General features: G+C 37.7%; 3 protein-coding genes across 4 annotated transcripts; 2 read left to right on the forward strand and 1 right to left on the reverse strand.

The window, feature by feature from the left end:
• Positions 1 to 4,847: 4,847 nt before the first annotated feature.
• On the forward strand, positions 4,848 to 6,700 carry LOC104591313 (UDP-glucosyltransferase 29-like). The gene has a single exon (XM_010250120.2). It carries the CDS (start codon positions 4,882 to 4,884, stop codon positions 6,475 to 6,477), a length of 1,596 nt encoding a protein of 531 aa, XP_010248422.1. The 5' UTR covers positions 4,848 to 4,881; the 3' UTR covers positions 6,478 to 6,700.
• Positions 6,701 to 12,665: 5,965 nt separating this feature from the next.
• Positions 12,666 to 58,361, forward strand: LOC104587831 (Galactose oxidase/kelch repeat superfamily protein). 2 transcript variants are annotated; one of them, XM_010245572.3, is made up of 16 exons: positions 12,666 to 12,825; positions 12,923 to 13,020; positions 14,050 to 14,191; positions 14,272 to 14,300; positions 15,050 to 15,146; positions 15,238 to 15,293; positions 15,416 to 15,523; positions 17,461 to 17,517; positions 27,623 to 27,714; positions 29,649 to 29,733; positions 47,119 to 47,271; positions 48,907 to 49,007; positions 53,774 to 53,953; positions 54,035 to 54,147; positions 57,203 to 57,287; positions 58,112 to 58,361. In XM_010245572.3, the coding sequence occupies exons 1-16, from the start codon at positions 12,764 to 12,766 to the stop codon at positions 58,169 to 58,171; spliced, it is 1,518 nt and encodes a 505-aa protein (XP_010243874.1). In that variant the 5' UTR covers positions 12,666 to 12,763; the 3' UTR covers positions 58,172 to 58,361. The 2 variants fall into 2 exon arrangements, with proteins under 2 accessions (XP_010243874.1, XP_088745447.1); XM_088889321.1 differs by lacking the exon at positions 14,272 to 14,300 and having other exon boundaries at positions 12,692 to 12,825.
• A 260-nt stretch (positions 58,362 to 58,621) lies between these two features.
• Positions 58,622 to 60,569, reverse strand: LOC104587838 (uncharacterized). The gene is made up of 4 exons (XM_010245581.3): positions 60,183 to 60,569; positions 59,714 to 59,824; positions 59,480 to 59,560; positions 58,622 to 58,942 (listed from the first exon to the last, which is right to left on the reverse strand). The coding sequence occupies exons 1-4, from the start codon at positions 60,432 to 60,434 to the stop codon at positions 58,868 to 58,870; spliced, it is 519 nt and encodes a 172-aa protein (XP_010243883.1). The 5' UTR covers positions 60,435 to 60,569; the 3' UTR covers positions 58,622 to 58,867.
• Positions 60,570 to 60,948: the final 379 nt, after the last annotated feature.

Genomic DNA, 60,948 nt, shown 5'->3' on the forward strand with positions numbered 1-60,948 from the left:
ATTCATCTGAATACACTGGATTCGAAGCCTCCATGAATCTATTTTATAAAGCCACAGTTGCGCATTGTTCAACTGATATGGGCGGATAATAGAAGGAAGGGGAACAGTGTCCACTAACATGAGCGAATCCATTATTCCTTTCATTCCTCTTCCTCCTCTTATCCGTCCATAGTGAGTAAAATGGAGGATTCCTCGTCTTATCCGCCCATGTCAGGGCTCAAGTATGCATGAAGCGGGGCCTCAAAAGGTTCAGAGAGCAAAAGACTATAACAAATTAAAAAACACCGGGTTTTGTTTCATAATTAAAATAGATTATTTGTTTAGTAGAGCATACTATACGTACACACAAGCTCGTTATAGACAATGTAAATTACTGTAGACTTCTTCATACGAGAATCAAACATAGAGAGAGCGAGGGAGTAGTAGTATTTGTATCTCTTGCTTAGCTTAGACAAGCATTTCTCTTTATATGTTTTGGTTGAGTCTGGCGGCCTCTGCCACGCCCCCAGGATGAGTGCCCATGTTAGAATTAATCCGGAGCTCCGCACCAATCACCCTTTCAGCGTCCCGATGCATTGCCGGTTTATCACGCACTAGCTTCGCCGTCGCATCCTAGCCAATTGACAAAGGAAATGCCGACGCCAGTCTCTCATCACTCATCAAACCATGGAAACAGTGAATAGAGAAACGACACAGAGACGTATATATAATGCCTCTAGCTAGGGACTGAATTATACTGTGACAACATCACCCAGAGTAACTTTGTCTTCGTCACGCATGGCCCATTCATTGACATTCGCTGCAGATTGAGCTTCTGCACCAATACCTCCCGGTATAGCTCTCACCTCCACTGCTAGTTGCATCACTTTGATCAATTGGCTTGTCACCGGCTACCACTGCAGTCGCTTCAAGTGCTTCCCCAATTGTCCAATTGTAATTGCATGAGGTCCGTCACCGGAACCCCCCTGCCGCAGTCGTCATCGATGGACCTGGCAGGGTGTACTGTCCAACCACCTATTAAAAACAACCACAGAGAGAGAGAGAGAGAGAATATGAATGACGAATCAGTATATCTCACACAATTGGAACTTGAAATAATTAGGAAGATGAGGAACAGTTCGCAATTGTGGCTTTATAATACAAAGCAGAGGAAGATGATGAACAGTGTCACTACCCTTTCTTGATATTTTTCAAAAAAAAATTATCATATTTTGATTATTTTATAAAAATATTGTCTTTTATTGATATTCATGGCAAAAAGTTGTCTATAATGATGTGCCTAGCTACTAGATCCGGTACTCAAGACTCCAAGTTTCCAACCAAGTGACCAACTCTCATCCCTATATGCAGGGCGGAGCCAGGGGGATCCAGGGGAGCCATGGTCCCCGTGGTCCAGAAATCTCCCACTATTAATACAATTTTTCATGTAAATTCCTCCCTCCCCCACTCCCCAACTTAATGGTTGGCCCCTCTTATGGGCCCATTTACATTTATCCCCCTCTTTCATCCACTTTAGATTTTGGCCCCTCATGAAAATTTCCTGACTCTGCCCCTGCCTATATATGTAAAAAATTTATATGAATCTGTCCTAGATCACATAAAAAAAAAAGGAAAAATCACAATTACAGGCAAATTAACTTTGGTTGGTCTTATTCATGGAGACCCCATGCGGCTGTAATAATGTGTGAGACTGGATCTGCTCCTCACACAGGGCACCTCACACTGACCTTACAGATACATTCCACCATGTATTGGGAACATCTCCCGTACTTATGTATTATTATTTATGGGAGACGTTCCCAATGCACGATGAGATGTGCTATGAAGTCGTTATAAGGCGCCAGCAAATCCCAATTTGTAATATGTGTGCAAAGGCTGTAGCCAGGTCAATAGATCCCAAACATCCACCGTGAATATAGAAGACCATTCCTCCTTTAGAAAAGGAGCATTTTTTTTTCGCAGACCCACTTGAAGACTTTTTTTTTTTTTGCTGCAACAAAACTTTCAATTGCTAAAAAAGTCAACAAGTACATCAGGAGGAGAAACCCAAACAAATTCATGTTGAATTCCCCTAAACCTTGTAGCTAAAGTATGAGAGATCAAATTTAAAGATCTATGCACATGAACAAAACACAAATCATCAAAACAAGTAACAATGTTCTTAATGTCAGATATAATTGGTTGAGCAGCCCATGACGAAGAGAGCAATTTTCCTTGTAAGACAGTGATCACATTGAGATTTTCATTTACCACATAGATTTTTTGATGATGAAATGCAGAGCAATGCAATAAAGCAGAAAGAATAGCACATGCTTCCACACCTTCAACATCACTAAGAGGAGATGGAGTAACTCCTGCCCTGATGAACCTATTATTCACCCCAGTAATCACCCATGTAGCATCACTAAATTCATCCATGACTGTAGGATCAGTATAAATAATAACATCCATGTCAGTAGGGACACATTTTGGATCCCTTCTTCTACAAATGTGTTGAACTTCCACATCCACATATGTTGATTATTGTATAAAACTCCATTCCCCATAGAAACGATACACACTCTGAAGTACATCCATTGGCTAAGCCGAATACCCTTGAAAAATGCATTTGTTACGAGCGTCCCAGATCTTCCACAACACAGTAGTCGTAAGAATTAGATCAGACATCCACTCCTCATCAGGACCCTGTGAACCATTCACAAAATTCCGAATCCATTCAGCAATAGTTATATTTGAAAGTTGATCTGGTCTCCAAGATAAAGAAGACCAAAACCAAATAGCTCTTGAAAATGAACAATCCCAAAATAAATGCTCTGTGATTCAATGTGGTTACATCCGAAAGGGCATAACGCTTCAGGCCCAACACCAAAAAGTTTGTCTCGTGTGCGCAGTCCTCCATGTAATATTTTCCATAAGAATAGTAGAATCCTTGGGTAAATCTTCAATTTCCAAAACTTCCTCCAAAACGCATTGTCTTGAGCATCAGTTGAAATGGAGCAAAGATGTTTGTAGACAAATTTAACAGAAAAAATACCCTTATGCTCTAACAACCACAACCAACCATCATCACCACTTGATCTAATAGAGATAGGGACCTTAAGGATGTTTCGAATTGAAATCGGATCAAAAAATCTGTGAAGAAGATCCAATCTCCTCTGTCGGTTAGAGCCTAGAAGATCACAAACTCTACAAATGCCATCCGGAACACTGGTAGGTGGGGTCTGTAATTTGAAATTTGGTTGAGAGGGGACCCATGAATTACCCCATATACTTATAAAGTGACCATTACCCACCCGACACACACAACCCGCACGAAGTACATGTCTTGAGCGACAAATACCTTTCCACACCCAACAGTCATGCCATTTAGGATCACAATCCAAAAACTCTTCTGATGCAGGGTGATTTGGCCCGACCTAGTAATAGGGGGACACGTGGACGCGACCTAACTAGTAGGACAACAGCTCAGCCTGATATGCCAAGTCCACAACGGATCGATCTCGGGACAAGTCCACCTCGGGACAAGTCTACCTCGGGACAAGTCTACCTCGGTGCAAGGTCACATCAGGACCACCTCGGTCCCAAGGCACTTCAGCATTCATATCAGGTCTAAAGAACACGAGCTCAGGAGATGCTCACCAACCGTCGCGTGGTAATTCTAAGGCGCTCACCACCGTACCCCGCGTCTTACGGGATTGTGCCTTGAAACGGCTATATTAACTCACCTACTCTCCGATTCAGGCGGAAATGGGCAACCTTACCGGTTGGTGGCATTATCCCCACCTAACACGGAAACGGATCCCATCACAGCGGGGATCCAGGAACTACTCCACCAAACCCACGAGGACTCCAGTATATAAAGACCTCACCCCCTAGGGGCGAAGCGAGGCGTAATCTCTGCTCTCTAGCTCTCTCACAATCTATTATCATCTTCAAGCTCGCTACTAAGTGCTAACTTAACCATCGGAGTGTCCTCGCCGAGTAAGTCACCCCGGGTTCTATGATTCATCTCTTGGAGGTTCCTTAGTTCCCGTCGTTGCTGGTAGCCAAATCATCTCCTGCAGGGAGCAGCCGGATTGCGTTACATCATCTTCAAATGAAAAATGCTTTGACTTCAAAATTGAAACCCATATGGAACCCTGTTCAGTTAAGATTCTCCACCCAACCTTAGCTAACAAAGCATCATTGAAGTATTTCATTCGTCTCACACCTAAGCCACCTACAACTTTCGGTAAGCATATCTTTTGCCATGAAACTGTCGGATAGAAATTGTTCGAATCAGAAGCACCCCAAATAAAATGACGCATAACCTTCTCTATGTCATCACATGTTATTATGGAGAGTGAAAGTACTGACATCAAGTAAGTAGGAATAGTTATTACCACATGATTCACAAGTGCAATCCGGCTTGTAAATGAGAGAGTATGTGCACGACAACCATTAAGTCTGTTACAAACCCTTTTTACCACCGAAGAAAAAAATTCATTCTTGTTTCTGCTTATAAATAGGGGGGCTCCCAAATATTTGTGTCTTTGTAAGATGCATTTCATCTTGCACGTTCTTACCTTGAACTACAACAAAAAATCTGAAATGCCTTCTTTACATTTTCAAGCTCATGTACGGTGGCTTGCCAAAAATTACTAAATCATTAGCAACAACATGTGTGAGACTATTGGGCATCCGCTATATTTAATATTTATATATTATGCATTAATTTCGTCGTGACTCTCGTGGTAGCGATGAATTCGTGACTCCCGTGGGAGATCCAAACATGCTGCCCTTTATTAACAGGTGAAAGACGACAGAGAAAGACAGAAACACAAACACTTGATCAACTAACAGAGCAAAGAGCCTCGAATGAGTGAGTGAGTGAGTGATCTCATGGATACCAAGCCACACTGCTTCACTGTTCTCATGCTTCCATGGTTAGCTCATGGTCATATATCTCCCTTCTTGGAGGTGGGTAAGAGACTTTCGAAGAGGAACTTCCACGTTTACTTCTGTTCCACCCCAGTAAACCTCTGTTCCATCAGAGACCAACTCAGCGAGAAGATCTTCCCTTCAATTCAGCTGGTAGAGATCCACCTTCCCACTCTCCCAGGCCTCCCTCCTCACTACCACACCACCAAAGGCCTCCCTCCCCATCTCATGCCTACCCTCAAGCAAGCTTTCGACATGGCCAAACCTTCCTTCTTGAACCTCCTCAGGACTCTGAAACCTGATTTGTTAATCTATGATTTTATCCAACCATGGGCACCCACTTTGGCTTCCTCCCTAGACATTCCGGCTGTCCAGTTCTTGATCACTGGTGGTGCTACGTCCGCTTTCTTCTATCACATCTGCAAGAACCCTGGCGTCAAATTCCCGTTTCCTGCAATCTATCTTGAAAAGCACGAAGATCGAAAGATTACCCAGTTGCTCGAATCCTCTGCCAACGGGTTGACAGACAAGGTGCGGCTCATACAGTCCATCGACCAATCTTCACGCTTCATTATGTTCAAGACGTTTAGAGAGATTGAAGAAAAATATATCGATTACTATTCCGTCATTACGGGGAAGGAGATCTTACCTGTAGGACCGCTTGTCCTGGATACTACTCAGAATGAAGACAACCAGCAATGGGAGTCCATGGAATGGCTTAACAAGAAGGACCCCTGTTCAGTTGTCTTTGTTTCGTTTGGGAGTGAGTTCTTTCTGTCCAAAGCCGAGCTAGAAGAAATGGCTTATGGGCTGGAGCTTAGTGGGGTGAGCTTCATATGGGTTGTAAGATTTCCTGAGGGAGAGAAAATGAGCCTTGACGAAGCCCTGCCGGAAGGCTTCCTGGGGAAGGTGGGAGAGAAGGGAATTGTGGTGGAAGGCTGGGCTCCACAGGCACAGATACTAGACCATTCCAGCATTGGTGGGTTTGTGAGCCACAGTGGTTCTGGTTCGGTAATGGAGGGAATGAAGTTTGGTGTTCCACTGGTAGCAATGCCGATGCACCTTGATCAGCCAACCAATTCAAGGGTGGTGGTAGAGCTTGGCGTAGGGGTGGAGGTTAAGAGGGAGAAGGATGGCAGTTTTCTTAGGGGAGAGGCGGCGAAGGCCATCAAAGAGGTGGTGGTGGAGAAACAAGGGGAAGAAGTTAGAAGAAAAGCAAGAGAATTAAGTGAGAAGATCAGAGAGGAAGAGATGGATATGGTGGCGGAAAAGCTCGGAGAACTTTGCTCAAACTCAAAGAGATCAGAGGAGGAAGAGATAAAGGTGGTGGCAGGAAAGCTTGGAGAACTTTGCTCAAACTCAAAGAGAAAGGAGAAAGAGATGGAGGTGGTGGCAGGAAAGCTTGGAGAACTTTGCTCAAACTCAAAGAGAGAGGAGAAAGAGGTAGAGGTGGTGGCAGCAGGAAAGGTTGGAAAACTTTGCTCAGAGATGAAGGTGGTGGCAGAAAAGTTTGGAGAACTTCGCTCAAACTCAAAGAGCGAAGCGCTCGTAGCATAAACCAAGTATCTAGGCAGTTCGGATCTGGTTGGAACAGATATTACACACGTTAAATGCTCATTGAACGTGCTTACAATGATGTTCCTTAGATCCGGACTCCCAGCGCTTAGTTGAATTGAGTTCTACTAGACAGTACAGTGTGTGTCATAGTGTAATCTAGTGTTCCACTGGTACGCGCGGGATCCAGACAGTTAGAATAAAGCGGTGGACCATGTGGGGCCAAGTATCGTCCGGTTCCTGTAGAGGATTCGGACACTGATAGAAGTATGATTGTTGAGTTTATTGGATCCTGATTCCTGGTGTTATTGAGCTTGCTCATAGCATGTTTGATTGGATCGACGTTGATTTTCGACCAACAAGGCCACAAATAATGCAATATATATATATATATATATATATATATATATATATATATATATATATATCATGTTCGTTGCTGTGCTATCAGCACATCCGACATCTCCATTATTCTTCTTAATTGTAACATGTGCCTTTTTTTTCCTTTAAACCACAACTTTTATACTATTTTTATTTTTATTTCTATTGATCATTAATAAAAATGGAAATGGTAATCGTCCCATTCGTAAAAATTTCCTAATTTTAATATATATATATATATTTTGGTTATGGTTCAGTCTTCGGTTAAAACCGAATTTCAATACTATATATATTTTAATATATATTATATATTAAAAAATATACATTATACAATGTATATAATAAATTACATATTTTAATACATAATATAATACAATATAATATATTTTATATATATTATATATGTATTATATGTTAACATATATATATATATATAGATAATAAAGTTTGGTTAATTCAGTTTTTCTGTTAACCAAATTTCTAAACTTGAAAATCGAAACTGAAACCAAAATTTTACAAAACCGAAAAAACAAATCAAAATAACCAAAAACTAAAAAAAAAAATCGAAAACAAAATTTTCAGTTTGGTTTCTTGGTTTTAACCGAATAATGCCCACCCCTACTTTTCATCTTTGGGTTTAATTCAGTGTTTAATCATGTGTCTTTAACAAGCTTACATTTGTCCAAATCAAGTTTGTATTTGTAATTTCTAAGCATTTTTCTGGTGTTTTGTAATTTATAAGTTCTCACACACCTAATTCTCTTAACCATCAACGAAAGACACCCTAAAAATACAAAAACTTAGTGCTTGTTCTACATAAAGATCTAAGTTGTTTGCTTTCAACATCTTGCACTTGCAAGATAAGAGCAAAACCCTTGTGTTGGTTTGCTTTTGACATCTTCTAGGTTTGATTTCAACATCCTGGAAAGTTGAGAGCAAACCCCTTGCTACTAGGCTCTTTAATTGAATTAAATCTATGCCACACTGTTCCAACTAGGACCAGCCCTTGGATTTTAATTTATGACTGGCACAAAGCATTATGGTTGGTTTAGACTCCTTTTTATTAAAAATAATATATTTAATGTTGAACATGAAGTCATGAATACATGCTAATTGCTAAATTGGTAATATTTTATCTTTTTAGCTTTTTATATGAAATTTATACTCATTTGAATGATTTATAGTGTTAATAATTAGTTTACATGCTTGCTAGTTATCATACAAAACCAATAAAATAGCTTAAAAAATCACAGATAAAATAAAAACTCAAGAAAACTAACATTTTAAAATTCCAACGCCTAAGCACCCACCTGGGCGCCCTATGGTCTCCTAGCCTCGCCTTGGCGCCTTGAAAACTATGATTCTAATGTTGCAATATGGAGCTTTTTGCGTACTTATATACACACATATTACATTATATGTCAAATGGAATCATTGGTCATGTTTTAAGTTAATTTTGTTTTCTTAACATTACCACTCACACTCAATTAGGATGAAGTAATTGAAGTATGATTTCATTTTGAGATAATTAAACATATTGGCACTAACACAAGTAGTGAATAATCAAACAAGTGGCCACACCCAACTTGGCTAAGATCTATATTTGGTTGTGTTATCATTCATTGATTCAAATATCTCGTGCATTGCACAGGCCATTATACTATTTCATTAAAGATTAGCATAACAAACCACCAAAAAGACTAATACTAACATACAACTAAAAAAAGGAAAATATATAATGCTTGAAATACATGATGCCGTGAAGGATTTGATCAATAAAACCCATGAATTTGGATGAAAACCCATTTGATTGGTAATAAGTTTTTTTGGTATCATGTCTTTTCGATATTATAATTGAACTTAAAAAACAAATTAACACTGTCTCGAACAATGGAACCCAAAACCCGGGGAGATAAATAGGATTTTCTGACAATACAGTGCAACATTTTATTTGGATAAGCTGAACTCAATGGCTGTGTAGAAAGATGCATGTGGAACCAATGATAATGCCTCACACCAATCATAAAATGTTTGATCCCATAGTAAAAGGTTGAACCGTTGTAGGGCCCATATATTTTATGACTAGTGTGGAGCATGAATCATTGTTCTAAAATCCCATTGAAACAGATATCCCCTTTGGCTAATCCTATCCGGTGAACATTTATGAAGCATGGCCTTAGAAGAAACCGTGCAATCAGGGCTTCCAATCCAACATCAATAACATCTCCCAGTAAATTTAACATATGAGGGGGAGAGGGGAGGGGTTTTATAGACATTGCATAACCATGGGAAATTATAAACACCTTCTTGAGCCACTCTACTCGTACCACACTTTGTATCACTTATTATGTAACCAATCATGAATGAATATGTCCGTACACTTGGGATATGCTAGTACATTGGTGTGTTCATTCATGATCGATAACATAATAAGTGAACACGGTGGTGTGAGCAGCAAATCCCAGCTCCTCTATATGACTTTCTCCCACACAAGCAAAAAAATTTGGACTTCATTTGATTGCAGTGCAAATTTCATTTGTACTGGTGTAAATGGATTGAGTGTAAATTCTGGTTTACTTTTCTTCACTTTTCTCCTATTAGACAATAGACTATAGATCGTCTTTCCAGGTAATGGGAGGAGGCAGTTAAAGCTAACTGGGAAAGAGAAGGGCCTTCAACAGGGAATGCATTCAGTAGTTATATATTGTGGAGATTCAAACTTTTTGCTGCCCTCAAGCCATCTAAACAATTAACCCAGCCAGTCAAATATCAAAACCATCTATTAAGAACCGTGATCATTTGTATGTGTAGGATGACTTTAGGCTGCGTTCGGTTGTAGTGCAATCTTATTTGTATTAGTACAAATGTATGGGAGTGCAAATAAAAAGAACACAAATTCTGGTTTAATTTTGTTTTGGATTTTATTTTATTTTGTTTCACGTTTTATTTTACTTCATTTGTACTGCAATCAAACAAAATAAGATAAAATTTGAAACAAAAATAAATCAGAATTTGCAACCAAATCATTTGTACTACCATAATTTTGTATCAGTGCAAATTTATTTTCACTACAGCCAAATCAGCCGGAATATATGCCAATGTAGTATGGATTTGGATCAATCCCATACCAGGCCGGAATTCACTCCAAACCGAGCCCCACCTACACCTGATTAAAGGAAATGGAACACCAAATTCAACCCAACCTGTCCCACAACAGTGCACCTACACTCAACCAAAACCAAGGCAAACCTATAAATGCTGCACTGCTACTATCTCAACGGGTCAGATCCGGTATAGATCTATCTCAACCCAAACCCGATTTAAGACTGGTCCCAAGTCAGATTGATGCAGGTAAGGTTCAAAATTTCGACACCAAACTAATTGTATGTATAGGGTACAGATTACTAATACATCCCTTTCACCGTACCAACATGTATCAATACTTTTGAATTTGGATGCAAGGTTTTTAAAACCGAATTGGTCTATGAACCAGTCAAGGGTCCGTTTCCAAGTATAAAAAATAAAAAATGGTCAATATTGTTAAACAGTTTGGATGGTTCGAATGGTTTAAACACCCGAATCAGTGGTTTTTATTGACCAAATTAATGATTTTTTGACAAAATTTTAATTTTGGGGATCGATTCCATTTTTCCAGTTTGACCATTCGGTCCGATCCAGTTTAGAAAACCATGCTTGGATGCAGATTTACCTCTTAACCCGATCCACTAACATCCCTAGGTATTCTGTATATGGGAGGCCATGAATTCTCCCACTTCAATGCTCACACGAGTCTTTCCTCTCCTTTCTTAAATCATATTTATATGTTAATTAAAGCATAAAAAATTACAACAAAATCCTTCCGGTGTAGGCTTGGGATGGGTGCATGTGAGTTTTGGTCAGGCTTAGATAGGTTATTTAGGTCTGAAAGTCTTCTTGCAAATGATTTATAATTTTATCTTTTATTTTGGTTACATGGAGAAATTGCACAATTCTTTTCGGTATTTAATAGTATGTCTGGATCCCTAGGGGCTGTAATTCTTTTTTCCTTTTTTTTGTAGAATAAGATAGCATCACACTAATAATTCTCTTTCAAAGTCAATGGTAACAGGATTCGAATCCGCACCTCCATTAATTTATATCATCATTCATTTCATTCTTTATATCTTTTTTTTTGTAGATAATTTCACTTTTTTTATATCTCACAATTGTTTAAATACTACAAAACAATATCTAATGATATTTTATTTTGTTATGAAACCTTTCATACTCCTTAAACACATTTTATTAATTGATATGCACATAAAATCATTTTCCACTTCATGAAATCAACTTTATATCAATATATTGTTTTTTTTTTTCTGATTCAACGGAAATAAGACTACAAAACTAGATCCAATTTCTACCAAAAGAAAAAAAAATCCAATAGAATCAGATGGATTTGTCATATGGGAATGATGACGATAACAGCCTTAGGGCCTGATTAGGAAGGCTGATGCCATGGTTTTCAAAACCGGACAGGACCAGATGATTGGACTGAAAAAACCGGAAACCAATCAGGTGACCAATTTCGGTTTTCTTCAAAACCAGAAATTTGCTTAAAACCATTGATTTTGATCAGCAAACCACTGATCTTACCAGTTAATCGTTCGAATCATTTTGACCGTTTTTTATTTTATAAATTTTTTGTCAAAATGGTCGGACCGTTCGATTCGAACGATCGGACCATTCGACCTGATAACCGAATCCGAATCATTTTTAAAATCCAAGGCTGATGCATTGATTGAGCTGCTTTTATTGAGCCATTTGAAAATAGGGGTGGATGTTGTCAAGCCGAGGGTCATTCAGATTTTGATAAATTCTCAATTTGAATCCACCCAAAGTGCACCCTTAATTTGAAGAAGTTACTAAAAGAGCCTGCCAAATTTTTGCTAATATTTGGGCTTTTTGAAATTTTTCATCAAATATAAGCATGCTGGGCTCACTTTACAAAGCCAGAAACTGTTTGTACCACATGCACATGGAAAGTTTAGAAGCTATGCTTGGTGAAAAACCTGGAAAGAACAAATACATTTTAATTCAGCTAATAGATAGATTTTATGGTGAAGCTAAGGCTGTGTTTGGTTGCAATGCAAATAAATTTGTTTGTATTAATGCAAAATTATGGCAGTGCAAATGATTTGAGTATAAGTTTTACTTGATTTTTTTTTTCAAATTTTAGCTTATTTTATTTGATTACAAATAAAGTAAAATACAAAACAAAGTTAAACCAGAACTTGCATTTTTTTTCATTTGCACTCTTATGTACCTGTGCTAATACAAATAAAATATTGCACTCCAACCAAACGCAGCCTAATGTTCAATGCAGCTCAATCAAAGCTGAATACATTTTAATTCAAATGGGCGCCACATAAACAGCTTATAAGTTATATTTGGTGAAAAATCTGAAGAACCCAAAGCAGCTGCCGTTAGTCATTCATTAATCACTTCAAAGACTGTCCGTCCGGTTCAGCTTCTTTGAATAGTTTATCTGGAGGGCTTCAATTCTTCAAAGCAGTTGAACCAGTTTAACTGAGCCTTCAAATCTTCCCTCCCAAACCGCCAAACGGGCCCCTTAATGTTAAAACGACGCTATCGCTGAGAACCGTAGAATGAAAAGATGGTCCCAGAATCACACGGTTACGAGCTGTCCATGATTGCTCTGGAGTCCGGAGGGTGGAGGCCCGGGCTTTAATCGAGCCCATTTAACTAACGGTCAAAATTTACCGTCAACCCACACGTAAGATCCATCTATTCGAACACAAACTGTGCATAAAAGGCACGCGTATGATGGCAAACCGATATCCACTATCCAGTCACGGTCTGATACACAGACGAGTTCACCGGACTCAGAGAAGAGGCAACGCCAAACATGCATTATTGGGTTCGAGCCGAGTCTTCTGATTTTGGTGGAACTCTCCCCCAGCCTCGAAGGCAACCATTTCTTTCCATTCCTCCCTTTTCTTTAATGTGTGCTTTTGTTTCCTGTGAAATTATAGATTCAAACCTTAAATTTTCTTTTGATTCTCAGTGGCCACACTGCAGTCAACGTCGGGAAATCGAAGGTCGTCGTGTTTGGTGGCCTCGTCGACAAGAGATTTATCAGCGATCTCACGGTCTACGACACTGGTACTTTTTTTCTTCTTTCAATTTATTGCCTCCAATTTCACTCTAAATTCGTTCCTTACTCTTGGATACTCGGAATTAGGAGTTCTTGAATGTAATTGCATTCTTTTGGTTTTGTTCATATATGCTGATACCTGTACGTTGTAGAACTCGACCTGAAGAATTGTACTTGTACCTCGAGTCAAGATACTGAAAATTCTGTTGTTTTCCCCCTTTGCTAGTGCCTATTTGAACTTTAACTTGAAAACCTCTTCATTGCCTAATTGACCTAAATATAGTATGAATATAACTTTTGATCGAAGGTAGCAACCCATTCGCCCATATAACTATCAGGAACCTCGGATTAAGGGTTACTTGGGAATGTAACAGAGTAAAGCTTTGAGTGGTTTCTGGTGTTTGTTTTTGAATTTTGTCTTACAAATGAGTAGGCTCATGGTGATCTAGTTCAATGTACACATATACAAGTATTTGGATGTGGAATACCACACCTGCAATCAAGGATATGCATGACGTTAGTCATCTAAGAGTAAATTACTGCACAAACAAACCACCTTGATGCACTTCAATTATGAGAAAAAATTGGTTTACCCAAACCTGAAGAATCACCCCTCTTTGAGTGATGGTGATAATCTCTCACAGTTATCCTATGATGTTCCTTGAAGATACAACCATGCCATAAAGGCATTCTTAGTCCATTCATTTGTAATGTGCTAACGCATACAAAAAAATATGTGACTTGATGTGTGTAATAGAACAAATTAACTTATCAAATGGCTTGCAAGGGTGGCATGTACTTCTGACAGAATATGGTGGCCCGTCATGTAGTGTATGTATGCAGGTATCTTAATGCTGCATTAGTAATTCATAAAAATATAGACAACCAAATGTGCATAATAGAATCAATTAACTCACCCAATGGTGCATACTTCCAATGGAATATAGTAGCCTAACCTGTATTCTATGTATGCATATATTTGAATTCTATTTGGCAGCTTTGGATCTAACTCTGGTTGAATTTGTTTTATGCTTCAGATAACAAATTATGGTTCCAGCCAGAGTGCACTGGGAATGGATCTGATGAACAGGTAGTGGGTCCAAGCCCACGGGCCTTTCATGTTGCCGTTGCCATTGACTGCCATATGTTCATTTTTGGTGGGCGTTCTAGTGGAAAAAGGTTTGTTTATATCAATGTGACTTTGCATTATTTAATGAATCGTGTTATCCATCTATTGATGGATGAAACTGGATCTCCAGGTTGGGCGATTTTTGGGTCCTTGATACCGGTAAGAATTTGTTTATGCATTTCATTTAAGAGTGCATACACATTGAATCTGACATGCCAGGCATCCGGATCCTAGTAATCCATCTGTCCTATTATCTGCACTATTTGATAGGTGGTGCAGATTCTTGATTCACATAGCCTCAAAATCATACTGAGATAATTTTGAAATGTCATATTGGGTGTTATTTAGGAGCCATTACTTGGTGTGATGGTAAAGTCTTGGGCTGTCAAGCATGAGAGCGCAAGTTTGAGTCTGAGAGCAACCACTTCATGCCAAAAGATGCCAAAGGTTAGGACCATATCCAGTCCACCCCTCCAAAGACCCCAAATAGCTGGGACCAAGGTAATGGCTGCTGATCAAAAAAATAAAAAATAAAAAAGCATTGGGTAATTACCTTTTATATCAGTTGTTAAAAAATGTACTGTTAATGGATGCTAAGAAGGTAAAAGGGTTGCTTACAATATGACATTCTGTAGGCCAGCATAAAATTTGAAATTTAGTAATGTCTGGATGCCTTGCATGATCAAATCCTATGTTTGTCATAGCTGGATATTTATCATGTACTATTTTCTCTGTATAAATATGAAATTTGATAGAACTTACTGCCATTTTTCATTTCTTGTCACATTTTGGACACACAAAATAAAAAGAAAAAAGAAAAGGAAAAGGAAACGTACAGTTACCATTATTCTGTGCACTCTTTTTTTTTTTTGAGTGTCTGGGAGCAATTAGGGATGTGTTTGATTCAGATATCTGGCAATGGACGGAGCTTACTGGTTTTGGTGACTTGCCTTCACCACGAGACTTTGCTGCTGCTTCAGCCATTGGAAACCGTAAAATTGTTATGTGGGTATTCATCCAACAATACTAAATCCATTCTGGAAATGGATATTTTCCTGTGATGTAGTCTTAACTAGACATTTAATAAAGAGTGCAGGTATGGTGGATGGGATGGTAAAAAGTGGTTGTCAGATGTGTATGTCTTGGACACAAGTAACTTCTTTTTCCTGTGATTCTGGTGTTCTTCCTGATTTTCAGTTTCATATTTGTGTGGTGATATATTAAATTTCCAACACAGGTTTAATCTATTTGTTGCATGATGTGTTTTGCAACAGTATCACTTGAATGGATGGAATGGTCAGTTTCTGGATCACTGCCACCACCTCGATGTGGTCATACAGCAACTATGGTTGAGAAACGATTGCTTGTCTTTGGCGGCAGAGGTGAGCTCTGTTTTTCATCATCCTATTTCCTTTTGATAATTGATTATTTTGCTAGCTACTTTCGGATGCGCATTACCTATTACATTAATTCCTTGTTTCTGGATTTCTTTCTGCTTTTGCAATATAAGGGTTGTAATATGGTTGCTTAGATTCAATATTAATGTTTTTATGTCAAGTTTTTTTTTTCCCTGTTTTTGATGATAAAATTTCACTATTAAGAATGCATTACATCACCAAAGTAGGCATGCATTTCAAATGGACAAACATCAAATTGGGGAAGAGTGCTTGTGCTTGATGTCTCTAATGCATGCCTTATTTGGAAGTATTTGTTATTTTTGCTTCTTCCTTTGATCTATTGGTGCTTGTTCCTTTATTTCTATTGTTAAGATCGTCATCCTTATCACAGTTATTCATTCTGATTTTTCTTTCTATTTAATCACTTCAAAATGTTGGCCATCAATATTTTGATGCTTTTGGAACTTAAGTAGTTATTGTCTGTTGCCATAGTTTACATTTTTTTACTTGGAGTTTTCTTAGGCCTGTCAATGGGTTGGGTCCAACCTGACAGACCCGAACCAATTGGACCAGTTCTGGTTTCGGGAACTGGAGCCGAGGGGTTGGTTCTGGGTCCTGATATAGGGTCCCGATTACTATCGGTTCGGAACTGGTTCCACATAGCACCGGGCCAATTCAGACCCGGCCCAGTATATATATAATGTATAATATATTAAATAAATAAATAAATTATACAAATATACTATACATATGTATAATATACTATACATATTTAATATATATTAAACATAAATATTTATTTTTTATTTATTATAATTGGGTCTGTTGGGTCAGACCCGATTGTCTCGAGAACCGGTCGGTTCGGTTCCGGGTCCAAAAATTACAGACTCTACCGGGTCTGGTTCCTCGACATTTCATGTTGGGTCGGTTCCGGTTCCAGCTCGTTCTGACCCAGACCTGACCCGTTGACAGCCCTAAGTTTTCTGATACTTCCCATGAAATTTCCATTTAAGAAGGTTCTAAAATATCTTTATAAGGAATTCATAGGATCACGTCATTACCATATTAGTCTTGATATTTCTGATGTTTGCCACAAAACTTCCTATTTAAGGTGGTTGCAAAATATCTATAAAAGCAATTCACAGAATTTACATCATAAAGTTCAGGATATATTCCATATGTCAATATTTTGAAAATACTGGGAAAAAAAGAACTTGCATCATGATGTGGCTGAAACTGGTATATTATTAATCTATCATATTTAATAAAATCTCAATTTGTTACTGATAAAAAAGTGGCTGAAATTAGTGGATTTAAAGTAACTGAAATGAGAACTTTGTTACTTGTTAGGCTTGTTACTATATGTGGTGTGGTTATCTTTATGGTATTTTAGTTTTTAATTACTAAGCATGCCCATATTACATGTTATAGCATTCCAAGTAGAAATTTCATTTGGTTGTCAATAAAATATGAGAAACAAAAGAACATTAGAACAACATAAAAAAGAATATCATTTTTTTTATGCTTAACTGAGTAGAGAAAGTATATATATATATATATATATTTCCAATTCACTTGTAGTGGGCTTACCACCCATCTTGTACTTAGATTTTAAATTCTTGCATTTTCAGATAGTTTTGTAAGGACAATGTAACTCTCTTTTAGAAAGTTTCTGGAATCTAAAAAATCCTATTGTAGGTTCAACCCACTTTCTTATACTGACCAAATGCCTCTATTCAGAAGTCTCTCTCTCTCTCTCTCTCTCTCTCTCTCATGCTGTTTCAAAATTTAGCATAAAATTTGGCACAAAATTTCTGAATTCTGCAGGGTTGAAATTTACCTCAAGATTGAAATTGCAACTTACTAGCATCCAGTTGTCTTTATCTTTATCTGATACTAAGTTGTTATTTCAACTTTGTTAGGAGGTGGTGGACCAATCATGGGTGACCTGTGGGCTCTGAAAGGTCTTATTGAGGAAGGTAATAATATCTCCTAACAAGTTCTTATTAAAAAACTTTCTCCTATTATTTATCAAGAAAAACTTTCTCCTATGAAAAAGGAAATAAATAGAGTAGCATGTCTATTGTTTCTGTGTTTCTATAATAAAGAAAGTAGACACTTACTGAATTCATTAGCAGCAGAGGCAATGGACATATATGTCTCTCTATGAAATAGTTAGCACTTAGTAGACAATTTTTTGATAATGGTTAAATAGAATGAAGAAGAGTTTCACCCTTTGACCTATCTAAAATTCTGAGTACCTCTGTTAACAAGTTTGCTGATTTCAAATTAGTTCCTATCTTTGCTTTGGGTTAACCTACATAGCTTTGTGGATTCAAGTGAAGGTGCTCTTGAGAGGGTGAGATGGTTAAAGAAATGCCTGATTGATCATTTTGTCAACTCTGAACCTGACGAAGTGGAGGTTTTGAGATGGGTCAGATTGGAGTGGAATTTGAAAGAAAATATTCAGGCGAGAAAGCTAAATGCTGGTTTCTTTCTTTTTATTTTGAGCAGCAAGGAGGAGGCGAAGTCTTGGAACGTGAATATGCTAAAGTTAGGTTACCAGATCTCAAGCTGGGAAGATGGAACTTGCTAATGGGGGCAGTTCGAGAAGTGGGGTTGATGGACCAAGCAAGAGGAGGTCACGCGAGGCTTTAAGTGGCCAGGCAAGACAAGAACCTAGCTTTTTAAGTAGGCCATTAGAGGATGGTAATTTCTGTCCATTGTCTTCTCCGTCCATTCTTTTAGAAAACATTGGCTCGAAGAGGGATTTTATACAGAGCTGCCTGTGGGCTGATTCTCAAGGTTCATCACACTCGATCATAAGCGAATCGTTTTCACCCCAAGGGTGGATGACAGGTGAGGGTTGGCACAACTATGCATCTGAGGATGAAAAAGGTGACAAAATTTAAAAATTGGTACCCCCAGTCCGTTAAAGGAAAAAGGAAGGAAGAGATTTAGGAGTGGGTGATTACTAGGTTTGTTCATTCTGGTGATTTGTGAGTCAAGTACTCGAAGATTGAGACATCTTCAGAAAAGATTGGCTCCCAAGTAATCTTAGTGTCTACTAAGGAAACCAAGTCGGTCACTATTCTGAGGATGTTCTGTACTCGAAGATTGAGACATCTTCAGAAAAGATCGGCTCCCAAGTAATCTTAGTGTCTACTAAGGAAACCAAGTCGGTCGCTATTCTGAGGATGTTTTGTACTTTGAGGAGGTGAAGATCAGAAGCCTGGGCGTCGACTTGGGAAGGAGCAAATCTGAGGAGGGTGAACAGATCAATGAAATAATCAGAAATAAACCCCACAGTTCAAGAAATCATAGTATTGTGCATGTGACAGATTTTCTCTAGGCTAAAACTCAGCCTGACAGGAGCAGTGCCTACAAAACAGTTCAAATGGGTTTATAGGAGGAAATGAACGAGAGACAACGGGACGTATGGTATTGATCATAGGGGGACATCGGGCAATTTCAGTCATCAACCTCCCTGATGCCGAAGGAGCAGCAGGAAAACAGATCGAGTGGTGGTGATTCCAAGTCTGTGGAGAGACAGATGCTGCCAAATGATAACAGTAGTGCTGGGGGGCCTCCAAAAAATAGTGGATAGAGAGGTTTCAGTTGGGAAAATCTTAGGTCTGTTATTTTGGGGTGGTGAGGAGTTTCCTAGAAGGGATTTTGAGGAGTTTGAAAGGAGAAGAAAGGAAGAGAAATTAAACAAAAATGCCCGACCAAAAAGAGACAAGATATGGGATGAGGTCGTTTCAATCCAGGATGACTTGGTCACAGAGGAAGACTGAAGTCATGGCTGTGGCAAGGGGGGGTTTATGTTTCCTGTTTTGCTGATGGGCTATGTTTTACTAGGGATTGGTTTGGGGTCTTTGCCTTGTTTCTTAGCTTGGAGTTGATTGGGTTTCCTTTTTGTCAACAAGTTATGTGGGTTTTGGGCTCTCAAAGGGACTTTGAGACTGATTTTCTTCTCTTGGTGATGTCTTATCACCTCCCTGATGTATCTTTTTTATTTTTAATAAAATTTTACCTTTACTCTTCAAAAAAAGGTTGTATCTTGTTTTATTGGTTAGAGGAGGATTCGGTGGTTTTGATAGATTGAATTCAGAAGTTTAATGTACTAATAGAAATGGCAACGAGGTGGGTTTGAAGCATGGCACCCAACATCCCTCCTTGTCCCTGCCCCATAGCCAAAATTCCCTACCCCATCCCTGCCCCGTTTCTAGTGGTGGCATGGGTTCGAGGCAGGGCACTCCTCCTCATCGGGGATGGAGATTTGGGGTATTTTAGAATAGGATTATGAGAATATGGGGGTATTTTAGAAATTGGATTATGGGATCCTAGTGCATAGAAGAACTCAGGGGTAGTAGTAAGAAATGATGATTTAATAGTGGATAAATGGATTGGCAAAACAGGATTCATGTAGCCAACTCTATATGGTTGGGATAAGGCATGGATGATTATGGGATCCTAGTGGTCTTAGGAATTTGGGGGAAATTCAGGGATATTTTAGCAATTAATATCCGAGTGGGCCCCCGATTTTATGGGGAAAAATTTCATCTCTAGGAGCCGATAGGGCAAAAGATTAGGAGGCTGGAGGAGGAAGATGATGGGAGTCGAAGAGTCGGGGATTTGGACAATCATGCAGAGGATAGAGATGAGGATCAAGGGAGGTTGGGGGCAAAAAAGGAACTTCATGGAAAAGGGATGAGAGAACTTTAGTTGAAGAGGGACACCTATTGGGAGATTTCGTTTTTTTTATATAAATTTGTTGGGAGAATTTAAGAAGGGGGAAGTTATCAAAAAGATTAAAGGGGCTCTTGACAGTGTGGCCGGCCAGAAATAAGAGAAAGAGAAGAGAAGAGAAGAAGAAGAGAGAAGGGAGAAGAGAAGAGAAGAGATTGGCAATGGAACAGTGCTGGCGGTGCCAGCTTTTATTGTATTATATAGGGCGGCAGAAATAAGAAGGGAAAAGACCCTTGTGCCCCTGCTGTAAGTGAGTACAATAACAAACATAACAAAAATAAAAAAATAGAAATAAAAAACGCTTTAACTAGCCAAACAGACCCTAACACAAATAACTAAATTATTTCAACACTCCCCCTCAAGTTGGAGCATAGATGTCAATCATGCCCAACTTGTCACACAAATCATTGTGTCGCACATGATGAAGACCTTTGGTGAAGATATCTGCAAGTTGTTCTTCTGAGCTGACATATGGAGTGCACACTTCTCCATTTACAAGTTTCTCTCTAATAAAATGCTTGTCCACTTCAATGTGTTTCGTCCTATCATGCAAGATTGGATTAGCAGCAATATTGATGGCAGCTTTATTGTCACAGTAGAGTGACATAGGATTGCTCACTACAAAACCCAGTTCACCTAACAGATTTCTTATCCACATGATTTCAACAACCCCATGAGACATCGCTCTATATTCTGCCTCAGCACTAGATCTAGCCACCACACTTTGTTTTTTACTTCTCCATGTGACCAAGTTTCCTCCTACAAAGGCACAATATCCACTGGTAGACTTTCGGTCATCGACTGCTCCTGCCCAATCAGCATCAGTATATACTTCCACCTTTAAGTGACCATGTTTCTGGAACAACAAACCAGCTCTGGGAAACTTCTTGAGGTATCTAAGGATCCTCTCTACAGCTTCAAAGTGAGTTGTCCTAGGGTTGTGCATGAACTGACTAAGGACACCCACTGCATAAGCAATATCAGGCCTGGTCATAGACAAATACAAAAGTCTCCCTACGAGTCTCTGGAACTTCTTCACATCTTTCAAAAACTCCCCCTGACTGTCTCCTAGATGATGATTAGATTCAATTGGTGAGTCAATTGGTTTTACCCCCAACTTGCCTGTATCTTCTAGTATATTTAGTACATATTTCCGTTGGGAAATAAAGATGCCCTTGTGAGAGCGGGCAACTTCAATTCCAAGGAAATAACGTAAGGAGCCTAGATCTTTCACCTCAAATTGAGTGGCTAAGATTTTTTTTTAGTCTTCGTATTTCAGCCTCCCAATCTCCTGTGATCACTATGTCATCCACATACACAATAAGAGCTGCAATTTTCCCTTCACCTCTTTTCACAAATAGAGTGTGATCTGACTGGCATTGTTTGAACTCCATCTGTTGAACTGTTAAATGGAACTTACTAAACCAAGCCCGAGGTGATTGTTTCAATCCATATAAAGATTTTTTTAACCTACACAACTTTTGTTCACTGCCTTTGGCACAGAAACCTGAAGGTTGGGTCATGTACACTTCCTCTTCCAAGTCATCATTCAAGAAAGCATTTTTTATGTCCAATTGGTGAAGTTCCCAGTCAAGATTTGCTGCTAATGAAAGAAGGATCCTGATAGAGCTCATCTTGGCTACTGGAGCAAAAGTCTCTGCATAGTCCACTCCATATACCTGTGTAAAACCTCTTGCTACCAGTCTAGCCTTGTGCCTTTCAATAGTTCCATCAGCCTTGTGTTTCACTGTGAACACCCACTGGTTCCTTCCCTTCAGGAAGGTCCACCAACTCCCAAGTGCCATTTTTGTGTAATGCATCAATTTCTTCCTGCATTGCATCTGTCCATTCAGGTTTAGATAAAGCTTCTGCCACATTCTTAGGAACGGGGACACTGTTCACAGAGGAGAGGAATGCATGGAATGAAGGTGAAACGTGATCATAGGACACAAAATTAGAGATAGGATGATTAGTGATACAAGATCTAACACCCTTTCTCTTAGCAATAGGAACATTAAGATCATTGATGACAAGTGAATCAACATTTAGAGGAACAGGCATATCAATAGGAGCAAGTGTACCTGGCTGATGAGATGGATCTGCCTCTGGTGAATCCGATGATGTTGGTTGCATAGTGTCAGGTTCTACGGCTCTTGAACTCCGCTAGCTTTTATGGCGACGATGAAAAACCCATAATGGAGGAGGATCGGGTAAAGGAGGTAGTTGAGTTTGAGGAACAGGTTTCTCCTCAACCCTACTCTCCCCCTGAGGAGAAATCGAGAAGAAAGGTTGATTCTCAAAGAAGGATACATCAATGGAGACATAGTACTTGCGAGAGGTAGGATCATAGCAACGATACCCCTTTTGAGATAAAGGGTAACCAAGGAAAACACAAGGAATAGCCTGAGGATCAAGCTTACCTCGAGTAGGGGACAAGTTATGGACAAAGCAACGACACCCAAAAACACGCATCGGAATGGTGGACAACGGAGCTGTAGGAAACTGAAGCTGATGTGGGGCCTTATACTCGAGTAACCGAGATGGCATACAGTTGATGATGTATGTAGCACACAAAATTGCATCCATCCAAAAACGTTTTGGCACATTCATATGAATTAATAAGCCACGAGCTACTTCGAGAAGGTGACGGTTCTTTCGTTCAGCAACACCATTTTGTTGGAGTGTCCTGGCACAAGAGCTTCGCTGAAGTGACCCACTCGAAGCAAAAAACTCCGTGAGATCACTATGGAAGTATTCCTTCGCATTGTCCGACTGGAAGACATGGATTTTAGTTTGGAACTGAGTGAACACCATGCGTTGAAAGTCTTTCACAATTTTTGGCACTTTATCTTGAGATCGCATAGGGTAAACCCAAGTGTATCTAGAGTAATCATCAATCAAGGTAATGAAGTACTTATATCCAACCTCAGTGGGTAGAGTAACAGGGCCCCAAACATCAGAATAAACAATATGAAATGGAAATTTAGATATTTTATTTCTCAAAGGTAAAGAACTTCTACAATGTTTACTCAATTGACATGTCTGACACTGTAATTGACTCACTAACAAGGACTCAAACAACTTTGGGAACATAACTTTTAATGACTCAAAAGAAAGATGACCTAGACGACTATGCCATAAATAGGCTTGACTCTCACTTGAGAAACTCATGGACTCTGTAGCCACAAGACCAGCTTTATTCTCCAATACGTAGAGACCATCCACCATGCTTCCTCTACCAATCGTCTTCCCCGATGCCAAATCCTGAAACACATGAAGACGGAAAAAAAGTGACTGAACAGTTCAAGGAGTGAGTTATGCTACTAATGGACAGCAAATTAATAGGTCATTTCGGAACATGCAGTACATTAGAAAGGGTAAGGCCGAGTGGGAGAGGTATGGTACCTTGGCCAGCTATGGTAGAGAAAGAACCATCAGCTAGTCTCACCTTATCTCTCCCAGAGAGAAGAAGGTTATATGTCTGAAATAAATTTGACTTACCGGTCATGTGGTTTAAGGCTCCGGAGTCAATAACCCAAGGAAAATCAGTGGTATGAGATGACACATGGAAGGCGGTGGCAGCGTTACCTGATGTAGACGCGAAAGAGGTAGAGGGAGTAGGACCAGAATCCATCTGGCGGAGAGTCCTACCATACAATTCCAAATGGTCACGAAAGGAGTTGATAATTTCTTCTTTAGGGTCAAAACTGGGATGCCTCTCCTGAGTTACCAATGGACTAGTCTCTGTTGACGCCATATTAGCTGAGTTTTACTTTTTTTGATTCTGCTGGCTTGGTTTCTTGCCCTGATCAGGTGTTGACTTCTTACCCAAATCCTGTGCCCATTTAGGTTTTCCATGGAGATCCCAACATGTATCTCTCGTCTTCTGGCAGTGAGTGCACCAAAGTTTACTCTTATCATCTGTTCTTTTCTGAGAATCACCTTTCTTAGAAGCACCTCTGACATTTGTATCTGAATTTCCCTGGATAGCTAGGGCAACTGACTCCCCCTCTACACAATTCATCACACTTCTTCTACTCTCTTCTGACTGCACTAAGGCATACACCTCCTAAACTGATGGCAAGTCTTTACTACCCAAGATCTGCACCCTAATGGACTCATATGAAGGATTCAACCCTAGGAGAAAGGCAAAGACCTGTTGCTGAGATACAGGTGACTTATACGCCTTTGCATCTTCATCACACTTCCGATTCACATTCTGGTAGTGATCAAGTTCTTTCCATATCGATGTCAAATCAGAATAGTACATCGAGAGACTCCTCTCCCCTTGCTTGCAAGTAGAGGATTCAGCTTGCAGTTGATATATCTTGGCATAGTGTCTTTGCTCTGAATAGGTGGACTTTGCTTGTACCCATATCTCACAAGCAGTTTTAGCCCACATAAAAGTCTTCCTTACCTGTGGCAGCATGGAAACCAAGAGCCATGACATCACCATACTATTCTTTTGGTTCCACCTATCATATTCAGCACTTCCGTACTTCGGTTCCTTCACTCTCCCATTGATGTATCCTATTTTCCCCCTAACAGTGATGTAGAGTTTTATTCCTCAGACCACTCAAGGTAGTTCAGACCATCAAAGGGAATAATAACAGCCATGGGGAAACTCATATCCATTCCCCCACTCACTCCATTGTGGCTCCCTGGAATCTCTGAAGTAGCAGAATTCTCAGACGACATGGTCAAAACAGACAATCAGTCCCAAACACTGGACTTAGGATCCTTCCTTACTCCAAAACAAAATTGTTCCACACACGTACTCAGTCCACACCCACACACTTGGGTTTGAAAACAATCTGAGCACAAACAGTATCAATTTCAGGACAAAAAAGGCAAGATTTGGCAGATTTCAGACCTGTACGGTTTAACAGTCCCAACCTACCAGCCTTCCAGAATTTCTAAGAACATTAATCAGCAGGAGAGATCCTTAACACTTATAATCAAGCCAAAAAATTGAGATAACAGGTCATCCGTGACCTACAGTCACCTTAACACAGGAACAGGATCACACGATCCCAAATAACAAGAGGTATAAACCTCACAAAGGTCTGACAGCATTCAGCAGCCCAGATTCATTTGGTACACGACCAAGGAGGGTAAGGAAGAGACAAAAAAGGAAGGACTGTACCGGTTGTAGATATGTTTTCTTCAGCCCAGATTCAGATCTCTGTTCCGCCCAGATTCAGCAAGTTGGAAAAGGAAGGAAGCTTGTTCGATCTGTTCTCTCAATCAGTATTCCTGCTCTGATACCATCTTGACAGTGTGGCTGGCCAGAAATAAGAGAAAGAGAAGAGAAGAGAAGAAGAAGAGAGAAGGGAGAAGAGAAGAGATTGGCAATGGAACAGTGCTGGTGGCGCCAACTTTTATTATATTATATAGGGCGGCAGAAATAAGAAGGGAAAAGACCCTTGTGCCCCTGCTGTAAGTGAGTACAATAACAGACATAACGGAAATAAAAAAATAGAAATAGAAAACGCTTTAACTAGCCAAACAGACCCTAACACAAATAACTAAATTATTTCAACAGGGGCCTTTCGTGAATTTTATATAAATGACTTGTTGGGAGTAGTTAATAAGTAGGGTCCACTTTTTAAGGAGGAAAGTGGTTCTCATTGTTTTAAAGATATGGGTTTAGGTGTGAAACATTTATATGTTTTTAAGAAGTGTGGGGCCCTTAATAAAAGTAGAGCTGTGATTGGGCTGCTTCTAGGTCTGTGAGTTCTTCCTTGAAAGGCAGGCTCATTCGCTAGTTATTTGGAGGCTGTAGTTTATTGGCAATCTCACAAATGCTTGTTGCCTTGAGAATTGCGAATCTAAATCAAGGTCTGAGGAGCTTCTTCAAGGAAAGCTATTTAAGTTCAGGTCTGATGATTTGTCTCTTGAGTCAATTGAAGGCACACAAGGTTCTAGTTCTATTTCTTCTACCATGTTGAGCTAGGAAAATAGGGACTTAGTTGTTGATTTGCATGAAGGGTTTACAAAGGGGGTGGAGTCAGGAGATGGGGATATGAGTGGAGTTAGGGTGGAGGTGGTGAACATCAAGGATAATGAGAAGGGAGGTGGCATAAAAGGAGGTGAGGGTAAGAAGGTGAGTGTTTTCAAAAATTTGATTCAAGATTCTTTGTTAGGGGGAAACTCCAACTATTCGGACTTTGAAGTGGTCGTTGGAAGATTGGGAGTTGATTTGGGTCGTAGGGGGAAGGTGATTGTTTTGGCTTGAAGTGGTGATGCTTTGGAGGTCTCAAAGAAGTCCAGAGCTTCAAGTACAATGTTGTTCATGTTACGAAGGTCTTTTTGAGGCTGAAAGATGGCCTGGTGGGGGCTGGCCTGACCAACAAATATAAGAGGATTTATAAAAGAAAAGTAGTGAAATTCATAGCTCTTAGTCTTGAGGATCATCATGTGGAAAACCGACTTTTACAAGGAGATGGGAAGAAGAATCTTCTAGTGGATCCTCAAGGGGAGGAGTCAAAAAAGGACGTGTTAGAGGAGAAGGCTAGTAGTGGAAATTAAATTAAAGAGCTCTCTGCTGAGGCAGTGAGGCACTGCTGGAGAGGAAGGAGATGAAGAAGGAAGCTTGGATTTCAGAAATTTAGTCAATAAAGAGATGGAAATTGGCAAGTCTTGGACTTGTAAGTTTTTGGGAGGTGAGAGAGCTTTGCTAGGAGAGCTTTTGAAGCTTCCGAGAGGAAGAGGAAGGAAGAAAGTACGAGGAAAGCTTCTGAAGCGTTAGGGGGAGAAATTTGGTATAAGGAAGGAGGTATGGAAAAGTTTCGTGAGGTGGAAGATTAACATGAGCTTTGTAGGTGCTGTTGTTGTTGTGCAAGAATGGTTTCAATTTTTGTTTCTGTCCCTGTAAGCTGTTTTAGAGTGGTTGGTAGGATTTTTTCTTGAGTTTATGGGGTGTTATCTTAACACCTGCCATTTGATGCTATTCAGTTTTTTCTTTTCTTTAATATAACTTTTCATTCTTACATTAAAGAAAATCGGCTATTGAGGAATATATTTCTATCAATATTCTATCTTTAAAAACCTCCATTTGTTTTTCTGTCATTCCATTTTTTTTGTGAATTATGGACTATCTGCTGAACTTCTGTTATGCTTAGCTTACTATGTATTTATTGCTTGTTTATTTAACCAATTGTTATGCTATCCGCTTGTGTATTTTTTGTTCTTTTTCTTTTGAAAACAATATACATGCTTCTGTTCCAGTCTTTGCGTTACTTCTTTCCTAAGCTAAATTAAGTTTTTTTTTTTTTTACTAATATAAATAAAGCAGGGTGACGTTTTTCTTATTTGTTTTGTGGAAGGTAGACAATGAAACACCAGGGTGGACCCAGCTGAAGCTTCCTGGCCAGTCGCCTTCTCCTCGTTGTGGCCATACAATAGCTTCAGGAGGACATTATGTAATGAAATCTTGAGATCCTTTCTTTCTTTTATTCTGTTTCGCATGCTTATTTTCTGGTCTGTCTTTCATTTGTCCTTCATACCCATGTAGGAATTGAAATGCATGAGACATCATATGGTCTTATACATCCCGGTGACATTTTTTATTGGTAACAGTCAAAAGTATGTATAAAAATTGTTAAATTGTTAAATCATGTGCCAAGCACCCCAAAAGGTAGATAGTCTGGGATAGCCTCTTTAAACAAAATTTTGCATATGAATTCACATTACATTTGACTTCTGTTTGCCCCTTGTTTTGCTAGTCCATCAGTAATACTGTTAGCTGAGCTTGGAGCCTCTCTATATGTTCTCGTCAACTCAATTTCTAGCTTTGTGATTTCCCTCCTCAAAGTTTGGAGTCAAGGAAAGAGCTTCCAAAATCACATCCTTTATAGGGTTATATGCTTCTTTAACTCAGCCACATTAGTAGGGCAGAAATTAGTTGACAAAGTATACTACTGGGATTTACAAGTATACTGTGGGCCTATATATATATATATGCATTTACTTTTTATATAATCACCTTTTTTTCTTTTCAGTGGCTTTCTTTTTTATGCAGCATAAAAGTGTCATCGAAAATTAGAACTTAAGACTATAGCATGGCAGCCAATTATCCAACTCCTATTTTTTTAGGCTTGCCAAGTCCAACACCTTATTACCTATTTGAGCTTCCAACAATCAGTATCCATGTAACATGGTTGGGAATTTATTTCTTCAAATTTTGCAGTCCATTAAAACTAAAATTCTAAATGTTCACATATTTGTATTTGTTACAGTGTCATTTTTTAAAAGATTGCATCATAACTTATAAAACATCAGATGAACTATTTTCTGTTATTCAACCAAGCATTGTGCTTCCAACAACAATCCTCTCATCAATAAGTGATGAAGAAGCTTATTGAGGAGGGCAGAGCTGACAATGACAATAAACAGGAAAAAACTTGACGGTATTGACAGTTGAACTGAAGTTATAGAACTGCATCTGGGTATTCCAGGTTTCTCCTCTATGTTCATATGGTGAGCACAGTTGTGATTGCTTGGGAATGTAAGGTAATGGAAGGTCCAGGCATAAGGCTGGGCAAATAGTATAAAAATCTCATCCTATCATCTTGACTTTCAAATTAATCATTTCGGGATTACAGGACCTAGTAGTGTAGAATGGATTTCTTTTTGTTGTCATTGCAGTGCAGTTGATTCCTGTTAGAATTGATGTTGGTCTATGGGCAGATTGACATCTATTTTTCTCTTTACCTTTGTTTCAATGTAATGGGTGGGAAAAAAATATCACTCTAAAATATTTCATAGTAAAATCTTTTAATGGCAAGTTCATTAGGGGGCCAGTGGTGCCTCATCCTCCTGAGCTTAAAAGCCTTCACATGGTTGGTAATCCTTAAGAAGATCCTTATGGTGGATAACTTTAAACAATGGAAAGATTGGAAAATCAATGTGCTTTATGCAAATCATGGCTGAAATTTGCACACATCTGTAGAGCTTGTTATCTAGATATTACATTTGAACTTGAAGCAGTATTAATATGAAATTAGAGATATTTTGTTTATCAAAGGAGTGTTAACAGAAAATGTTTTCCGTGAAAATCAAGGAAGGAAGATTGCATGCCCGTAGATTTTGTATAATGTGCAATTCAAGGGAAGAAGGTTACATTGCATCCATAGAACTCCTTATCTAGATATTGAATTTGAACTTGAAACATTGTTAACAGAAAACTAGAGAAGCTGAGCCTTTCTTGTATGTTTTGGTATAGCTTTAGTAATTAGTTAATTTCTCAAGCATTTGGTTTTTAAGTACTTTCTGCATTACATGAACCAGCTTTTGCTATAGTTTCTATCAGAATTCCTTTCATGATAAGAAAAATTCTCTTACTTAATGTGTTTAGCTCTTACTATTTGGAGGGCATGGAACTGGTGGTTGGCTGAGTCGCTATGACATCTATCACAATGACTGCATTGTCTTAGATAGAGGTAAAATTTTAGTCATAGTTATCACATTTTTTTAATGAATATTTCAGTTCTTTTATATATTATTTCATCTCCACAGAGGCAGCATTATGGAAATCTGTAACTTGATGGAATGTTAGGAAAATGTTTCATAAAATGATCATCAATTCATCATGACACATGGGCTTTGGAAGTAATGATGCTTTTTTTGGGAATTCTTCTGGGTTCAAAGAGGAGTTGAACCACTTAAAGGGCTTGTATCCCAGGTTTCTTGGGTCCATATTACAACATATTGTTTACTAAAAGCATCACAAACATGGGGCTGGATCCTGGGGACTTGATTTTCCAAGATTCATAGGTTCTCTTGTTATTCTTACTTGAGATTTAGCTGGCAAGCCTGGGATTGGATCCTGCATTTTTTTTTATAACTATGTTTTGCATTAAAAACGTGGGGCTTTAAAATAAGTAGGACTAGAACAAAATGTATGCGATGTAAATTTAATAATAGTAGGAGTGCAAACCAGGGTACACTTAGGATTGGAGACTGAGAAAGAACCCAATGTGACCTATTCCATCTTGATTTAATAATCCATAAAAAAGGAGAGATTGAGGGAGATGCCACTCAGAGAATTAGAGTAGGATGGCAAAAATGGAGCAGTACATTTGAAGACTTATGTGATGGGAAGATACCACTTTGGCTAAAGGGAAAAATCTATAAAATAGTTGTAATGCAGCTATTTGTTAGGGAGCATAGTGTTGGGCAGTTAAGAAACAACATGTGCAAAAAATGGGTGTGGCAGAAATGTGAATGCTTAGATGAATGAGTGGTAAAACTATAAAGGGCAGGGTCAGAAATGAAGTCATATAAAGAAACCTAGGACTAGCTCCAATAGGTGATAAAATGAGAGAAAGTAGACTGAGATGGTTTAGTGACATGCATAGAAGACCACCTAATGCAGCACCACCAATGAGAGGAGAAACAGAGATAAGAGAGAAATGAGGGAATGACAAGTTGAGGAAGAGGAGGGAAAACTTAAAGTGATTTGTGAATTACTTGAATACTTGTAGAAACTAGAAACTTAAAGTGATGGATTGAAGTATTTAACTCGCACTTTTTTTTTTTTAATTTGATTAGGTGCTGCAATTTGATCATTTTTCTAATCTCTATTTCATCCAGAGTCTAGAATGTCTAGAAAGGATTTTGCTTGGGAGTATGTTAAGGAAGAGGAGGGGAAAAGGGGCTATTATTTATTGTGCATTTTGTAGTAAATTGTGCACAAGAGACATAAATCGGTTAAAACATCATTTAGCTGGCACCAAAATGGAATGAGTGAGTGCAAACAATGCCCTAAAGAGGTAAAAGTAAGATGCCGAAATGGACTAACTGAATTTTAAATGAAGAAAAAAAAAGAAGGCAGATTTTTATCTAGTGTTGGGAGGTTTAATCGTAAACTTTCTATGGCTCCTCAAAATGGAATGTGTATGGCTCCTAATTCTAGATTTGAGGAGTCTATTTTGGAAAGTGAAAGTGGGACTCTACAATCATTTCCACCACGATTAGCAGATCCAATGGATTAGTTTATTTCAGTTGAGCCACACCAATATACATTAAATTCACAGTGGAAAAAAGAACAAAAATAGGATGTATATAAGGCTATTGGAAGATGCTTTTATGCCAATGTTTTATCTTTTAATTTAGCAAATAGTCCTTACTTAAAGAGTGTGAGGCGGTTGCAAATTTTTGTCCAAGTTATAAGCTTCCATCCTTGCACGATCTTTGCACTAGGATCTTAAAAGAAGTGGAGAATATAAATAAATCGATGGAGGAGTATAGGAAATCATGGAAGGAGTATGGTTGCACGATTGGTGGATGGACTCATGGAAAAAAAAAGGTTCATTATCAATTTTCTTGTTAAGAGTCCAAGTAGGGCTATGTTTCTTAAATCTATTGATGCATCCGATTCAATTAATGATGGGGAACTTATTTTTTAGTATCTTGATAATGTTGTTGAAGAAGTAAGAGAGAATAATGTGGTTCAAGTAATCACAAATAATCACTCAAGTTGATGGAAAAGAGGTCAAAATTGTATTAGATTCCTTGTGCTGCACATTGAATAGGTTTGATGTTAGAGTCAATTGGAAAGTTGAAATTTTTTAATGAAACAATTGAACATGCAAAGCAAGTCAAAATTTGTTTGTCGACATGGATGAGTTTTAAACTAATTAAGGAGTATCACAAAAAATTGAGAGCTTACTTGATATTGCAAAGTATTTATAAACAAAACCAACCTCCTCAATCAATGTTTGCTTCTGAAAAGTGGAATGAGAGCCATTGGAGTAAGCATCCTGGGGGTAACAATGCAAAACATACTATAATGTTTGATAGTAAATTTTGGCCTCATGTGGCATTTTGTGTAAAGACCACTTTGCTAATTGTTATAGTGTTAAGAAAAATTGATTCTGAAGTAAGACCCTCAATGCCTTATTTGTATGAAATGATGGATTTAGCAAAGGAGCAAATTGCATTTTCTTATGGTGGGAAAATGAGAAAATATATGCCTATTTTGGAATAAGACTGATGAAAGATGGACCCCTCAACTTTATGTCCCTCTTCATGCAGTAGGCTATTATTTAAGCTCACAGCTACGCTATGAGTCAAATTTTTTAAAAATGATCGAGAAGTAAGAGGGGTTATTTGAATACATGAAAAGGACGATCCTTGATAGACATGAGTGTGCTCTAGCAAATTGCCAGTTGGATATATATGATAAAGCACTAGGAGACTTTAGTTGTGACATGGCAATTGATATAAGAAGAGTCGATCTCCTGGTAAGTGGTTTAGTTGTTTGATAACTAGTATGCTTAATTACTTTTTAGATATTTTAAAGCTTTACTAATGTCTTATTATATGATACTTTTCTAGTTAATTGGTGGGCACGTTTTGGAACCCAAACACTAGAATTAAGTGGGACAAAGTGGGACAAAGAGGGGCCTATGTGATAGTGGTAAGAAGACATTTGATTGTAGAAGTCAAAAAGCTCAAGCTACTAAATCTCAAAATAAGTAATAATTAATGTCTATTTATTATATTCTAAATTTCTAGTGTTCTAATTAATTTTATAGTTGAGCATTGTTATGAGCGAGGTGACATATTGTTATATTGCAATTGGATTTTGTTTGTAGGGACTGCAAGGAAAGGCAATAGTGTGGATTTAAATTTAATTGATGAGGATGAACATGAAATAGAGAGAAATGAACCAAATGATGTAGATGCAAATATTGAAGCTGATGATGATGCCTTTGTTTCTTTGAAAGATGATCATTTAGAGCCTTTTGATTGAGTTTCAGTCTTTAAAAGTTTAATTTTTTTTTTTTTGTAGCCAATAATTCTATATTGTATAGCTGAATCAAGAATTGTATGTTGCTACTTGAAGTAGAAATGAACTTGAGTTGAAAATTTGAGATTCAAAACCCAAATATTGAGTCTATTGACAACTTGACAACTCAAATTAAGTCATTTTAAGTGTTATGTATGTTTTTATGCTCGAAATATCTATTTTTTATTAATATATACCCACTATAATTATTAAAAAATACATGCTTGAGGCTTATGCCTCACACCTCTGTGTTTTAAAACATTGGCTGTTAAAGATACTAAAAAATACATGCTTGGCCACTGATGCATAAGTCTCTAAGTAGTCTATCCCATAAGTCTGAGTATACCCTTTTGCAACCATCATTGCCTTGTACATTTCTATGCTTTCATTAGCTCTGTACTTCACAGTATAGATCAGTTGAAAAACAGCCCACTTGTTGTGTGGAACTGTTTGAGATTAGATGCAAACCAGAAAAGAGAACAAACAAGAGAAGTAGAGAAGAAAGAGCTGGCGGCAATGAGTGTTAGAGAGTAAGAGGTTCGAACATAACCTCTCTCTAACACTCTAAACATCTTATTAATAAGTTAATCTTTGACAAATTACAGAGAGGCCCTTGAGAGAGCAGGAAAATACAAAAAACAGAATAATACAGAGTATGGGCCCAGAATAAGGCCCACAACAGAGAGAAACATAACATAACATAACATAACATGAACTAACTGTCTATGGGCCATTCGGCCCATCTTCTCTACACTCCCCCTCAAGCTGAGCATAGATGTTAATCATGCCCAGCTTGCCAGTGTCATGTTGAAGCCTTGCCTTGGAAATGCCCTTGGTGAGAAAATCTGCCAGTTGTCCGTCAGAAGTAATGAATGGAAGACACACTTCACCGGAGGAGACTCTTTCACGAATAAAGTGTCTATCAACCTCAATATGTTTGGTTCTATCATGTTGTACCGGGTTGTGAGCAATGTTGATGGCAGCCTGATTATCACAGTACAACATCATGGGTTTGTCATGATCTACCCCAAGTTCTTCCATTAATGACCTTAACCACAACAATTCCGAGACTCCATGTGCCATGGCTCTATATTCTGCTTCGGCGGAGGATCGAGCCACAACTGTTTGTTTCTTACTCCTCCAAGAGACAACATTACCAGCCACCAGACTGCAATACCCTGAAGTAGATCTTCTATCATCAATATTTCCAGCCCAATCAGCATCCGTATAGGCTTCGAGTTTCAGATGACCATGTTTGGCAAATAGAATTCCTTTTCCTGGAGAGCCTTTCAGATAGCACAAAATCCGTTCTGCTGCTGCCATATGGGTATCTCTAGGAGCATGCATGAACTGGCTAATGCAACTGACAGCATACGCAATATCTGGCCGAGTCATGCACAGGTACAAAAGCTTCCCAAGAAGTCTCTGAAAGACCCCTTTGTCTTCCAACAAAGTTCCATCCGAAGCTGAAAGTTTGTGACTCATATCAAGAGGAGTTGCAGCTGGTCTTGCACCCAATTTTCCAGTTTCAGACAACAAATCAAGGACATATTTCCTCTGGGAAATAAGAATCCCATCCCTGGATCTGGCAACTTCTATGCCAAGGAAATATCTCAACTCCCCCAGATCCTTAATCTCAAATTCTGTACGGAGGAAAGACTTAAGGCCCAGAATGCCTGAGACATCATCACCAGTCACTATAATGTCATCAACATACACAATGAGATACACTGCTAGAGACCCACTTTTCTTCACAAAAAGAGTATGATCTGACTGTGTCTGAACATAGCCGAATTTAACAAGTGCAGCTCTAAATCTCTCAAACCAGGCTCTAGGAGATTGTTTGAGGCCATAAAGAGATTTCTTCAGTTTACATACCTTTCCTTGCATATCTTTCCCATACATTCCTGGAGGAAGACACATGTAGACCTCCTCATGTAAGTCACCATTCAGAAATGCATTCTTTACATCTAACTGATAGAGATGCCAATCAAAGTGAGCTGCCAGAGATAAAAGAACCCTTACAGATGTCATCTTAGCAACAGGGGCAAAAGTCTCCAGATAGTCAATCCCATATGTCTGTGTGTAGCCCTTTGCAACAAGTCTGGCCTTGTACCTCTCAATAGTCCCATCTGCCCTGTATTTAATGGTAAAAACCCACTTGCATCCAACTGGATCCTTCCCTTCAGGCAAATCCACCACCTCCCAAGTACCATTTTCATGTAGAGCATCCATTTCAGCCTGCATGGCATCTCTCCATGCTGGAATCCCAAGAGCTTCTGATACAGACCTAGGAATGTGGTTAGAAGCAACTGAAGAGAGGTAGGCACAATATGAAGGGGAAAGTAGGTCATAAGAAAGGTGTTTGGAAATGCAGTGTGCAGTACACTTCCGCTTTCCTTTCCTAACAGCAATGGGGACATCAAGATCTGGGAAGGGGGATTCCAAGGGAGCTGAAGCAGTACCTGGTATCTCATCTGTGATTGGGAGGGTATGAGCCTCATCTGTTGTAAGGGAAACCACTTGCTCATTCCTGGATCTCTGCCTCTGATACACTTTGGGATTATGGGTAGGACGAGGAGGTAAAGAAATAGGAGCACTAGGACAAGAGGAATGGAGTGGCTGATCCTCCGTCGATTCATTTTGTGAGGATACAGATTTGTCAGGAGACTGAACTGGGACAGGAAGGGGAAGAGCAAAAACTTGTGACAGACTCTCCCCCTGTTGACAATGTCCTTCCTGAGGGGAACCATAAAAAGGAGAAGGTTCATCAAAGGTAACATCCATAGAGACATGTCTGGTGCCAGTCTTTGGATCAAAACAACAATAACCCTTTTGTGTGGGGGAGTAACCGAGGAAGATGCATTTGTGGGCTTTTGGTTCAAACTTGTGTCTCTGCACACTTGGAATGTGAACATAACAGGTACAACCAAACACACGAAGAGGAATTGGGAAGAGATCCTTATCTGGATGAAGAAGACTGAAGGGGGATTTAAACCCTAAAACCCTGGATGGCATACAGTTTATGAGATAGGTAGCACAGCATCACCCCAAAATCTTGTGGGAACATGTGAGGCAAATAAAAGGCTCCTTGCAACTTCAACAATATGTCTATTTTTTCTCTCAGCAACTCCATTTTGTTCAGGGGTTCTAACACAGGAGCTTTGGTGAATAACCCCCATGTCAGAGAGATACAAGGATAGGCTCTTCTCAAAATACTCTTTTGCATTGTTAGATCTGAAAACCTTGATTCTGGTACCAAATTGAGTCAAAATAAGCTCATGAAATTGCCTCACAAGTCTCGGGACTTCATCTCGGGACTTCATTAAGTATATCCAAGTGAATCTAGAAAAATCATCAATAAACAGGATAAAGTATTTGTAGCCCCCCATAGAGGATAAGTGGTAAGGCCCCCACACATCAGAGTGTACAATATGAAAAAGAAAAGAGGATCTTTTATTGCTCACAGGGTAATTTTTTCTACAATGCTTTGACAACTGACATGACTCACAACTGAGACTGGACACACTGACTCCCTTAAACAGTTTAGGAAGCAAATGACTTAAAGCAGAAAAAGGTAAATGACCCAACCGACAATGACTCAACATAATTTGATTGACAGACTCTGAAGAAGTAGAACCGAAAGCAGCATTCTTGGGATGATCAAAGCATTGGCCAGGGGTGTCGAGCAAGTATATTCCATTCGCTTCATGGCCACTCCCAATCACCTTCCGAGACTTCAGGTCCTGAAACACACAGTGAGAAGGGAAAAAGGTTACACAACAATTCAATGACTTGGTCAAGCTACTTACAGATAACAAGTTGGTATTTAACTTTGGTACATGAAGAGTGGAAGATAAAAGTAAAGAGTCTGTAGGCTTGACAGTTCCCTTGCCAGAAATGGGGGCAAGAGAACCATCAGCTAAGGTGATTTTGTCACGACCAGGAAGCAAATCATATGACACAAACAAAGTGGAAAGGTTGGTCATGTGATCAGAAGCACCTGAGTCAATGATCCAAGGGGTCTTGGGATTACCTGAGGTAGATGCATGGTTAGCAGAAGCCCTTATACCTGAGTGAGCAAATGCAGTGGTGGCTGGACTTCCAGAAGGGTTGGATGATGAAGTTACACCTTCAAGCTGGCTGATCATCCTTCCAAACTTCTCATAATCAGCTTTCATGGCTGCCAATTGTGCACTTGCAGACTCAAACTCTGTATCTGTACTTGTGGCTGTATGTGCACTTCCTGTCTTTCTACTGTCATTCTTCTTCTGGAATCGGATAGGGACAAGACTGGGATGCAATTTCCAGCACTTGTCCTTAGTGTGTTTCGGCTTCTTGCAATATTCACACACTACCTCCTTCTTTCCTGTGCCACTGGGGGCTCCTGTAACCCCTTTGGGTTTGATTCCCATATTTGCAAAATGATCATTGATACTGACCCCTTGAACCTGCACTTGCCTCCTGCTTTCTTCACTGCTGACCAAGGCATATGCTTGAGACAATGAAACATCTTCCTTGGACAAGATGTTTTGCTTTGTAATGTCATATTCAGAATTCAGTCCTGTCAAGAACTCAAAGACCCTATTCCTTTCAACCAATTTCCTATATGTTTCAGCATCCTTAAGGGTATCCCATGTCACGGCCTCTATCAAATCAATCTCTTGCCATATAGATTTTAGGGCTGAGAAGTATGTTGCAAGTGACTTCTCCCCCTGTCTTAGATTCTTCACATCACTTCTTAGTTTGTAAGCTCTGGCAACATTCAACTTCTGGGAGTAAGTTTCTGCAACACTATCCCAGATTTCTTTAGCCGAGTTCATCCACAGGTAATGTTGGCTAATCTGTGGCTGCATTGAGTTCACAAGCCACCCAATCACTGTGTAATTCTCCTGCACCCATTTCTCATAAGAGGGATCCTCCTCTGGGGGAGCTTTCTTGCTCCCAGAGATAAACCCCCACTTTCCTCTACTGCAAATATGAATTTTTACGGATTGTGACCAGGCCAAATAATTGGTTCCATCCAGTTTAACTTCTCAATTTCTGAGAAGTCCATTATGTAACAACTTCAATTAGGGTTTCGGCAGGCCCTTAAAAGTGATCTGATTTCAAGGAACTCAGATTGAGTTGAACAATAGCAAACACAACAACACACAAAACTCAGTTCAGAACTGACAGCCGTGAGAACCAAGTTCGGTGGCAGCACTTTCAAAGAGGAGAAACCTTGATTCAGCCTTCAAGAAAAAGTAGTAGGCCTCCAAGCAATATGTATTCTTGGTTCCCAACAATAATTTCCCAAGGAGAACAAAGAAAAACAATCCACAGTACCTAAGAGGACTTTTTACAAACACTATGTATGCAACAGTCAACACTTCACTGTTAACAAGCAGAAATCACTTCAAGAACACTTTGTCTAAGTCCAAGAAGCAGCTGAACTAAAGTAGAGGCTTGTACCACTTAATTTAGATCAGTTTTTAGCAGTTTGGAAGCCCAATAACAGCCGAACCACACTTCCAGAATAACCCAGAAATCAGTCCAGCAACAGTGGGCCGAATGGAGGTGTGCTTTGAATGCTTTAACAGTCCTCCCAAATAACAAAAATAACTCAGCAAAGAACTGAGAAAACAACTTACAGTATCTCTGGTTTGAACTTCAAACCAGGCCGAACACTTTCTCTGAGCTAGCTTCGAAATCTAGCTTCGGAATCCCTTTTCTCTGATTTCAAATCAGGCTGAAAAACTTGCTCTCTGATTCCTCCTGGTCACCGAACCCTTCTCCAAGTGTATAGAAACTTGGGCACCCTCCAATGACCTCCAAGAACCAGGCGGATGACTGTAAACTTCAGCCCTAGAACCTCCTCATGTAGTTGGCTGAACTAGAACCACATGAGGGACACGCCAAGCAATGGCCCGCTCTGATACCAAGTTGAAAAACAGCCCACTTGATGTGTGGAACTGTTTGAGATTAGATGCAAACCAGAAAAGAGAACAAACAAGAGAAGTAGAGAAGAAAGAGCTGGCGGCAATGAGTGTTAGAGAGTAAGAGGTTCGAACATAACCTCTCTCTAACACTCTAAACATCTTATTAATAAGTTAATCTTTGACAAATTACAGAGAGGCCCTTGAGAGAGCAGGAAAATACAAAAAACAGAATAATACAGAGTATGGGCCCAGAATAAGGCCCACAACAGAGAGAAACATAACATAACATAACATAACATGAACTAACTGTCTATGGGCCATTCGGCCCATCTTCTCTACAAGATCCATTTACAACCATCTCCTTACCATCAAGTAGATCTACAACTTCCCATGTCTAATTTTTAATCAAAATTCCATTTCCTCTTGCATTCTCCAAATGGTCTATCTCTTGCCATAAGGTTTTGAGGGCTGAAAAATAAACTACAATAGATTTATCTCCTTGCCTAGTAACAATCACCATTTCTCAACTAGTAGGCTCTAAAAACATTCTCACCAGTCACTTTATGAGTAAGTCTTTGTATCTCTATTCCAAATTTCCCTAGCTATGTTAGCTCATAGAAAGTTTTTGCTCATATGGGGTAACATAGAATTGCACAACCAAGTCATCACCATGTAATTCTATTGCACTCACTGGAAAGAGTTGGTCTCAGGTTTCTTCTACATACCCCAATTTTTCATGAGCACCAATTGCCATTTTGGCTGATTGTGACCACTCTAAATAATTTGTACCATCCAACTTAACTATAGTGATGGTTCCTACCCCAAAGGGATTAGTAGCACCTCCTACACTTAGTCTCATTTCACCAATAGACTTGTGTTCCACTCCACTGCCCTCCATAATTCCCAAAACAGTTTAAAAAATCAATTGTATATAAGAAAAAAATAGATCGATGTTGATCCCCTTTGGAAGCCTTAACCAAACTTCTAGCACCTAGAAACCTTTGCCCAAAGAGATTCTTGGCTTCCCGGGAGCTAGTAGAAATAGGAGAAAAAAAGCTTTTGCTCCCTCCAAGTAACTTAGAGAAGACCAGAAACTGAATTGCTTCTTCAGAAAACACCAAGAAATCTAAAAAAGCCTGAGTGCCCCTTCCTAGGACAAAAATAAAGAGTTCTGCTGCAATCAAGACTCTTCCTCTTCTAGTTCTTCCTGATTTCAATGATCAACCCAAGATTTGACACAAGGGGTTCTAGACCCACTAAAAAAGCCAAGAACCGGGCCCTTTTAAAGTCTTCGATCAACTCCCTAACTCACCATGCAGTTGGCTGATTTAGGGCCGCATGGTGGAAAATTGAAAAAATCTTGGAAAGTTGCTCTGATACCAAGTAGAAAGTTCAGAACTGTAATCTGATTTGGTAACATTGATGAAAGAAAGAGTGAAAAGAGTTTCTTGGAGAGAAAAGAAGAGGAGAAAGAGAAAGAGATGGGAGAAACCAATAATGATTTGGCCACCCCACTCATTATCTTATATACTCTTGAAATAAAAGAGATTACAATGACTAATATGCCCTTTATAGGGTGGCTGCTGCTAATAACATAAAAGTCTTAAAAAATAAACATAAACTAATGGGCCTTGGGCCCAATAACACTAACTAATGATGCTAAATAAAAAGAAACAAAAAACTACTGAACCTCAACACTTTTTATACAAGATTGCATTGGCATAATACATTGTTGGCTACAACAAAGAAAAAAGTTTGAGAAAAACAATTCATGCTGCAAGAGAACACAATAAGGGTTGTTCCAGCTGCATTCCATGTTTGCACCATCGCAATTGGAATTGTTTTTCTCTAAAGCCAAATGCATGTTGCAGGGTCCCAAGCATTTTGATGATGTTCAGTCTTATTGATTGCATCACCTACCAACTGATCTCCTAACACCATAGAAAGTATAAAACCAATTAGCAAAAAAGCATAACATTCATTATTAACCTCTTATAGGCACCTCACCTCAGGTAAATTTTAGGTGGACATGGTCTTTTAAACAATGTTTTAAAACACCGAGGCATGACATGAGGCGTTCCACTACTTGGAGGCATGAGGCATAATTCAAAACGCGGGAGGTGTAAGCTTCCCGAGCGAAGGAGGCATAAGCCTCAAGCATGTATTTTTTTAATAATTATAGTGGGTATATATTAATAAAAAATAGATATTTCGAGCATAAAAACATACATAACACTTAAATGACTTAATTTCAATTGTCAAGTTGTCAATAGACTCAATATTTGGGTTTTGAATCTCAAATTTTAAACTCAAGTTCATTTCTACTTCAAGGAACAACATACAGTTCTTGATTCAGCTATGCAATATAGAATTATTGGCTACAAAAAAAAAAACTTTAAACTTTTAACGACTGAAACTCAATCAAAAGGCTCTAAATGATCATCTTCCAAAGAAACAAAGGCATCATCATCAGCTTCAATATTTGCATCTACATCATTTCTCTCTATTTCATGTTCATCCTCATCAATTAAATTTAAATCCACACTATTGCCTTTCCTTGCAGTCCCTACAAACAAAATCCAATTGCAATATGACAATATGTCACCTCGCTCATAACAATGCTCAACTATAAAATTAATTAGAACACTAGAAATTTAGAATAGAATAAATAAACATTAATTATTACTTATTTTGAGATTTAGTAGCTTGAGCTTTTTGACTTCTACAATCAAATGTCTTCTTACCACTATCACATAGGCCCCTCTTTGTCCCACTTCGAACCTTCTCTGTTAATAGGGGTTGTTGGCACTACTAGGTCTATATCTGCATCTTTAACCACCTCAGCTGTAGCAATTTCAAGACCCAAAGAGTCATTATCCACCCAAGAAGGATTAGTTGGAAGAATTTGATATTCAATTTTAGTATTCCATTCATCATCTTCCTCCACATATTGTGTCAACATGGGATTAGTACTTGCGCTTTCCCTCCTTTTCATGTTTCTTTCCCTCAACTTCATGTTATACATCACAAAAACTAACACATTTAACCTTTGTTGCTCCAATTTGTTTCTCTATTTTGTGTTTATCTAGTACAAAGACAGAATATTTATTTATTATTAAAAACAATGATAAAACACAACTATTACGTAAAAACCTTAAAAGGTAAATAAGAAAATAAACTTGCTCAAAAGTATTCTAGTTTCTTTCACAACCAAGCACTACATGTAACACCCAAAACTCGAATAGCAAATCTTGTTAATTCTAGTGTTTGGGTTCCAAAACGTGCCCACCAATTAACTAGAAAAGTATCATATAATAAGACATTAGTAAAGCTTTAAAATATCTACAAAATAATTAAGCATACTAGTTATCAAACAACTAAACCACTTACCAGGAGATCGACTCTTCTTATATCAATTGCCATGTCACAACTAAAGTCTCCTAGTGCTTTATCATATATATCCAACTGGCAATTTGCTAGAGCACACTCATGTCTATCAAGGATCGTCCTTTTCATGCATTCAAATAACCCCTCTTACTTCTCGATCATTTTAAAAATTTGACTCATAGTGTAGCTGTGGGCTTAAATAATAGCCTACTGCATGAAGAGGGACATAAAGTTGAGGGGTCCATCTTTCATCAGTCTTATTCCAAAATAGGCATATATTTTCTCATTTTCCCACCATAAGAAAATGCAATTTGCTCCTTTGCTAAATCCATCATTTCATACAAATAAGGCATTGAGAGTCTTGCTTCATAATCATTTTTTCTTAACACTACAACAATTGGCAAAGTGGTCTTTACACAAAATGCCACATGAGGCCAAAATTTGCTATCAAACATTATAAGTATGTTTTGCATTGATACCCCCAGGATGCTTACTCCAATGGCTCTCATTCCACATTTCAGAAGCAAACATTGATTGAGGAGGTTGGTTTTGTAATGGCAAATCGACGATGTAAAAGCTCCTAGTTTTTTTGTGAAACTCTTCATTAAGTTTAAAACTCATCCATGCCGATAAATAAATTTTCTGACTTGCTTTGCTTGTTTAGTTGTTTCTTTAAAAAGTTTTATCTTTTCAATTGACTCTAATATCAAATCTATGCAATGTGCAACACAGGGAGTCTAATACAATTTTGACCTCTTTTCCATCAACTTTTTCCTAGCAAGCATATAACTTGAGTGATTATCTTTGATTACTTGGACCACATTATCTTTTCTTACTTCTTCAACAACATCATCAAGATACTTAAAAAGAAGTTCCCCATCTTTAATTGAATTGGATACATCAATAAATTTAGGAAACATTGTCCCACTTGGATTATTAACAAGAAATTTGATAATGGACCTATTTTTTTTCCATGAGTCCATCCATTAGACATAATCATGAAACCATACTCCTTCCATGATTCCCTATACTCCATCAATTTATCTATATTCTCCACTTCTTTTAAGATCCTAGTATAAAGATCATGCATGGATGGAAGCTTATATAACCTGGACGAAAATTTGCAATCTCCTTACACATACTATTGAAATAAGGACTATTTTCTAAATTAAAAGATAAAGCATTGGCATAAAAACATCTTCCAATAGCCTAACCAACATCTTTTTTTCTTTTTTTTTCCACTGTGAATTTAATGTCTGTTGGCGTGGCTCAATTGGAATAAATTGATCCATTGGGCCTGGCGGTCGTGGTGGAAATGATTGTCGAGTCCCACTTCCACTTCCTATAGTAGTCCCAAACCTAGAATTAGTAGCCATACAATTTCCATGTTGGGAGTGATAGAAGGTGTACAATTAAACCTCCCAACACTAGACACAAAATCTGTCTTCTTTATCTCCATTTCAAAATTCAAATTTAGTTAGCACATTTTGTTATTGTAATTTTACCTGTCTAGGGCATTGTTTGCACTCACTCTTTCCATGTTTTAACTGATTTATGCCTTCTTTGCATAATTTACTACAAAATGCACAATAAATATAGCCCTTTTCGCCCTCCTCTTCCTTAATATACTCCTAAGCAAAATCCTTTCTAGACATTATTGACTCTAGATGAAATAGAGATTAGAAAAATGATCAAATTGCAGCACTTAATCAAATTAAATAAAAAAATTATGAGTTAATAATTCAATCCATCACTTTAAGTTTCTAGTTTATACAAGTATTCAAGTAATTCATAAATCACAACTTCAAAATAAAAAATTCAAATATTTAATGATTGATATTTAACAAAAACAAAGTAAAAATAAATACAAAGAGTTTTTGCTAGGTTATTTTAATTTTTATAATCTACATTGGCCATAGAATAGAGTCAGTAGACTAAATTAACATGTCTATGGTTTAGTAATTCCAATTTAAAATTATTCTTTAGTCACAAATGAGGCAAGCACAATCAAGAAATAATTTATTAAAAGAAGAGAAGATAGATGTTGCTTGAAGAGTTGAAGTTGATGGCTGAAGCTACAACCAGCGTTATAGCGTCTTGGTCTCTTTGGTCCTCTTAACTTAAGGTCTTCAAAAAATTGAAAAAGAAAAAAATAGAGTGAGACCAAACAGAGTTGTGTGGTGTTTTTGTAATGTAGCTCTGTTCAAGCTCAAGAGTGAATAGAGCTACCAAAAAGAAAAAGAAGGGAAGAAGAAGAAATAAAGAAAACAAAACAAAAATAAAAATACCCCATACCTGGCCATTGCAGCTTGAAGATTTAAGAGGTTGGTCGAAGATCAGAGCAGGTTCTCAGTTTCATAGCTTCACAGGTTCACTTAAGCCTTAAGTTTCTTAGTTTGTAAAGATGAAAAGAAAAGAAAAATAAAAATACACCATACTTAACCATTGCTGCTTTAATATTTGAGAGGTTGGTCGAAGTTCACGATAGGTTTGTAGGTTCAAGCTTCACAGGATCACTCAAGCTCTAAGTTTCTTTCTTCATTTGCAAATGAATCAATTGAGGCCTTTTTTCTGCCACTTTTACATTGGGGACCATGATATAATCGTCGCCCCATCAATTAAAACTTAAAAAAAACTAAAATAACTAAAACAATAAGTTGTTTTACAATGCCAAACATGTGAGGTGTACGCCTCTTGTACATGGCATGATAGAAGCGTGCGCCTCTCAGGAAGTGTATGCATATAGACACACCTCTCTATTGGAGGCATAGGAGATGTATGCCTCACATGTCTGGATGCCTCTCCTATGTGCCTTTGCATGTTTTGGGAGCACCTCGCCTGGACCTATCCACTCTTGGTGTCTCTTTTAACTTGATGTGAAGAGATTTGTAAGAGGTGTGTGTACATGGACCTTGCAATTGGTTTTTATGGTGATGTAGTTAAAGGGAAGGTATGCAATCAGAGCTTGGTTTGACTAGTTTAGGAGTGAATTGATTGGTTTTGGATACACTTAAGCAATCTGATCATACTTTGTTTGTGAAGAAGGGGATCTTTGGTGTCAGTGCTAATTGTATATGTGGATGACATTGTAGTCACAAGGAATGACCTGAGTGAAATTGATGCCTTAAAGAGGAACCTGCACTAGGAGTTTGAGATTAAGGACCTTGTGGAGTTGAAGTATTTTTTGGGCATTGAAGTGGCAAGGTCCAAACATGGGATCTTTATTTCCCAATGAAAGTATGTGTTGGACCCACTATGGGAGACAAGAAAATTTGGGGTTAAACCAACTAATACATATTGACCAGAATTACGGAATTAATGTTTCAGATGGTGAGCTAGTAAAAGATGTTGGGAGGTATCGGAGGTTGGTTGGCCAGCTGTTATACTTGTGCATGACACAACTAGATATTTCCTATGTAATTAGTGTGGTGAGTCAGTACATGCATGCCACACAAACTCAGCACTAGGAAGCCATTGATAGGATACTTGCCTATTTGAAAGGACACCCAGGCAAAGGGATATATTGTTTATTAACCATGGACACTTGAAGCTGGAAGCTTACACAGATGCTAATTGGGCAATGTGCCTAGATGGCAGGAGATCTACATTAAGAGTTTGCACTCTTGTTGGGGGTAATCTAATTTCAACAAAGAGTAAAAAGCAACCAGTTGTAGCCAAGCAAGTGCAAAAGCAGAATATAGAGCTATGACACATGGTGTTTCAGAGCTTCTTAAGGTTCGACCCTTACTAGGAGAGCTTGGAGTTGATGTAGAGGAAATTATGATGTTGTATTGTGATAATCAAGCAACAATTAACATTGCCCATAACCCAGTTTAGCATGATAGAACAAAGCATATAGAAGTGGATAGGCATTTAATAAGGGAAAGGATGACATCTAGAGAGGTGTGTCTAACATAACTTTGAACATGATCTACGCAAGTTGGGAATGTTTGACATTTACTCCCAACTTGAGGGGGAGTGTTGAGATTTAGCAGTTTTTTTTGTTTCCTTTTATTTAGCGTCATTACTAAGTGTTATTGTCCCCAAGGCCCATTAGTTTATGTGTATTTTAATACTGTTTTTATGTTATTAGCAGCAGTAGCATCCCTATTAAGGGCATATTAATCATTGTAATCTCCTTTATTTCATGAGTATATTCATGAGTGGGGCGGCCAGATCATTATTGGCTTCTCCTATTTTCTTCTTCTCTTTCTCCTCTTCTCTTCTCTCCAAGAAACTCTTTTCTCTTTCTTTCATCACTGTTATCAAATCAGATTACAGTTCTGAACTTTCTACTAAATGTTGTACATTTTTGTTTCAGTCTAATAGAACTTTTTTTCTTTGTTGGTGATAAAAAAATGTTGGCCAGCTGCCTCTTAATCAGGACAAGAAATCCTTTGTTCTAGCATGGGGTGTCATTTTCACATCATTCAAATGCTGAATATCTTGCCAAACTTTCATAAACTGATTGTTTTTAGAAGTGATAATTAATATAAGTGTAATGGAGTATTCGAAGGGTGATTTCCAACCATGCCAGCCTCTTTCTGTACTAATCCATTTATTTTCTCATTGAGTAATTACCTTTTATCATATTCCATTGTAAGAACTAAGAAGAGGTTATAGTTTGTGACATGCCTATGTCTTTAGTTATGTAATTCTTCCTTCTAGCACCTCATCTATTTAATTTCATTTTTTTTTCCATTGTCTTGTTTGGTTTGCATCAGTATCAGTGCAGTGGAAGCGCTTACTTACCAGCAATGATCCACCTTCTGCTCGAGCATACCATTCTATGACTAGTGTTGGTTCACGTTATCTTTTATTTGGCGGCTTTGATGGGAAATCCACATTTGGTGACCTGTGGTGGTTGGTTCCAGAAGGTACTTGATCTTTTTATCTTAGGATAGTATTGGATAATTCTTCATTTTTTAGTTAGCCTTTTAGGTCTTAATAGTCAGATCCAGAAGGTTTCTGGCATTAATTTAATGTTGACTGAACTTCATGATAGTACTCTGAGACCTTTTGCTCTTGGTATTTCGCTGAGAGTATTCTATAATTGTCCTTTGTATCTTCTCAATTCTATTAATACTACTTTAAACAAGTGTTTTCTATTTGGTGCTCAATCCTCAAGTGATATTCTTTTTTTTTCTTTTTCAACAATGTTTTTTGAAGGCATTAATTATATCTGTTATCACGTGGGTCTAATATTTATTTAGGTAGAAAGATTTGTGATATGGTATATATAATTTGTCATTAGAACTATTTTGGTTGATTTAAACAAATCCACTGGCAGAATTCGTTTATTGTTCCTCCTTTTTTGTCATATGTGTTTTTTTTTTCTTTTGTTTTATTTTACTCTCACATTTACATGTAGATAATTGGATAACTACCTTTGATTTTGTTAAGTGCAAGGTTTCTTGGTCTGTGTGTTATTGATACTTAAACCATCTGTCTGGTAGTGCTTTACAATTTCTCAGTAGCACAATAAAGGTCCAAAAATTAACCAATAAAAGAAGACCGCAAAATGATGAAAAGATCCCTTTATGAGAGAAAAATGTCAAAATTCCGGAAACTAGGATTTTAGATTGAGTTTGAAGATGCTTGTATTGGGCTCAATTGTAAATGTAACTGTACTTGGGAGAGGTAGCCCCTTGTGCCTCTCTAAGGGCTGCTTGTAATGCCTTTATCTATTGATTAATAAAGCTTGATTTTACTTATCAAAAAAAAAAGATTGAATTTGGAGATGAAATTTGGTAATTTGGTATGGTTAAAGGTGATAGAAACTTGGGAAGAGAGAGAGAGAGAACTTAAAATCACTCCAGAGTTTATATAAATCACTCACCATAACCTCCTTATATAGAAAGTTCAACTCATTCACCATGTTTTTTACACTTAGGACAAGTATACAGATACTAAGGGGGTGGCCTATCAAAAATTGTAGAATTGCCACTTTCATACTTTGATTCAAAGAGAACTCAGTAACTACCAAACTACTTAACCAATGACTATAAAATTTTAAGTGCAACTAAATTATGTCTAGAAAAATCAAGTTTATGGTTAGGCCAGACCCCACAGGCAACCTGTAAAATAACCAAAATGCCCCTACTATCCAAATATATAAAAATACATAAGGATTTCAGTGAATCCATTATCTGAACACTTTTTTTATGAGTATCCATATCTGAACACTTGGCACCTGCATAGTTGAAACGAATAAAGGTTATGGTTTTGAAAATTGAGGTTGTTTGGTCTTTCTTCTCCTGTTGTTACTTCTGTAATGGTGTGATCTTTCTTTTCTTTCTCCTCTCCTCTTATTCTAAATTCTTCTATTTCTTTTTCTTGTTCCTATTTTTGTTCATAATTCGGATGTTTAGTTAGACTTTTTTACCCGCCACATACACTGTAGTAGGACTTTCTCCTTCCTGTCCTAAATCAAAAGTATAAAGCACATTCTTCACTCTAGTAGGACATTTGACTTATACTAACGACATGTCATTCTCTTGCTTGATATGCAGATGATCCAATTGCAAGGCGATTGCCAAAACCTCTTCCAAAAGATCCTTTTGAAAGAAAGGATGGATTAGTGCGAAGCACTTCACTCCAATCTGTATTCAGGGTGAGAAGGAAAGTGCCATTAGATCTTCACTCTAAATTCCATGGCAATAGGTTAATGGGATTTTAGTTGAGTTATAATTCCATGAGGCCAGCACCACATAAAATTGCCTCTGACAATCACTGCATAGAATAAGTGGTGACCAGTGAACAAAGTCACCTTAAAATTTTCTGGTCTCTTTTTTGTTTATCTGTAGTGCAATTAAAAAGGTTCACCAACAACCTTTGTTATACCAAGAACATGCTTCCATGACTTTTAGTTAAAAAAGGTTCACCAACAACCTCTAGTATGCGTAGAGATCAGTGTTTTAAATGTGCAAGGCGCAAGGTGAGGCATGCACCTTTTTGAAGCAAGGTGCAAAATTACAAAAAATAAAATGCTAAAAAAATGTCAGAAAATTAAAAATGCCAAAAAATTTATAAAAAATCAAAAAGTATTAAGCATAATTTTAATACAAAATATAAACTTAAATTTAAAAAAAAATGTTTTAAAAAAACCTATTATCTAAAATTAAAATACATAAACATAACATGTAAAGCATATTCAAATGAAAATTTAAAAATAAAAGCAAACATATAAAGCATTTTCAAGCATGTAAAACCTACAATCTCTTTTTTTCTTCAATTGCATTACTTCAAGTAGCTAATGTGATGTAAAACTTATTGCATTCTTATGAGTCACCTTTGTACCACGCCCCTCGAGGCAAGCCCGAACAAGTCCATATTAGGGTCTTAAATTTTTATTTCTCACATAAAAAAGTAATGATTTTATAACTTTAATTGCCTTTTAAGAAGATATTTTATTGGAATGTGTGAATGAACAACATTAGCAAATAGGGGGTTTAAGAAGATATTTTAATTGTCTTTTTCAAGTGATGAAAGAAGGTGGCTCCTAATACTTAATGAAGGTGACCTTGATCCTACACTTATTGAACCTCCTGATGCTTTTGTCACTAATCCCACCTTGATCTTCCCATTGCCATCTGCAAGGAAAAGAGAGAATGCACCAACTATCCCGTCATTAAGTATGTTTCCTATGGTGCTTTCTCACCTTCTTATTGTGCCTAGCATCTATTATTTCTTTTGTTTCTATTCCTCACAATGTTACAACGGCAATACAGTCACCTCATTGGAGGGAAGCTATGAACCAAGAAATAGATGCTCTTCTAAAGAACCAGACTTTGGGAGCTTGTCTCTCTTCTCAAGGACAAGTTTCTAGTTGGATGTAAGTGGATGTATATTGTTAAACACAAGGCTAATGACTCTATTGAGAGATACAAGGCACAACTGGTATCAAAAAAGGATATACTTAAACCTATGGCATCAATTATTAGGAAATAATTGCTCCAGTAGCAAAAATGAGTTCTATTTGTGTGATTATGTCTCTTGCATCACATTTTTCCTAGCCTTTTTTGGATAGGGGAAAATCCTTTAAAAGGCTAATCCTTTGATCTGTTTGCCCTCTTGAACCTCAAGGGTGAACTTGTGTCTAGATTGGGAACTCCCTCTCCATCAGGCATCAACTAGAACCTTGGTTTTAAAAGAGGCCTAAGGGAGAGGGGGAGCCTTTCAATGACTAACCTTATTAACATCTTGGAGGCAGCCATCTTGGATCCTACTTTGGAAGACTCTAGAGTTTGGACTTTCTCATCTGATGGACTCTTTACTTGCTCCTCTTTTTTTAAGCTTCTAGCCTCACTTGTTTTCATAACGGGTGGACTTTCCAGTTAAAGAAATATGGATTAAGCCTATCCCGCCTAAAGTCCTGCCTCATATGTGTACTTCTTATGTAGGAAAAGTGGAGAATCCCTATCCCACTTATTAATCTCCTATTCCTTTATAACTTGTATTTGGGAGTTTTTCTATTCTCTTTTTGGCTGCAGGTGGGTCCCTCAGCAAGAGGTGTCGAACATTTTCAGACCAAACTTCCTAATGCAACCCAAAGAAAAGAGGGAGATTGATGTGGAGAACTACTAAGGAAGCAGCTATTTGGATGGTTTGAGAGGAAAGGAGTAACAGAATTTTTATTGACAAGAGTAGATTTGTGGAGGAGGTGATAGAGAATATAAAAGTGAAGGTAGCATTGTGGATTAAAACTTTCAATTGCTTTCACAGTCAATGACATTTTAAGGGCATGGAAGGAGGTAGCACAGTCCTCTAGAGTTAGAATAGAGTGGAAACCCCCACTAGGCAGCAGATGCAAGTTGAACTTTGGTGGAACTTTCTTGGGTAACCTGGGTATGGTAGGAATTGGTGGGGTAATTAGAAACTCAGAGGGCATAATATTGGCTCTTTATTCAGGGCCAATTGGTGTAGCTTATTCTATAAGGGCTGAACCAATGACCTTACTACATGGTCTCAGGTTAACTGGGGTCCAAACAGTTGGAGGCGGAAGGGGACTCACTCAAAAGTCATTATCTCATGGGAGAGAAGTAATAGAAATATTCCTTGGAGCCTAAAGAATGTATACAGGGAAGTTGAAAGGAATGCAAGAGAATTGGATGCTGAATTCAAGTGGGCTAGAAGAAGTGCAAATAGGATAGCTGACTTCTTGGCTAAACAAGGAATAACAAGGCAACATTTGCTTTGGGATTCCTTGTAACACTGTTGTATTAGTAGGGGTGATGTTGTGGCCATCAATTTGTGTTATTTTTTACATATAACTAATCAATAAATTCAATTTTCTATCGATAAAAGAAAGAATGCCTTTATTAATGGAGACCTATAGGAGGAAGTTTATATGGACTAGCCTCCAAGAGTGAGCCTTTGCTAACAATGAAGAAAAGGTCTACTGTCTAAAGAAGTTCCTATATGGACTCAAATAGTCTCCCAAAGCTTGGTTTGATAGGTTTAGAAGGATAATCTTAATGGTTAGGTTTTTTGATCTCAAGCTGATCATACTTTGTTTAAAAGAAGGCATGACGATCGGGTGACCATGCTGATAGTACATGTTGACTGGGGATGATGTCTTTGGAATCTCTCAGCTGACATCCTTGCTTGTGAACTTGAGATCGAGGATCTTGGTGATCTTAAATGCCTTTTGGGAATTGAAGTAGCAAGATCAAAGAAGGGTATTTTCATCTTTCAAAGAAAACATGTTCTTAACTTGCTCTAGGATGTTGGGAAATTGGGGTGTAAGCCAGCTGGAACCACAATTGACCCTGACCACAAGTTGAATGCCACTTATGGAGATTTTCTTCTAGACAGAGAGGTCCATTAGAGACTAGTTGGTCGCCTTCTTTGCCTATGTTTGACTAGGCTAGATATATCCTATGTAGTCAATGTTGTTAGTTAATAAATGCATGAGCCTAGAACTTCTCACATGCAAGTTGTCAACAAGATTCTTGCTTATTTGAAGGGGTGTCTTGGCAAAGGAATGTTATACTCTAATCACAGGCATTTGAATATTGAGGCCTACACAGATGCAAATTGGGCAGGATTAGTGGATGATATCTTGGAGGAACAAGAAACAATTTGTTTTTGCTTATTCTTGTGCAAAGGCAAAATACGGGTAATGGCTCATAGGTCAAAGTTGCAATAGTTGAGGACCTTGTTAATAGAAACGGGAGTTCAAGTTCAAACTCCAATGAGACTTTATTGTGACAATCAGGCAATTATAAACATTGCTCACAATCTTGTTCAGCATGATCATACAATACATATTGAAGTGGATAGACATTTCATTTGAGAGAAGATTGATAGTGGAGATATTTACTTGCCCTTTGTAATATCAGATGATCAACTTGTTGACTACCTTACTAAGGAATTCACAAGCCAAAGTTTGATAGTAACCTAGGCAAGCTGGGCATGATAGATATCTATGCTCAGCTTGAAGGGGACTGTTGAGAATATATAACGAGTTGTGAGGGTTTTTTGGTCTTTTCTTTTCTTTTGTATTTGGGCGCCCAAGTAGGGGCAATCTTGTACTTTTTCCTTAAGATATAAATGCAATGTTGTGTGAACAGTAACATGACACATCATTCATAACTTTTCTCTTCTTCTCTCTTTCCTCTCTTCTTCCATTGCTTCACATTTAACAACTCAAAACAAAATCCATACGTTGTTTGGTTTTAAGAAAAAAAACATGGTGTAAATTTGGTTGAGTATATGTGAGTATAGTAAAAAGTGTCGAAAGATAAATACATATTTAATAATATTTCATTTAAAAAGTACCAAATAAGAAATTTGAAAATTATATATAATATACTTAATGCATTTTATATGCATAAATGTATTTGAAAATCTTTACTGTTCATGTGGTACACATTTTTTTAGAAGTCAATATATTTGTTTGTTTTTTTTCTCAAAAAATATGCCATTCAGTATGATTTCATTCAAAATTAACAAGTACGAGTCTATTATGCACATTTTTCCTGATCTATGGGCAAATTGTCTTCTTTTAAACAGTTGGAATAAAAACAAAGAAAAACAATAACCACAGAAATGGTGGTTCATGATTCCAAAATATGGTAAATAATAAATAAATAAATATTTTTTATCAATAGTATAAATAATCAGTAGAGAATGTTCTTTAGAATATGAAGGTCTAGAAGAAATAGGAACAGACCAAAAAGGATATGTTAAGGTACTGGAAAATGATTTCTGGATTCACAGTCTAACAATGGATAAGATTGGAATGGAAAAACAAGGCTTATGTTGTATTCTACCTTCTGTTTAATTTTGTTTAGTCTTACCATGAATATGTATGCCAGTAATGATGTGAAATTAACTATTTATTTTAAAACCTATCTATATCCTATTTTTCTATAGGAAAGCCAAAGAGAATATTCCCCAATCACAGAATTGCAAAAGAGATTAGAAGTTTCTGTTTCGGTTTCGGCTCCTGAGGTTGGTATTACAGATGAATTGGATGACAAAGAGTTTCTTGAACAATCATCAAGGTTGTTCAGAGGACAAGAGTCCACTAGTGGACAGGTTACACACATTCAGGTAAGTTTGGTGCAAATCTATGCTATGCTGGTTATGTCTATCTATTTTCCATCTAACAATGTCTTCATTGGTTCAATGAAGTCTGTACAGGCGCTTCGTGACCACTGGAAGAAGTCTTCTCCAAGGGCAATACCACTGAGGGAGTTGGGGCCTTTGCTTCGAGATTACCAACGTCTAATAACCCGCTGCCATTTGTAAGCATTGCCATTTACATTTATTAACTGTTCATGTTTGCACATACTGTAGTTTGCTGCATGTTCTCAATGTTTCTTAATGTAATACCAATTTAGATTTATAGAATGCTCATCACTCTGGTGTACCCTTTTGTTGGACAAGTATGGATCTCTGATTTAATAAAAATGTCTTGGAAAGTAAGCTTGGTATTTAAACCTGGTCTGAGTTAATTGGTTTGGGAAGAAGTCACATGGACAAAAATAGTAGGCAAAAGAAAGGGAAATGCATTTTCTAATTTGGCTAAAGCCGCATTCATATTTCTGTAAGAAAAAAATTGTTTCCACTGTAAAACGGGTGAAAATAGTTGAAATGTTTTATCTTAAAAAGCTTTCTGTCATTTTTGCATTGTGATATACAGAATCTGAGTTGACAGCATTGCAACAGCTTGTTATTCTTCTCTCAAAAAAATATACATAACGCGAGGAGAATTCAAAAGGAAGTACATTATGAACATTTAAGACAGAAAAAGGGAAAAAGAACAAATGAGAAAGCTTCTTAGAAGGAATGACAGAATGGAGAAATCATTTGATGCAGACATGGAAAAAGGGAAAGAAACCATGGAAGAAAAAACTTTTGACTACTTGGGGTTTAGTCAATTTGAGTTCTTATAAAGTTATTTTCTGGTTTATTGGTGTTTTAGAGATAGAGTTAATTTTATGTAAGGGTCAAACTAGTTTTAAAGTCATATTAGATAATCTTTGGAATTTTAAAAAGTTGACAATGCAGTCACATCATTTTTCTTTCACCCTATTTTTTAGGAGTCAAAATTTGTTTGTTTTGCCTGGTTTTGGTGTCATCAGACAGGTTAGCTATCTATCCAGTGAGATCAAGACTTTAATCTGACATGTTTTGACAGAGTATGACCATTTTAATAATAGGATGTAAATCCATGATAAGTTTAGAAAAATTTATCTTTGGGTCTATCATAGAGTTGTCTTTTATTTGTTTATTTAATGGGACCATAATGAGCATATGTTGAGTCTTTTTATAAATTGGCATTGTAATTAAAATTTGGAAAAGTTGATCTCTCTCTCTCTCTCCCCAAGGTGCTTGCGGTCCTATTCTTTGTATGGCTGTGATTGCTTCTCCAAGGGGCTTGCAGCACTATTCTTTGTGGGGCTGGAAGGGCTGCAAATGGCATCTGTTTATCGAAATCCAAATTTTCTGGTTTGATTTGGTTAAGGGTGATCCCAATTTGATTTGTTTATAATTGAATTGAATATGCACCCACCCTTACCCTATCTGATATATTCTGATTCATGCATATGTGTATATATACTTAAATTTGTATTTTATCTATTCGTAAAGTTGGTTTTGAATGTTGTGATTTTTCTACAGTCGTTGGTTCAAGTTTGGTACAAGTTATTTTCAATATATTTTGTTCGTGATATACAATAGAAAAGTAATTTTTTTGTTCATTTTATTAACAATATATAGTAATTTGACCATTTTAGTTTATTTTATTAATGCTTGTTGAGATTCAGCAGTTTTTTTATGTTTTTTCTTATTTAGAATCATTAGTTAATGGTGTTGGGCCCAAGGCCCATTAATTTATGTTATTTTTTGGGACTGTTTTTATGTTGTTAGCAGTAATGCCCTATTAAGGGCATATTAGTCATTGTAATCAGTTTTATTTATGAGTATATAAGACAATGAGTGGGGCGGCCAGATCATTATTGGCTTTTCCCCATCTCTTCTTCTCTTTCTCTTCTCTTCAAGAACCACTTTTTATTTTCTTTCTGTCACTGTTATCAAATCAGATTACTGTTTTTAGCTTTCTACTATGCTATTCAATATCAGATTGCAATCTGATTTCAATTCAAACCCAATATAGATCTGTTGAAGAAGATTCAATTTGAATCCAAATATAATCCAATCAAATTTGGATGTACCTAATATGATTCAATCTGATCTTTTTGTGGTCTTTCTTTGTCATTAATCACCTTCCTTCACCCTACAAAGCCCACCACCAAATTTGAAAATTGTAGGAACTTCTACCTGTCTATCATCATCATTGTACAGGTTGGCATTGCAAATGTCCACAATACCAGAAGAGACAAGTTGATTTTGTTGAGTTCTTTTGCAGGGAGATACATAAAGGGGGCCATGTAGTTATTATGTCCTGAAATATTGTCTAGGAAATTTATCTGGTGCTTAACATAGGCTATTTTAGCAACGCAAGGAAATGCCACACAAATAAGAAAACTCAAGGGAATACCAGCTAATATTACTACAAATTATAGAATTTCTTAGTCTTTGATGGCTGAGTGTTTGAATTTTCCAGTTCACCTGCCAGAGTCCAAGTGTTAAGTGTTGACTTTTTTTATCTAATCACTTCACAGTTTGTGGGAGAAATGTTAAAACATCTGGAAATTTGTTTGCTTGTACTGAACAAAGCTTCAAATACATTTTCAAAAAAATAATAATAAAACAAAGCTTCAAATACATTTGTTGGACTTGTATCAGGAAACATTCTATGCCAGGAAACCCAAATTCCACCTCTTTCAGTTTTTTTAATTCTGGTATTTTAAGATGAATCAGTGAAAATTCGCACGTGTTTAAATATTTTTTGGTGTATGACTGAATCCCTAAAACAAAATTAGTTTGCTATAAGATGCAGATTTGTTTACCATGCACAATATAGTCAAAGTCTTGAGTAGTATTTATTTACAAAAATAAGATCATAAAGAAAAATAGCCTGTTTTTTCCTTGGTTCTTTGGAAATCTAGAATGGTGTAGCAATTATTTTTCAAACTTACTGTATTTGTGTATTTTGGGGTCTGGCTTCTTTGTGAGCTAGTGGTTTGATATTGTGTGGTTTGATCTTGAATAAAACTACCTTACGTTTAAAGAAAAAAAGAAAAAAAAAATGTTGTTCTTGTCAGAAAGATTATTACAGGCATTCCTTATGGTACATATATGATTTTCACACCTCTTAGTTGTTCATGTTAATTCACAGCTTGGTCAGTATAATTGATCCTTTTCCTGGCATGTTTGTCTTTGCAACCATGGTAGGGGAATTGGTGGATCTGAGTCACTGTCAATGGAGTCTAATCCTTCTGCACATTACCAGTTTTATCATATTAAAACTGCTTCTCAGGTATAATCCCGATCCATGATTAGTTTGTATTGATCCTCAGATTCAGTCATGCTGCATGCAAAGGAGCAGAGTGCTATTTTAATCTAAATATTTTAAAGAATTTCCTCCCAGAAATCAAATATTTTTTTAGCTAAGAAAGACCCATGCTTATCAGTCTATCCACACCACTGTTTTGGCAAAAGCTTGGCCAAGTCATTACTCTTAGTCTGACCAAAATTTGGCATAAATAGATTGACAATATTAGCCAATAACCAATGGAAAACATCGCCCCTTGGACACCTGTAAAATACCATTTTCTAGGGATGCAACTTGGGTGGGCTCAGGTTGGGATTTTGTCAAATCTGAATGGCCCATAAACCCAGGCCGCCTATTGCAGTGTAAAATCTTCAAATCAGGTACCCAACTTGTATCCCTACCATTTTCTAAATTTCCTCTTTTTGCTTCTAGACTACCTAGAAATCTTTCTATGATGATAAGAACGCCCTACAAAAGATGGTTCAGATGACCATTCTGATACGAACCATAAAATACAGCTTCTAAATATGCAAAGCATGAACCAATGAAAGGTAGACTGCAACTCAAAGACTCTTCAGTATTTCCTGAGTGAAATATTGAAGATGGGTATGCATATAAAATTTAGCCCAATTCTGGAAATTCCTTTATGGACCTCTAAACCACAAGAATTTGAAGTCCTGAGATGTTCTTATGTATTGTACCACAAAAATTCTTGTTTCTTCAATTGTAGGACTTGTGAATGTTTGTGTGTTTTACTTCCCATTCCCCTTCATTCTCTCATTTCAAAATCATGAGTGATGCCTTCTCAGTTGCGCATGGATGATATTCCTAAGTTGCTGATTGAGTACAAACAGCTTCTGTCAAATTGAAGAATCACCTGGGGTTACTCCTTTAAGAAAATTAATATGTGAAGAATGTATGAGGACTTGTTTGAATCATTTGTTTCTTTATCATTGAACTGGTGATATGTAATCAAGGTTTAATCTCTTTTATGTATTGACCCTGTCTATTATTTTGCCCATCTGAACAAAAGAACAGTAAATGAAATTTCTTTTAGCAGCTCTCTTAGTACGCTTAGTCTTATAGTTGTTTCCGATCAATCAGGATGGTTGGATTGGTGAACCTTGATTGAGCATAACTCCAATACGGCATGAGATGAGACATCCAATAATAGAAACTTAATAGGGTGAACATATAAGTAGTGGTCATGTATAATTAGGATATTAACCCAATCATCCTGAACTGAAAAGATGACTGATCGCCCATGTACTGGTAGGATCCTAGTATACCATTTACCAAATGACATGCATAAACTTGCATGGAATCACCCCGTTGTAGGGTACAATTATGAGGATGAGAAGTTATGAAGTTAAAGACTTGGTTTACAAACCTATTTAGAGGGTGTTTTGAGTGTTTCTTTTCTAAATCAGTAGAATCCCCTCCTTGAAAGCAAATCAACTACAGAAACAGACTCATAAAATACATCAAAGCAATGACACCCATTAACGTGAAAGTCATCATCTTAAGTACAGCACACCAGCCTAATCCATTATAAACATCACTACTTAACGCAGAGAATCAATATGCTTGCTCAGCTCCTCCAACTTCTTCATCCGCAGTCTCTCGCTCTCGCTTACCAACTGCTCAGAGAATAATAAGAAGGGGGAGAGAGCATGAGAAACAAAATCTAAAATCAACTTCTGAAGTTAAAATACTAAGGGGTGTTCTTCAACGTGAATTGTTTTTCTTGTGAGTTCCAAAAACAAGTTAAAAACTAATTGGTTTGAAAACAAGTTGGTTCTTAAAACATTTCTCATGTTTTTGGTTGTATATTTGTTTTCTATTTTCAAAACTGAAACCAAAAATGTGTTATTGGACTTTTGGTTTAAAGAGCATGTTTTCATCTGGTTATTTTATATGGTGTTCTATAAATCATATAATATCTGTATTACAAAATTGTTCTCATTAAAAAAAATCATTGTTTTGGAACATTTATTTATTTATTTATTTGAAACAGAACCAACTTGTTTATACCTTTCAAACCAAAAACACAGTTTAAGAACATGTTTCTGCTTCGCTGATATGGCAATTTCAGAAATAAATTATAACAAAAAACATTCATGTTGTAACACCCCCTAAATTACATGATCATGTTGTCAAGAAAAGCTGCATGTTACCTCCATTAATTTGGTAATTAATTGAGCTTTCTCCTTGTTCTTTTCATTGAAAGCATCAAGAGCTTCCTTGTATTCCTTCTCCTGTGACCAATCAAAATCCCACTCATATAGCATTAATCATATTTTTCTAATTATTATCTATTACATTAAAAAAAAAAACTTGTGCAAGAAGATACATGTCTATGAGATGTGAAACCTAATAGGCACTTATGTTGGAGATGATGAACTCCTCACCTTCTTCTGACAACTCTGTCCTAGTGGCTTCAACTCTCGGTTCACTGCATCAATCTTCTTACGTACTAATGCAACTTCCTTCCTCGTTGGATCAGCCAGTGCTTCAAGCTCCTAGTAAATTTTTATTTCTTTTTTGTTAAACGAAGAATTCAAAGTATTTCATCATCAACAACATATAAATAGCTACTAGATGGCAATTCCTTTTGGGTTTTTCTCCATGCAGATATTGGGGTGACTGATAATTTTTTTATTAATTTTTGGTAGAACGGATAAATGGTCGAAGCACTGCAATTTTGTAGGCAGATTGAATGATAATTGATAACTGTCCTTAATTTCTTGAAAACAATTTCTTTTCTGAAGAAAATTACAGTATTTGTAATAAGCTACTGGCAGCTTTGATGTGGTTTTTTAGCTTTTCACGCAGATGCTAAGTTGCTAACATGAGCATGTAGGTTGGCTTTCAACTTACTTCCCGAATCTCTGCCAAACGCTTTGTTTCTTCCTCTACGCGTCCCAATTGAGCCTGAACCTTCTCCCTTACCTCCATCTTCTTCCTCTCGATCTCTTCTTCCTTTGCCCTGAACGTAGTCAGAGCCGATCTGGACATCTCTTCTTCCTTGTCTTCTCTTGTTGGGCTCTCACCATAGCCGATACTTTCCGAGTTTTTGAGTCGTTGAACCTGTGATTGCTGCTGCTCCCATGTCTGCTTCTGTGTCTGCATCTCTGCCTCTACGGGGAACCTTCTTCTCTTTGGAACTCACTTTCTCTCTCTCTTCTCTTCTCTTTCCTTCTGCTTTTGCTTTAGAATGATTGTTCTCTTTCTCTGCCGCTGATGCTTATAAACAAGGCTTCCCTTAAAGGCCTCAGAGCCAACTTTCTTTATGGCTAAAATATTCAGAAGCTTGGGTTGAAATAACCAAAGTGCCTACCACTTTATCAACCAAAAGGAGAAGCTTTCATGTTAGGCTAATGAAGAGTTACTATCAGAAACCCAAATTCCCTATCTACCTACCAACCATTACCCGAACACCACCCACTTGATCAACACCCTTACAACTTCCACAACAAAGTTTGAATTTGTCACTTGATACCAGTACAGATTTTCTCAAGTGAATTTTCCTTTTTAAACTTTTTCTTTTAATCAAAGCTTGGTGATGGATCTAGATTCCAGATGGGCCTCTCTGTCGTCTCTTGGTAAGATAGTCATTTTCTTAAGTTGGTATATTGGCAATTTC

This window comes from Nelumbo nucifera, chromosome 6 (genome assembly GCF_055504915.1).
Source record: "Nelumbo nucifera cultivar China Antique chromosome 6, China Antique-T2T, whole genome shotgun sequence".
NCBI classification, from domain to species: domain Eukaryota; kingdom Viridiplantae; phylum Streptophyta; class Magnoliopsida; order Proteales; family Nelumbonaceae; genus Nelumbo; species Nelumbo nucifera.

What these genes read in the sequence shown, in the direction of transcription:
- LOC104591313 (XM_010250120.2), top strand. Translation starts at nt 4,882, where the DNA reads ATGGATACCAAGCCACACTGCTTCACTGTTCTCATGCTTCCATGGTTA.
- LOC104587838 (XM_010245581.3), bottom strand. Translation starts at nt 60,434, where the DNA reads ATGCAGACACAGAAGCAGACATGGGAGCAGCAGCAATCACAGGTTCAA. An exon ending in GTTTGGCAGAGATTCGGGAA is followed by an intron (nt 59,825 to 60,182) that starts GTAAGTTGAAAG and finishes AAAATTTACTAG; the next exon opens with GAGCTTGAAGCACTGGCTGA. An exon ending in TAATTACCAAATTAATGGAG is followed by an intron (nt 58,943 to 59,479) that starts GTAACATGCAGC and finishes TTCTCTGAGCAG; the next exon opens with TTGGTAAGCGAGAGCGAGAG.
- LOC104587831 (XM_010245572.3), top strand. Translation starts at nt 12,764, where the DNA reads ATGCATTATTGGGTTCGAGCCGAGTCTTCTGATTTTGGTGGAACTCTC. An exon ending in CACTCCAATCTGTATTCAGG is followed by an intron (nt 49,008 to 53,773) that starts GTGAGAAGGAAA and finishes ATTTTTCTATAG; the next exon opens with GAAAGCCAAAGAGAATATTC. An exon ending in GACAGGTTACACACATTCAG is followed by an intron (nt 53,954 to 54,034) that starts GTAAGTTTGGTG and finishes GGTTCAATGAAG; the next exon opens with TCTGTACAGGCGCTTCGTGA.